At 40.5% G+C, this 72,089-nt stretch overlaps 1 protein-coding gene across 1 annotated transcript; it reads left to right on the forward strand.

Annotated features, from left to right (window-relative positions):
* The first annotated feature begins 5,345 nt into the window (after positions 1-5,345).
* Positions 5,346-20,063, forward strand: C1H3orf85 (chromosome 1 C3orf85 homolog). Its single transcript, XM_025181544.3, has 4 exons — positions 5,346-5,503; positions 15,595-15,731; positions 16,305-16,390; positions 18,974-20,063. Exons 1-4 carry the CDS (start codon positions 5,434-5,436, stop codon positions 19,050-19,052), a joined length of 372 nt encoding a protein of 123 aa, XP_025037329.1. The 5' UTR covers positions 5,346-5,433; the 3' UTR covers positions 19,053-20,063.
* Positions 20,064-72,089: the final 52,026 nt, after the last annotated feature.

The raw sequence follows: 72,089 nt of genomic DNA on the forward strand, positions 1-72,089 counted from the left end.
GCTCTGCATGTCCTTCCTATCTCTCTCAGGCACCTAGCGCACTGCCTCCTGCCCCCCCCTTCTCCTCTTAGTCCCCTGCGTCTGCCCACAACCCAGCAGCTCTGCTCCCCCCCCAGCCCTTTTACAGAGGCCCTGGCACCACTCCCTTAGCACCCGGAACACTGACCCCTACACAAGGGTTCTAGCCCATTGCTCTGCCCTGCAGCACTCAATGTTTTCACAGAGCCCTTCCTTCAGCCCCAATGTCAACTAATCTAGACCATTGAAGCCTTCAATTTTCTTACACTATACTTAAAAGGACACATTGTTCACAATAAAATGGTCAGAATTGCCCTTTTAAATAAAAGGACCTACCCTTGCATTCATAAAAAGAAAGAAAAAAACCTGTATTTGTTTGATTTAACATTCAGCTTTTATGTTTATTAAATGCCAATGATCTGCTCCAGTAGCTTTCCTAAGGTTTAGCACATCTGTCCAAGTAATTTTTAGTTTTTTAAAAAAAAAATGTATTTCAAATGGCATGTAATAACATTCAGAAATGTGGTATTTAAAATGGACTCCGTTAAAATTTGAATAAAAACAATACTGAAGAATTCCAGGTCACTCTGATGTAGTTCATCTGTTAACCAAGTATTCCAAAACCTAAGCAAAATAAACAATGAGAGAGGAAGTCTTTCATTAACGTGTTCTTGCCAACAATTCTGTAAAACTTTACAAAACTTTCCATGAAGCTTTACCAAACAGCAAAATATTGCAGTCCAAAGCATTCATATTTCATTGTTGCACTTCTGCTGTTTACACAAAGATGGCGGGACTGCTCCTGTAGAAGTCAGTGACTTCAATGATAGTGAAGTCAGTCATAAAATCTAAAAAGTAGTGTGTGTGTCTTCATACAGTGTGATGATGGCAACTAACAGAAAACAAACCACAAAGTTGGCCACACAGTGATAATAGAGGCTGTGGAGCTAAGACATTTCTTTGCACCATGGGGACTTTTCATGGCAATTGCTGATGCTGTTCAAGTATGTTATGTAATAGTCAAAAGGAGGCACATTGCACAAATTTTCACATGGTGCTGGAGAGCGAGTCCGCCTCGCACTTACTCCACAGTGGAAGCTCCGTCCATGGGATTAGACCCAGATCTTCACTCTGCACACTGTGTCATGGCATAGGGCACTGTAACCCCATATACCATGTTGCAATCCCACTCACTTAAACTTTGCCTATGAAAGAGCAACTGCACAGTACCTGTGCTGTGACCCCATGCACCTAGTTGTAATGCCCAGAGTGGAGAACTGGGCCCATCTCCATGAGAAAGGAGCCATAACTGGGGGATAAGTGCAGGTTGGCCTTGCTCTCCAGCCTATCACCAGTCAGTGACACTGCCGAGCTATGCACAAAGCACAGGATATAAAGTTACTGCCCCAAGGATCTTACAGTCTTGTGATCAGAAGTGAACAGAGAGGCTACGTCTACACTGGCCCCTTTTCCGGAAGGGGCATGTAAATTTCATGAGTCGTCGTAGGGAAATCCGCGGGGGATTTAAATATCCCCCGCGGCATTTAAATAAAAATGTCCGCCGCTTTTTTCCGGCTTTTAAAAAAGCCGGAAAAGAGCGTCTAGACTGGCCCCGATCCTCCGGAAAAAGTGCCCTTTTCCGGAGGGTCTTATTCTTACTTTGAAGGGTTGGAACACCTCATTAATGGGGAAATCAACAGCCATTTTGCCCAGTCAATTGTTTGCTACTTTGACATGCTATATCACCAGAACATAAAAGAGCTGCTTCTTCTATACGGACAGCACATGTCACTTTTTTTTAATCCTCTTCAAATGAGCTGAAGGGCGAGAGGAAGGGTGTAACAGTTACTGCCTTTCATGTGTCTGGCTACGTCTACACTGGCCCCTTTTCCGGAAGGGGCATGTAAATTTCACGAGTTGTCATAGGGAAATCCGCGGGGGATTTAAATATCCCCCGCGGCATTTAAATAAAAATGTCCGCCGCTTACTTTGAAGTAAGAATAAGAGCCTCCGGAAAAGGGCACTTTTTCCGGAGGATCGGGGCCAGTCTAGACGTTCTTTTCCGGCTTTTTTAAAAGCCGGAAAAAAGCGGCGGACATTTTTATTTAAATGCCGCGGGGGATATTTAAATCCCCCGCGGATTTCCCTATGACGACTCGTGAAATTTACATGCCCCTTCCGGAAAAGGGGCCAGTGTAGACGTAGCCAGACACATGAAAGGCAGTAACTGTTACACCCTTCCTCTCGCCCTTCAGCTCATTTGAAGAGGATTAAAAAAAAGTGACATGTGCTGTCCGTATAGAAGAAGCAGCTCTTTTATGTTCTGGTGATATAGCATGTCAAAGTAGCAAACAATTGACTGGGCAAAATGGCTGTTGATTTCCCCATTAATGAGGTGTTCCAACCCTTCAATTCACAGCAGCAGAATCTGAACATGAGAACAAAAAAATAAAGTCAATTCTCATTTATAAGATGGATTAGAATCAAACCTTCAATTTCATAGGGGGCATATTTCCCAAACATTCTCAGTGACTTGGGGTGTTCAAATGTATAGTGCCCAAACTGGAACATCTTAAAACTGCCAAAATTTAGGCTGTGGAGTGCATACCCCAAGCAGGCCCTTTAAAGATGTCAGGTTTTAACAAACTTTGCAAAATGCTAACATAAAATAGCATCATCCATCTGTTGCTTATCTTTTTGATGGCAAGCTCCACCGTGTTGGGAGAGACTTCTTTGTATTTGTTTCCAGCACAGTGATCCCCCAACATCCATACTCTTGAACCAATACACAGCACTCATGCTCATCCGTTTATACAGTCGCCTAAGAAAAATAGGTAATAATGAGCACCCGCATTAGTTGCTATAGATGTTTGAAAGCAAACAAGCCCTCAGTGTACATTTAAACATTTTAGACATGCTGAACACTGATTCTAAGGGCTTGTGTTCATTGCAGTGTTAGAACAAGATAGAACTGGAGAATTGGCTCCAGCTTGACTCCTGCCCACAAGAGAATCTCCAGCATGAGTTAAGGGATGCTTTAAGCTCAAATAAGATGGCTCCTGGTGGGCATAGGGTGTTGAAGCTCAAGTGGTGATGAGTTAATAAGCTATAGTCAACTCAAGTTCTGGAAGACCCCCACAGCTTCCCAAAACGCCGAACCCGAGGGTATTTGTTGTGTTTTCCTTCCTACTTTGTGAGTGGAAATTCTCCTCATAGTACCACTACCTCACAGCCCTGAGAGATTAAGTGGAAGGAGTCATGTTATGTGAAAAGACAGTGACTAATCATAGACTCACAGAGAATATTGACCAAAGAGGATTTATGAGCATAACTAATAGAAAAGCAGAAAATTAGGATCATCAAGGAGAAGAATCAGAAGAAAAGAGGAAAAGGTAAAGTCAGCAACAAAGAACTGGATCAAGTGGAGAAAATGTGTGTGCCTAGGAAGACTAGTATAAGAGGGAATTGTGAGGAAGACAGATAAAGAAGAATCACACTTGCTGCTACTGCATTCAGAAAACCCTGCAAGATCTGGAAGGATAAAGACATTTTGATAATGAAAGTCAGCATATGAGGTAACTATAATGCTGATAATTGCTACATGTGTCACAATGTTGGAATATGAGAAAAAGTGATGGGTGAAAGATACTGACTTCAGAAATGAGCCAGCTATGAGGAAGACCAAGTTTCAAGACTGCAGGAAATAGTGATGAGAAAATGGCTAGGTGTCATGCAGTGCTCTCCTTATTAGAATGCCTTGTTTTAGCTGGTCTTGGGGTTAGCATTGCTAGTCTAACACCTCTTCCTGCAGCTGATTCACATGCCTCGCTGTGCCTCTCTTTCTCTGCAACACAGAGTACTATCTCTTTATGGCTAAGGCCTCTGGCCAGCTCAATTTAGTTTTCCTCTTTTTGGAGTGTATGTATCCAAGTTTCTCTGGCCTACCTGTCCCAGGCAGTCTTCCAATTTGGTGCCTCTTCCCCAGTGGCTGATAGGGGAACCAAGGCCTGGGGCGTCAGCCTAGGGACTACAAAATTAGTGACTAATGTTTGCACTGTCCCACATGCTCTTTCCCAGGACTGCTTCCTACACTGCCTGTTAGGCTCCTTTGCCACAATCCTCTGGGTATGTCCTTCCTTCTGGGCCAAGTTACCTTCTCCGATCCTAGCCGCAGAGAGAGGGACTGCAGACCTCCTCGCTATAGCTCTTTCTGCCCCCAACTACCTGGCTTTATGTAAGCCCCACCTGTTCCTATCCAGATGAGCCCATGCTAATTAACATTTTTATCAATGGCCAGGAAGAAAAGATAAAATAATCCCTGATAAAGTTTTCAGATGACACAAACATTGGAGGTGAGGTAAATAAAGAAGAGGAAAGGTTGCTGACACCTTTATAGATCTGGATTGCTTGGTAAACTGTGCATTTTAATGTAGCAAATGCAAATATATACAACTAGGAACAAAGAATGTACGTTTACAGAATGGGGGACTCTATGCTGGGAAGGAGTGACTGAAAAAGAGTGGGGTGTTGTTGTGAATAATCTGCTGAACAAGAGCTCCCAGTGCAAAACTGTGGCCAAAAGGGTCAATGCAATCTTTGGATTTACAAGAAGGGAATCTTGAGGAGGAATGCTAAGGTTATTTTACCTCTTTTTGGCACTGGTACAGCTACTGCTGGACTTCTGGGTCCAGCTTAAGAGTTCACATTTCATGAAAGAGGTGGATCTATGGCAGAGGGTTCAGAGAAGAGCTAGGAGAATGATTAAAGATTTTGATAGCATGCGTTACAGTGATAGACTCATGGAACTCAATCTATTTAGCTTAAAAAAGGGGGTGACTTGTTTACTGTCTGCAGATTCTTAAATGGGGAATGAATATTTAATCATGGGCTCTTCTGTCTAGTAGAGAAAGATATAACATGATCCAGTGGCTGGAAGTTGAAGCTAGACAAATTTAGATTGAAATAAGACATACATTTTTTTAACTGTGATTATAACACATCACAATAGGATGTATTTCTAAAAGCTCTGCTCAGGAATTATTTTGAGGAAGTTCTACGGTCTCTATTACATGGGCAGTCAGAGTAGATGATCATAATGGTTCATTCTGGCCTTGGACTCTATGAGAAATATTAGACTGAAGCATAGCCCCTGCACAAAATGAGCTTGATGTGCTATTTCATGTCACAAAATTACTTTTGTGTCTACGTGCAAAATATAACTTTTGGGGCACGTTAGAAGCCCAGCTCCCAAAGTGCAAAGGGCACAAAGAGAGGCATATAAGACAAATCTGAACTAAGCACTGTACCCTGCCCTCTCTCTACACCAACTACTGACACGTAGCTGGTGAATGATTTATAAAATCTAAAGATAACAAAGTACAAAACTGCCCGAAGACCTGTAGTTAATCAAGAAGCATGTTTTCCAGACTATGCCTGATGCCTCTTAAAATGGTTCAAGTTGCTGTATCACTTCTGCTGCTTTCAGGTAAGCACTTGACATTGTTATCCTGTCCTTGCCTGTTTACACATGAACTCGTTAGCTTGGACCAATTGTGCTGCAGACATGGCAGTACCAAACCAGAGGTGTTCTAAAACAGTGTTTCTCAACCAGTGGTACAAGTACTCTTAGGGGTACTTGAGAGAAATCTGGGGGGGAGATCAACACAACTGAAATTTGGAGAAAACTGAATTTTTGTTTTAAGTTTTATAGTGCTTTATTGTTTTTGTACTTTTTACACCCAAAAATTTCATCGCCTGCCTGGCTACAATTAAGTTATTTAAACAAATGTGTTGCAATGGTAGAAAAAAAATTGTGTCTGAAAACTGTAGGTACTGGGGGGGTACTTATAAAGAACCTCTTTTTAAAAAAATTATAAAAAAAGGTTGAGAAACACTGTTCTAAAAGACTGGGAGGTACAGCAGAAAGAATCTGAGCTAGTGGCTTGAGCACAAGACTAGGTAACAGGAGCACTCAGAGACATTCGTGTCTCTGTTCTTTGGCTTTAGAGAAATCATTTAGCCCCGTGGTCCCCAACACGGTGCCCACGGGCGCCATGGCGCCCGCGGGGGCATTTCTCGGCGCCCGCCAAGTGCTCAGGGCTGGCCTGGCCCCGGGCACGTGGCGCATGCGCAGTGCCGGAGCCGGCCCCGGGCGTGTGGCACACTGTAAGCGCCGGCCCCGGGGGCGCCGCGGATTCACCCCCCGCGGCGCATGGGGGAGAGAGCGCCGGCCCCGGGCGCGCGGCGCTTGGGAGGGGGGGAAGAGCGCCGGCCCCGGAATGCGGCTATGGGGGACCCCGCCCCCCCGGGCGCCCGGCGGGTGAACGGCCATGCCCCCTGGCTCCCGGCAACCCCAAACGGTTGGGGACCACTGATTTAGCCTCTCTCCTCTTTCCCATCTTTAAAACAGATAACACTGTTTCAATAGTTGGAGGAGGTATTCTGAGCATGAATGAGTAGTTAGTGAAATGATAAATGCTTATTATTTTTTTAAATAATTTTGTAATCTTTATTTTTGCCTGACCATATTCCCAGTTACTGAGAAAACAAATAGTTCATATACATGCATGGTCCAAATTGACATAAGCAGTTCACAGTTTATGGAACAACTTAAGATACCTAGTTTTCACAGGGAACTTACTCATCATTTTCTGAATGTTAGATCCTTGTAAGGTATTTGGGCACCTAAAGTCACTAAACCCATTTTTCAAGACGTCTAAAGTTGAACAGTAATTGCAGTCAAGCATCATCACCATGGCTAAGCAAATGCACTTTTCAACTAAACCCAGTCTAGTAGCATAAATATTGTACATGCTTTCATATTGGTTTGTTCTACAGTCAATAACCAGATGTAACAATAGAGTTTTATGCTGTTCCCCTGAATGTGAGCGTATTTATTGCCAGACCAAATATTTTTGAAAGTGTTGATCCTGGATCCCCATGCAACCAATGGTATCTAATGACAATAAAGAAATATTGTAAGACTGTGCCATTGTGACATGTCTCAACTTAACCCAAACGTAATACTTAGGAAACGAACTAATTAACCCATGACTCATACCTAAATAAAATATCTTCCCCACCCTCTCCCCCACACACATATTATATAGATTGGGGGAAAAAAGCAGCAGATGGGACATTCTCCCAAGGACTCTGTGTCAGAGATGAAATTAGAACTCAGATGTTCCTGGGTTCCAGGTCTATGCTGAGACCAAATTTTCCTCTTGAAAGGCCTAGAGATGCAGAATCAACACCTGGCAGAGATGGAGCAATAATTTTAAACAAGATTTGATTCTGCAGTGAAAGAGAAACCTGCAACAGAGTAAGACTATTAACTCCCTCCAACTGCTATTTTGGCCAAGCTCCTTTTCCCTCCAACAAAACCTTTTGAATGCACGGACTTACTGCAGCAGAGCTCCACAGGGAGGGGAAGGAGCAATATCCTGCATGTCCCCCATCCCTACTGGATATGATGGTAATGTTTCACCTCTCTCTACTGCATGTCAGGTGTGGGAAGGGACACCTAGGCTATGTCTACACTGCCAGGTTATTTTGAAATAATAACTCCTGAAATAACTATTTTGGAATAAACTTATTCCTCTTCACAAGCAGGAGTTATTATTTCGAGCAGGCTTGGTAGCGTGGATGCTCCCCTTGTTATTTTGAAATAACTCCCCAGTGGAGACATGCTCCTAGAGTCCTTGCCTTCCAAGATATGACAGGCTCTCATTCATTCCATTTGTCTGGTCTGCTCTGAATGTAGCTCTCTTCTTAATCAAACTTTGCAACAGAATTTGCTAGGATAGAGGGGCTCGAACTTTTCATGGGTCCCATTTCCTCTACTAACACTACTCTTCCCCTCATGAAATCTCACCATCAAACCTACTTTCAGTTTTGCTCAGAGTTACTGGACAATAAAGCCTTGTGATATTATTTGTTGAAAAATGCTATGTTTTTCCATTTCCTTTCCATCGTTCATACCCCCTTACTTGCGCTCTTTTCAGGCTTTCCTCGCAATTAATTTTTAATAGACTCTTATAGCCTCTTTTGAACACTGGTTATGTGCAGTTCAGCCATTCATTAACTACGATGGGTCTTTTGGTAAAAATCAAGGCAGTGGGACTTAAAGCCTGAATCAAGTGACTTATTGGTTAGAACCTTACATGTCACCATCCTTCTAAGGGCATGTCTACACTAGGAAACTATTTTGAAATAACTAAAATTGATTTAGAAACTCCCAAAATAACAATCGAAATAGTGTATCCACTCTACAGGGAAGTCTCTAAATTAGTCCGAGGCAGGCTCCGTTATTGTGAATGCTCTACCTCAACTTAGAGCCCTCAGGAAACACTGGGGAGTAATTACTTCAAATTACTCTGGGGAGTAGTTATTTCAAAATAGCAGCGGAGCATCCACACTAATGCTATTTTGAAATAACTATTTCGAAATAAGCGTTACTCCTGGAGGAAAGCAGGAGTACAAAGTTCAAAAGAACCAGCCCATTATTTTAAAATAATGGGCCGGGTAGTGTGGACACTCTGCTTATTATTTCTAAATAAGAGGAGTTATCTAGAAATAACTCCCTAGTGCAGACCAGGGCTAAAAGACTTCCAGCAGCATTAGTCTCCCCTCCTCAACTACTTTGGTAAGTTGTGTTACATAAAAATTCAAGCCTGCGGTCTTGTTGTGGCTCTATCACAGGGTTATTGTGTGACTTGGTGCTGCAAAAATCAAAAATAGAACAAAAGTAAATGTCGTAGTTAGAACTATAAAGGCAAACAAGTAGCGCCAAAATTGTGAAATTTGAGTACTTGAGCCTTTACCCATGTTTCAGTGCCTAACAAGAAATGGCCAGTATTTCAGAGCTTTGAATACCCACAACTCCCAATGAATAATTTTAGTTCTTTAGATTCTTCAGTATTTATATAAATGCCTCACATCCAAACACAAATATTTTGGCTTAGGTTTATATGATGTGAAGTTTATATATTTCAAATGTTTACAAGTTACTGGTTTTAAAATATATCTGATTGAAACTAAGTTTGATATCTTTTGACTTGATAAATGATCTCAAATCACAACTTGTAGCGTAGGGTGCAAAACATGCAAAGGCAATCTGTGGTATCCTAATACGCACCTTATAACAACCCCCCTCCTGTATCTGAAAAGGGTCATGTCCAATCATCAGGTTTTGATTTCCATGAAGTTTCACATGATCGCTCAGAGTTAATGTAGCTGAGCTAAAGCATCATGAAAAGCAGTAATTTCTATATTCTATTCTACTCCCAGCCTTCAGAAACCCTTGGGGGATTAACCACGATACAGATAGGAATCTAAGCCAGATTTTTCTTGACTCTGCAGAGAATTCTCAAACTCCATCTCAGGTTTGTCATGCACGTGTCTAGCACACAATATGAAATGACCTATTCTGATGAGGACAACTGAAACTGATTTTAAATCACAATAGGTTTAAAACTACACAATTCTGGTCCACATTCTTGAATCTTCAGCACATTTGCTGGGGGGAGATTTGAAGCTGGGATTCTGATATGGTTTTGACTCATTTCTAACTTTAGGAAACAATCCTAAGCAGCAGCATTCAGTTTACCTTTTCAAAGTACTGAACACGTCAGCGTCAGTAATATCGACAAGACCAAAGAGTCAAAGGTTAAGAGTTCAGATGTTGTAATTTAGGCAGTGCTATCTTGAATATCTGATATCATAGCCAAGTCTGCTTTTTGAATGTGACATTTTGACCAGGCAGCTGATTACAAGAAATATTATGAAAAACAAAAGAGAAGGATTGACTCCATGGCAAGTGCAGACATGACAAATTTAAAGTTTCACTGCTGTAAATAACAACTTATGAGTTTTGAAATAAACAAGGGGGGAAAATCAGAAAATAAAGGAGGAAAAAGTGTCTTTATTTGCTAATGTGTATGAAACCCATTACTGAAGAATTGCTAACTCATTGCTACATTTTTTGAAAGATTAAAAAGGGGTTAATATCAATGGTCAGAATAAATCCTTCACTTCAGTGGAGTTGCACAAGGGATAGATTTAGTCCCAATTGTCAAAGCCGCCATTAGTAATGGAATACTAATGGTGACTTAAGATCTGGGAGCTGCAGATGCATGCAGCTCCCAGATTTTCAAAAGTGGGTAAAGTTTGGATCCTGGGTTCATAATTAGACATGATTATAAATAGTGATTTTTTTCTAAGGCTATACTGCAATGCTATTTTGGGATACCACAGTATCCTGAAATAGCTGTCCTGCATTTTCACAGCAAGCCATTATTTTTGGCTTGCCATTCCAACTTCCCTGTAAACCTCATTCTGTAAGGAGTAAGGGACGTTTCAGAATAGCACTTTATTTCAAAATTTGGTGCTGTCTAAATAAGCTATTTCGAAATAGCATTGAAAGAAGGTATGCAATTTGCATAGCTCAAAATCTTATTTTGAGTCATGGTGCTGTGTAGGTGCACCTTAAGTGTTAAGCACTCAGCACTTCAGAAAATTCATACCATCTATATAGATGCCTAAAAAGATATCTATCTAAAAGACAGGAGTTGAATTTTCAGCACCTATTCTTAAGTCTTTCCTTATATTACCACAGTTGTACCAGGACCCTCGTAGCCTGGAGTTCCCCCAGGTAAACAAAAGGAACTCTCCTTCATGTAGTCCTGGAATTTGTTCTCAACTGGGAGTCATTATCTGAAATCTATGCTTGTGCAGCAGATTTAAAGTTCCACTCATGACTTGTGTTAAGGGTTTAAATACAAATGGAACTAAGAGCTACTGTCAAGTTAATTTTACCCTCTTTTCATATCTGACCTGCTTCACTGTACCAGTTTATTCCATCTTAGTAATCAAAACCCAGTTAATTTCCCTTTTCACTGCCAAATTTTTGGTTTTCCTGACTGGGTTGAGCACACATTCACTAATTGAACTAAGATGACAAGAGTCAATCACTCACTTTTGTGACAGACTGCACCCTCATTTTCACCATCTTTATAAAACACTGATAATTTTTGTACAAAGTATACCTTGTGAGGTATCCATTTGAAAACTTATAATTTGCTGATCATTATTGTTCTGGTAAAATATGTGTGGCAGCATTATATGTAACATTGTAAGATTCTGCTATATGATGTTACTAAGGCATATTCCCACTCTGAAGAAACAGTCCTAACCAATCCCCAGAGACAATTGGAAAAGGGATACCTCAGCCAGGTGTCAACACAACCAAATGGACCATCACCAGGGTAAGTGGCCATTTGTTGGCAGGAAGAACAGAGGGAATGAGACATTTACACCTAGGCAAGGGAGCAGCAAAGGGTTCCTTTGCTAAACAGACTGGCTATCCCCTGCACCCAGCTGGAGATGATTCTCAAAGAGGAAGAAGTAAAATAAAAATGAGGAACACAGGACATAAGTCACTTTTCTCCCCTCATCTGTATTCATGTCATCCACAATATTTGAAAGACAAAAGGAATATCATTGAACTGGAGGAGAGGCCCTGGCTGGAAGATCAAGCCAGACTGTAAATATGTGGTTAAAGAAACCTTTATTACTTTAAATTCACTTGCCTTGTTAAATTACGTATTCTACCTTTTATTTCTTTGTAACCAATTCTGGTTTTTATGGCTCATTACTTGTTATCAGTTAAAATATACCTTTGAGAGTAGTTAATAAATCCATGTGTATTTGGACTGAAGTGTTTGAGAAATTTTATTCGAGATAACAGGATTTGTTCGTATAATTTTCCATTAATGAAATGAAGGATTTTCATTGAGCCTGTATTGTTCTGAAGGAAAAAGGTGGGCAGTACAAAATGTATATTTTTGGGGACAAATCTGGGACTGAGAATTTGTTGGTGTCATTTTGCAATGCAATTCAGGAGTGGCTGATTAGATGCACTCATGTAACTCAACTGGGACTAATTTCCATGCTAATGGTTGTGTTTGACAAAGGCCAGGAGTAGTAGCTCTCACAGCAAAGCAGCATGAAAGGCACCCCAGAACAGAGAAGTGAAGTACACAGTTGTTCAAGTGTCCAGATTGTGCCCTGGGGAATGTCAAATTTCTTCACGGTCAAATTTAATCTTGTGTCAGTTTTCATTAATCCATAATGAGTTGCTCAGAAGACACTGGAAGAAACTATTGCTTATATCTCCAGAGAAGCCCAAATTCTGCTCAGTGATTATAAAAACTAAGCCACCAAGCATGAGGTAACACATGACTTTAAGAAGATTCATTTTTTTGAGAGAGAATATTTAGTGAAGTCTTCCAAAAACATGAGTGATATATGCAGGGATTCAAACATTCTACCTGGTAACAGCTGCTGCAATCCTAACAGCAGCTCACTCCTCAAAGATGTTTCTTTTATCTTCTCCTTCTGGCCATGATGCTATATTATTCTTACATAATATTTTCACCCTGAGGGAAAAAGGAAAGAGTAACAGAATAAAAACTTAAATCTCTAACATTGTTTGCCCTTCTTACCATTGACTTATCTTTGTTTCACTGGAATTTTCAATACTCAGTGTCCCTAAGGGTACTATTATGCATTGTGAGCAATTTCATCCAATCCTATCCATCAAATGTGCTCCTGCTAACTATGTTTAGTCTCACACCTGGGTGCTCCATCATTCTGTTCTACTGGTTTTGGTGAAAGTGTTCTGCCAGATTTGGAGTTGCATATAGCAGAAAGTTCTTTGGTAACACTTGTCAAAATACTTATTTGAGGATCACAAATGTTTTACAAATGTTAATCAAGCTGCTCAACAAGCAAAGAGGAATTACACCCATTTTACAGAAGCACAAATTGAGGCATAAATTAGGGAACAATGAGTTAAGATCACAGAGGATGTTAGGAGGCAGAATGGGTATGGAAACCAGATTGTCTGACCCCAAAATTCTATCTTTGAATCACAAGGCCACCTTTCCTCTTTGTTCTAACAGCACTGTGTGCGGTTGCCTATTTACAAACAGTCAAAAAGTTCCTTTTTGTGCATATAATTTCTCAATGAAATGCCCCATTCATTCTTACATAGGTTAATTCTGTATGAGGAAATGATTACACATTTCGTATGGAATGGTATTTCCCATTGGCTACTGGTGCAGTCTAAGAAGAATATGTATCTAATAAAAATTCAAGCTAATACCTTTAAAGATGGCACTTACTATCGTAGGAACCAAAATAAAACCTCACTGCTTCACACCGTAGATACTATTTGCTGATTCTTTGAAGAAAAAAAAATAGAGCTACTCTGTTCATGTTTTTTATTGTAACTCACCACGAAGTCACAAGGCCAAAGTAAATAAAGCAATAAAAAGTTAAGCAACATTGGTGATCCTAACTAACTATATTTTTCAATGAAAAAGGTTAAGTCTTATGATAGCTGCAATGCACATTATGGTTTATTTCTGACCAAAGTTCAAATGTCTCACCACAGAATAGAAATGACTTTTACAAAATGTTCAATATAAAAATTGACAGAGACAGAGGCTCAGAGGAAGTTGACTAAGAAATATTAGACTCCTGATAAAATAGCCTTGTCTGAATTTCTTGAATGCTGGAATAGTTAGGTGTTATTTGCATGCACGGAGGCAGTAAATATTTCTCTGTGGAATTTTTCTTGCTTTCAAAAATCAGGAATAATTAGCTATTTCTTAAACACCTAAGAAACAGCATTTAATGCTTAAAACTAAGATAACTTGCCATGGAATATGCATTAGGTCATCCGCCCAGTTGGTTCAATTTAAGAGAAATTTTATTTGAAGGTGACTGAATTTCTGCTTCCTGTTTCTAATCATGTTAATTTAGAGGTTGAGCATGCAAAGCATAAGCAGCTTATCAAACATTGGCTAGAAGACTCATTAAGACATATAATCCATCTTTTTGGCAAAATGTTATTACTATTTTACATTTATAGTCCATTAGATGACTATCACAGCCAGTTTGGGTCCCATTTGAACATTTCCTGTTTGGTTTTACAATCTAGTTTTCTCCTGCTTTTTGGCTCTGGAAAGCAGTAGCATTGAAAATACAAGCAGCATTTTTACTCCACAGATCTGTTGCCTACATGTAGTTTCGCTAGGGATAAATGAAGCTTTTTACTCCAGTAGAATTAACAGGGCTGAGCAGCAATGAGCTAGATTCCATTGTTATACATAATCCACAGAAGGGTTTACTAAATTCAAATTAGTTTCCTGGTATGACCTAGCAAAAGCCATGGGATTGGGTAGATGTCAGTGAGGCCATAGTTTAGGCCCATAGAACTCCTATTACAGATGCAATATATAAAGAGTACAGAACTTTGCTTGAATCTATTGTCTTGTATAGATGGTATGTATACCAGACAATAGATTCCAGCAAAGTTCTGAAGTTACAGAAATTTAATAGAATGCATTACATCATGAAGATCAAGGTTACCACCTGTGACTGATGCCTGGCCCATTCTAAATGGTAAAAGTAGAGAAAACATGTGTGTTTGCAATGGTACTAATAAGAGAAAGGGTAGTAGAAAATTCACACAATAGGCCAAAAGAGGAAAGGAAAGGGGGCATGGAGGTAGAGGGAAAAGAAGAGAGTTCTGCATTCTCTGCTCTTGCATCTTGGACATACTGTGACAGGGAACTGGTATTTGGAAATAAACTTTAAGTCATTTCTGTTTCTGGACATTTCATTATCCATTTCTTCATGAAAATCAATACAAAATTGCACGCACGCACGCACGCGCACACACACACGGAAAATTAAAAGAAAAGGAATAATGAAGTCTAGATTGCTTTTTGCTAACTATGTTTTGTATTTCTCTCAATATTGATGATGATCAGTTAAAGCAATTCCCCTTTCAGATTCTCCCTGTTTGTGTTACATATGCAGTAGGGTGAAATGATTCACTTTAAGTAACTTCTTCCATTTGGATTTAGATGAAAACTTGCAGAAACCCTTCTATAAATAAATGTAGGTTTTGTAAAATCTTGTTTTTACAAACACATGAACTTGAGGCCTAAATTGAATTCAAATACTCCTTCTGACCAAGCTCTAATACCTTGGGTTACATTTACACTGGCGTGATCTTGCACAAAAACTCTTTAGCGCAAGAGTTCTTGCATTAAAGTAGTTGCGCAAGAGAGTGTCTACACTGGCATGTGCTTTTGCACACGAGCATCCTCGCCAGTGTAGACGTTCTCTTGTGCAAGAAAGCTCAGATGGCCATTTTAACCATAGGTCTTTCTTGTGCAAGAAATTCATGTTGCCTGTCTACACTGGCCTCATGCACAAGAACAGTTGTGCAAGAGGGCTTATTTCTGAGCAGGAGCATCAGAGATCTGGCGCAAGAAGCCCTGATTTCATATATTAGAACGTCAGTTTACTTGCGCAAAAACACACAGCCAGTGTAGACAGGCAGCAAGTTTTTGCGCAAGAGCGGCCGTTTTTGTGCAAGATTGCGCCAGTGTAGACACGGCCTTGGCGTTTAGGCTTAATGCTGTTCTGGGAAGACCTGGCACAGGGCTACAAATATGTGAAGTGTAAGCTCTAAAATAACTCTCATATATTCCATTTCAGGTGTATTGGGAGCACCTTTTCTGTCTGAAGATGAAGCAAATGAGTTTATAAGACTTAAAAGACAAATACCATATTCTCATCACTACTGGGACCTGAGCAATAGCGAGAATGCATGGGGTTACACTCTGGCCGAACAAGTATGTGTTTGACAACTTTGCACTATCTTGTTTAAGAGATTGGAAATATGTGTGTTGTCTTCTGAATGCCAGTTTGCAGATAGGCTACTGGGATTTCAAGGAACACCGAATTCCATGTCACTGAACTCTCATTTATGGAAAAGTACTAGGATGAGGAGTTGGTGGTTACAATCTCTTATACTATAGTCAATAGCTTCCTTATTCATGCTTCTGAGAATTGTAAAGTTTCTAGATGGTGACCTGGCCAGTTTAAACTGGCACATTTGCTCTTGCAATAAATGGTTGGTCAAGTGAAACTCCTCTCCCACCACCTCACTACATACTAATCTTGTTCTGATAAACTGTACTGGATTTAAAGCGTTGGAAACAGATCGCTTCTAGCCACAGCTATGGCACAGGCATTGCTACTGCAAGCTTACATGCACCATCCCAACTTCCTTTCTATCTGGCTATTCTACTAAAGCTATTTGAGTATGACTTGCATGCCAGATTAGATAAGGTTCTACAGAAAGACCTATAGTCCATTGAAACTGTATCAAGTCCAGTAACACCATTCACTTTGTTCTGTTTTAGGTTAGTGAATCATGGACAGCTTTGAGAACCACAACACAATATTACCTGGACTTGGGATCTTTTGCCTTTGATCCTGCTGCTGCCCAGTGAGTTTTGTCTACAGACAGTACTTACCTTAACTAAAGAGTGTGCATAAATAATTTATGGAGGAGATAATAGCGTTCACAAAAGGATCCTAATGGTATACTATTACACTGTGCTGTTTCCCCGTGTCTTAATTGCAAGAGATTAAAGTGATTAGAAAATAACTCTGTTTTGAACATTGGAATGAAAGGGGCTTTACCAATTTTACTGGCTGTTTGAGTTTGAATATGATGAGATAATGCTGCTGGGTGGTGATTATGATATTGCAAGTCTAATCAAGTTTTAAAATTTAGAGAGCTTTTTATATGGACTTTGTTTTGAGAAATAAAACAAAGCACCGAGGAGTGACCTTTGACTTTTAGATCCGACATACATTGTTCACATAATGCTGATAGAAAGCAACCCATTGTAGAAAATGAAAGGAGGGGAGAAGGAGCAATTTTTTTCTCTGCATAAATGTCAGTAGTGAAATTGTATTCAATGCAGAATCAAAACATGATTGATCGAAATGGAAAAAAGATAGACATGTAAGTATTTACAGGTTGGTAATTACCTGCAATAAGTTTAGTGTCCTCAAATTGACATGAAAATTTTGAGAAGAATATTAAGATGAACACTATTTTTTTTAGTGATTATTAGTAAATGTAAGGAACAGTCTCTAAATAACAATGATGTTTGACATGAATAGTGCTACAGAATAATAAATGTATTACTTGTACAGATTGCTTTTCACGGGTAGATGTTACAGCCCTTTCCAAAGGAGATAGTATTAATCCTATTTAGGAAAGCAGAGGAACTGAGAAGTGATGTGATTTGCCCAAGGTCACAAAACAGGTCACTGGCACAAGTGGGAATATAATCCAATCTCCAGTTTAGTCACGAGGCCTATCTTTTAGACTTTTTAATATAAAAGGCTACATGGGCAGATGTGTTATAGTGTCAAGAAAAAAATAGGGGGTGGGGAAGCGGAAAAGTTCTGCCACTGTTTTAATGTATCTTCATATATGTTTGTAACATGCTTCACACAAGCATGGACCCCAAGCACTGAATAGGAACCTGTGCTGCAAGAAAAAAGAACACACTTTGATTTTTAAAATAAGCTTAAACTTTCCAATATCAGGGCTCAGATCAGCCTCTAGGAAGAAATCTACTCTGTAGCCAGGCTAATCATAACTGCAGCTGGCTGAAAAATGGAAATCCCTTCCTCTTTTGCATTTAATAATTAATTTATTTTGGAACAAATTGGAACAAAAAGTCAAAAACATTTCACAAGAAGGAATTTCCAGGAAGTTCTATTTAAGGAGAAATAAAACAGAATTGTTAATGCTTCCCAGCTGCTTTACTAAAAGGTTCTTGTCTATTTTGTTTCCTCCTTGTAGGCAGAAAGCAAAATTAAGAGGACTCTTCCACAGAGGGAGGTGTAACAGAATCATTTCAATTTTCTTGATGTGGAAGAAAAAAAACCCTTTTCCCCCTGGAAAGCTGATTGTGAAAAGGGTCTTTTCATTTGGAAAATCATCCAGATGGAAAGTTCCTGACTAGCTCTAAACCTGATTGTTCAGTACTTGCACGTGCCTTAGAAGCAGGGGTCTTAAACTCATGGCCCGCAGACCATCCACAGGCTGGAGTATAATTGCAATCTGGCCCGGGAGTCCTGGTGGCTGGGGGAGTGGGGTGGGGTATGTCCGTAACTATCCCCCAAACCATGAGCCATCCCACCACTGCCCTTCCCTCTCCCCGCTCCCCCTGGTATAGACATGCCCAGTCCTCGCCGCCAGGATTCCAAGGCTGGATTGCGAATATTCTCTGGCCCGTAGATAGCTCTGTTTAAGTTCATTGATAGTACTATACAAATTAACTGTCAATGTTTTTAGGTACTCACATTATTAGGGCCTACCAAATTCTAGGCCATAAAAAAATGCATCTTGAAGTCTGGTCTTCCCCTTTGAAATCTGGTCTTTTATGTGCTTTTACTCTACACTGGTTTCATGCGGGAGACCAGAGTTTCTCAAATTTGGGGTCCTGACCTAAAAGCAAGATGCAGGGAGGGGGTCAGAAGATTATTTTAGGGGGTGATTATGGTATTACCACCCTTACTTCTGTTCTGCTTTCAGAGCTGGGTAGCTGGTGAGTGACCGCTGTTGGTCAGGCACCCAGCTCTGAAGGCAGCATCCTGCTATCAGCAGTGCAGAAGAAGGGGTGGCAATATACCATGGCCACCCTTATTTCTGTGCTATTGTCTAGAGCTGGACACCCAAAAAGTGATAGCTGCTGGCAGAGACTCCAGCTCTGGATGCAGCATGACAGAAGTAAAGGTGGCCATACCATACCATGCGCTACTCTTGGTGGTGGCTCTGCCTTCAGACCTGGGCTCCTGGCCAGCAGCCTTTGTTCTCCAGACAACCAACTCTGAAGGCAACCCAGAAATTTTGAATTTGGCTGGGGCCCAACACATGAGAGGACAGACCGTAAAATTGTGAAACTTGAGAATATCAGTATATTACCCACAGTTCCATATTAAATAAAAGTTAGCTTTAAATAACTCAATAGTACCTTCATAATGTAACACATTTCTTCTTTTCTAGGCACCACATTAGGTCTTACATGGATATGCTACAGCAAGCTGGGACTCACCTCCAGCAGCAGACAAAAAAATACAACTAAACTGAAGAAGTTTCATGTAACTGTCAATGTACTGTATGGAGGATCTTTATCCAGGAGTTACGCCTTTAGCTATTTGCAACCACCACATTTATTTGTCCTGTACCTTATTAAAGCATCTGAAGCAGGAACGTACACAGTAGCCCCACAAAGTCCATAGTTTTCGTGCTTCACATAAAAGAAAAAGTAAAGTTAAATCATGCTAACTTGAACAAAACTGGTGAAGATGACAAGGCATCCATAGTGTTTTTTAAGACAGGTTAAAGAAAAGTTTTTACCTAAATGGACTCCCCCTTCCACCCACTCCCATAAAATACAGGACTACACAACTGTGATGGCGCAGTCGGGGTTCCCCCGATCCTACACCCCTGTAACAGCAAGAACAGGTTCCGCCAGCAGAAGAATAGAGGGAGTTTATTGCTTCTCCAGGATACAGCACAGCGTAGATGTGGTGTGATTACAGGCTTCGGGGCCAGGATGTTTCAGACCTCTTGGGTTAGGGGGTCTATCACCCCTAGCCCCAGCAACCTCAGTTTGCCTCCCTCATGGTCCCAGCCCAAGACTGCCCCTTCCCTCAGCACACACTTCCTTTGTTCAGCCTCTTCCCTTAACTTGTAGAACTGGTTTTAACCATTGTCCTGGGGCCGTAAGGCACGCCCTGCTGTGCTGTGCTGTGCTTACAGGCAGCTGCCAGTGGGGGTCCCCCACAGCTCACAGCCCAAGCATAGTAACTAACAAGGTACTAACACTACACCACATCTCTTCCCCCACTACAGGTGGGGTCACTCTGCCTGTGGCCTGGGGAATTTCGGGCCCCCCACTACAGGACAGCGTGTTGGCGATGATGTGGGCCCTTCTGCATAGTCCTGTCTTTTGTTTCAGCAAGACCAGACTAACACAACTACATCTCTATTACTATTCCCATAAAATAGTCCATTTAAATAAATGCTGCAGTTCTGGCAACTGAAAACTGGGTATTTTTTACTTCTTTAAATAAAGATTTTGGCATTTGAATTACTGGAAATTGAAATTTTGGCATTTGTGGGGGTTTTATAGGGGTAAACCCAAATTCTGAAGTAATTTAAAAAAAAGAAACACTCTCACCTTCCCCATTTGGGTGAGTCTGTGTGAGAATAGTGAAAATCATTCCAGCTGTAATTTTCACCACAGGAAGCAAGAACTTTCAATAGTGTGGCCAATGCATTGGGTGATTTAAAATACAGCTTCCATTTCACTGCCTTCACAACTCTACTTACAGCAATGAAAGTGCAGAATGGTTGAAGTCCTGATGACCAGAGTGAGCTGTTCTCTCCCTGCAGCACTTCATTTATCATCAATCAAGACACTTGATTGCAGCACCATTTAATATGAATGTGACTAGTGACAAGGCACTGTCTATTAGAGGTCTCAAAGTCTCTCTTCGGTCCATCAGGCAAAACTTCTTGACCATCAGGAGGACAAATATTGTCACAAACTTTTTGGCAGAAGGCCTCTTGAAAAAATAATATAGGTGAAGGAGGGTGGTTTGATTGTCATACTTTAGTTTTCGTCCTTGGCTTAATAAAGTAGACCATATGTATTGTAGATTTTTGAATTGGTGTGTAGGTTTCAATACCCATTGTACAAGTATCCAGGGGTACTATGAACTGATTGAGAACTTTAAAGAAAATATTACATTTTTTGAAGCTGCAAGACCATTTTAGCATTTGTGCATTTCCTACTGCCTTATGGTCTGAGTTTTTAATGTAAAACTAATTATGAACTGCTACTGGCTCTCACTAGAAGATCTTGGGCTGGGACTACCTTCTCAGTTGGACATATTTTATTAGACTGAAAACCATATCTGATTCTTGTATCTCTTACAATACCATGACTTCATTCTTACTATTAATCATCAGTACAACAGTTTGTTCATTCTAATGAAAATGCCAAGTGATAAACACCAGTAGAGAAAAACCAAAGAACAATTACATTCACTAGTCTCATATGTGACCTGATTATTATATTCATCCCCTCGTGCCTCCTTCTCCTCTTGGCCCAGTGCTTCTGAGTTGATGGGCCAATAGAGATAATTATATCAGCCCACTGCCATACATTCTTCCTTCAGTAACAAAGGTATGCATTAAAGCAACCTCATCAACAACTTTAGTTCTTTAAAAATGGCAGGTGTCAGGGTAAGCACAGTTTTTGTTTGTAAGGCTAGCATAGTCACCCACTGTAGGTAGGTGTTATACGGCTACAATTTTGAGAATATATTGCAAAAAGTCTTTACGAAGTCATGCGAATGCTGACATACATACATTCACTTTCAACACAAATTAATAGCTAAATTTGACTTTTTTTGGTTCTATACATACAACAGGATTCATTTTGATGCATTTATTTTACATATACCATTTAGTTTTCCTAGCTTGATCCAAAATGTCTGTGACAAGATGCTCATCTAAAGAATATATCTCATGTTATTAACTACAGTGACAGCAAAAGTGAACTGTATTCAAAGCAATTTAGTGGTGGCTGGTTAAATATACCGGTCGGGGTATTGCCAGCACCACTCCAATTAGAGACAAAAATAAGTTTAGCAATTACATTACAAATTGGAAGTGTCTAGGCTGGCAGTTCAAATAAAAAGATGTAATTATCTACATTTGAAATATGTTCATCAATCAGGAAGAGAAACTGGCATTCTTCATGTACAATTAGAATCTTGAAAAACAAATTACAGTAATTACTTCCCTCAGACTACTGAAGACATCTCTATTTCAACAACATACTGTGAAATAGAGAATAGCTTGGGCAACCCACTCTGTACTAGCTGGGAAGAAAGTGATACATCCTTGTGTGAAGAGGTGAGTGACCCTTGATAGGAAGACCTCTCATGAAGAACTAGCTGGTGCCAAAAGGGGCAATATGTGATCAAGGTTAAATTAGTGTTCCTCCATAGGGTTATAAAGGCCCCATGCTGCTAAAAGGGCCTTTTTTGAGATGATAGTAAAATATTTATTTAAATTGAATTTTTGCTTTCAGTGTATTTCCTTTGCCGATCCATGCAAATGTCAAGCAATGAGCTGTAGCACGAATCTGAATATGCTCCTAGCATTCTACAACCAAGGTCATAAATGTTTCCTTCCCTACCATGAATTACAAAACAACCATTCTGCAGCAACACTTCCTATTCAGCCACTTCCAGCTCTCAGACAAGGTTTCACTCATAATCTCACTCCTGTTGCCAGTAGTCCCTATTTTAGCAGTCTCAGCAAAGGTTGAATGATCATGTGTGCTTCCCTGTCAACATATAGAGCTGGTCTTTCTAAGTTATGACTGACTTTGTGGACAGCTGGTTAGTGAGAGGTGGCATAAGGAAGGCTACAGTTGTGCTTGCTATTGCTGTCAATTACAGTAACAACCAACACTCAACCTGTTGCAATGCCTTGCACAGTGTAAGAGTCCCTTCCACATACCACAGCTTATAATATAATTTATAAACCATTACTAAAACATGTGTGTGACACACAGCCTTAGAGAACAGGATGAAATTGAACAGTGATAGGGAAAATGTAGTCTATTAACCTGTTTCTATTGGTTACAACTGCCATATAAATTAATGAAATTACCACATGCTGTTCTAGAACAAAATTATAATAAATTAGTATCATCTCTATAATTCACAAATTGAGTGGATTAGGACTTGAATGACCCTTCTATAGAAATAATGGCTGTTCCTGAGTTGAGACATGCATTCTATTTCAGGCATGAACTGTGCTACTTTTAAATACTAATGCCATTAGATGTCTTTGATGTTGTCTTTCCAGTGTGTTACATTTCTCATTTAGTCTAGCCCAAAAGGGTGTTGACCTAAAGAGCCACTGAGCATATGTGCCAGAATACTGCTACTGTGTTTTGTCATGGATGTTAGCTGATCCTCTTTTTCCTTGGCTGTATGTCAGAAGGCAGATAACTGTGTAATGCCAGAGAATTCTTTGTTTTGTTTTTAAATAGGACCACCAATAAACAAGTTTTCCATAACAAACATTTAATACAATGAAACTGACACACACAAGGAAATTTTACCCTTGCAGTTTATTTTGCACTATGTTCTGAAACATTACACTCTTGATATATTTATAATGCGTTAAGCAGAGGCATAACTGTCAAGAGTGTAGTCAAGAGTGTAAAAAGAAAAAAAAAGAAGACTGGCAGTTCCGGGGAATGTAATGGTGGAGTATGATGTTGGAAATAAGGTTATTTTTCTTGGTTATGAGAATGAGGAAAAATATACAGAGGTTGATATAAGGGGGAAACTTTTTTTCCACAGGTAAGATTCAGTTTCCTACCTTAATCAGGGAGACAGCTCCCTTCCTTCCTTCATCAATGGCTATTGGAGTAAATGTACAAAGAAGCTAGTGGACATTCAAGCAGCCCAGGGCCATGTATGTGGTGTTGGGTTCTCTCAGGCCTATGAGCCCGAGTTTCCAGAAACTATGGTGCCATTGATTATTAGTTGCTCAGTAGTCGCTAAAGTGGAAACCCAAGCAATACTTCCCTACCCTAAGTTCTAGTTCTTATTGTGCCTTGTGGGCCTTGCAGCATGCCCAGAATATCAACAAACTCAGGGGTTACAGACAGCTGCCTTCCAAGCACAAGGCTTCACCATTATGTCCTGGGAGTCTGCTGCAACACTGCTAAGAGCAGCAGTGGCAACATGTCACACATGGAGGGAGGTGATGTTTCATGTAACCAGGTCATAAATGAGTTGGACTTTACAAGTCTAAACCAACACCAAAACTCCCCTTGGAAACTCACACACGTCACAGAGCACTGGTGTCATGTGCTCTGGCTGAAATAAGATCTCTGAATAAACAAGAAATAAAAACAGATGTTACAATATAAGAAGGCTATAACAACATTTCCTCTTTCTAATGAGTAGCTTGAGCAGGTGAGAGTCATGAGAAGCAGGACTAACTACTCCATTTTTCTAAGCAATTTATCTAGGTAACTCAGTTCATTCAAAATCACTCCAATTTATTTGAAGTTGCACTGATCTGCATGAAACCCTGTTGGCCTGAAATGGCTGCTGCTACTATTCTGGCATGGGAACGCTAAAAGGAACGCACTGAAATTGTCACTTTCAGTTTGGGGCAAGCAGCAGATCAGAGCAAAGACAGCTGCTCTGCAAAGATAAATTGTCTGGGGGAGGCTGAATCTGTCCTTTGGATTTGGCCCAGCATCAGGCAATCAGTTTTCTGTTGCAAGTCCTGCAGCATCCATACTTTATTGGCTTGAAGAGCTCATTCCTCTATTCCCTAGAATTAGACACCTTGGATGCAGCAGGACAAACCGTGCATAGGCGTGCTTATATATAAATACAGAAAGCCCTGCAGTGCCAGAGTAGCACTGCTATGAATTAATCATCTTGCCAGTGTGAGATCATGCAATGTATAATAGCACAACAAGTCATTATCTGTCCAATGAAAATAATGGATTCTGCATGTTACTGTCACATTATCTTATCACAGTATTGTTATTAACTTGTGTCAGCACAACTATTTATAAAAAAAATCCTTGAGGACAGCTATTGTATGCATTCTTTGATCTGTTTTCATTTCCTTCCATTAGTACAACACACAAGCCAGCCTCCTGGAGAGAGGGTACCTCAATGATTGCTAGACTATAGCTTTTAGAGTTTTCCAGAACTACTTAATCCAGTAATTAATATATTCCAGAAATTCCTCAATGATGACTGGATTGGTTTCTATAGTAAGTTACCTTACTTCAACCTAGTCTGAGATGGACGTAGGAGACAGGCTTGTTGAGAGTCTCTAGAAAAGGTTAAAGGGGTTAAAACAAGGATGATGTCATTTTAGTGGGTCTATTACAGGCCACGTAATCAGGAAGAAGACGTGGATGAGGCTTTTTTAAAACAAAATCCTCCAAAGCACAGGACTTGGTGGTGATGGGAGATTTCAACTATCTAGACATCTGCTGGAAAAATAGCACAGCAGGGCACAGATTTCCAATACATTCCAAGAACTTGGAGAATGTTTTTTTTTATTATTATTATTTCAGAAGATGGAACAAGCTACTGGGGGGAGGCTTTTCTAGATTTGATTTTGACAAATAGGCTACACCTAGACTACATTCCTCTTTTGACAGGAATGTAAATGAAGGACTTCAAAATTGCAAATGAAGCGTTGATTTACAAATTTTGCGCTTCATTTGCATAATGGATTCCGATCACTTTTTCGAAAATAGATTTTTCAGAAAAAAAGTGGTCTAGACCCTTTTTTGAAAGAACCCTTATGCCTGAAAAAATGAGATTTATGGTTTTTTTTCGAAAGAACTGCGTCTAGACCGCATTTTTTCCTTTTTCAATAAGCGATCGGAATCCATTATGCAAATGAAGTACATAATTTGTAAATCCGCGCTTTATTTGCAATTTCAAATATATTAGAAGCAGGAGAAAGGCCAATCACAAGGTATATCCATCGCTCAATGAAGAGGGAAAAAACAACAGCAGAAAATGTGTAAATGGCAGAGAAAAGGAAATTGTAAGACTATGTAAAAATGCATTATGTGGTGATTCCCTACCAGAAGGAATGTTTTTAAAACATCAAATAATTTTTAATACACTACTGTCTCAAGTTCAGTTTGAGTTTGGAGTGAAGGTTTGGATTAGTTCTAATTTTATTAGAACAAGTTCACCCATCTCTATTTTCAATGTCAACTATGACTGAGAGGTTCATGGCAAACAGCACAAGGGGAACTGAAGTAAAATTACTGAAGACTTTCCCACTGTTCTAGAAATACAATTTGAATTCCTCTGCCCTTTTCAGCAGACTATTGCTTCCCTGTGACTCATGATGGGAATATATGCAGTATCAGTTTGCCAAAACTGGGGGTGGGAGGGGGGAAGAGGAGAGCCTGACCTCAATAACCTAATCAGACTAATCAGCCTTGCAGTTTTTAAAACTGTTATTTTATAAACAATGCCTCCTTCAGCCAAATTAAACATTTCTTTGAGTAGTGTTTCCGTGTGGGCACCAAGTGAGGATGTGTGTGTACCTGAGCACCATTAATCAGAGAGTTTTGTCAGCCATGTGGATGGGTCCATGTCTGTGCCAAAGACACTGCTGTGCTCTGGAATCCAGAAGTCCTCCTTCTTTACCAGATGAGGCCGCCATGCCTCCCTCACCATCTTACACCAGTGATCGGAAGGCCTTTCGACAAAATGTTTACAAATTTATTTGTCGGAGATATAGGAACCCCAGTATTCCTTCTTGGACATCCTCTTTACATCTCCCCAGGGCAAGGTTGTTCTGCCTATTAATGATGCCTCTTGATCCCAGCACACACAGGGTGGAAAACTCCAGCTACCTTCCCACCTGTGTGCAAATGGGCTGCCAAGAAATATTCCATACAGCCTCTTGGAGTATTTTTTTCTATCATCTATCATCCAGCTCTCGGGTGGTTGAGGCCACTAATAAAAGAAACAGGCAGTAGTTCTGTTCAGCACCATCTGATAAAGAGCTAAACCAACTGGACTTTTATGTTGTGAGACCTACTCCTCTGCATCTTTGCAACCCAGAGTAGATCATTATCAAGTCCTGTGGGTGAAATACAAGTTTACAAACTATTCTAAGTTCTCAGCCTGAATGCCTGCATCTAGGTCAGTGAGAACAATGTCAGGCTCTCATTTTACAGAAGGCTAAACAGTTGCTAAGGCATCTCACCAATCTTTGCTTATTGCCACTGCCACAGCTACATGTTTCATAACCACAGCAGTAGTCATCTGCCAAGCTTCTTTGCTGCAGTCTTCTAGTCTTCCCCCTGGACCTTCCATTTTAATTGATGTGCATAATAATAAAATGACCTGCTCCATTTGACTACAGGGTGTCTTCATTGCCTCGGTATACATCCATTCCTCACTAAAGTCGTTGACACTTGTAGGAACAGATGTGTTATAAGTCCTCCCGTTCCATGCTCTTAAAACATGCACAAAAAAAAGAAGAAAAAAAAAGAAGTAATTTGTACAAATGGAAATCATCCATGGGAAAAAAATTCCCTGCTTTAAGTTGTTTCACTATAAATCCAAGTTTTTTGGAATGTATCTTGGCCTTATAGCGAGGACAGCCTGTACTGTACTTCCCCACATGGCATTCATTAAGATGTGCAAGTCTTTAAAATAGCACATGGCAGGACTTCAGAGAAGTGTATGTGTAACATATATGTAGCACAAGCGAGATTCAATTGCTTATACAGGCAGTCTCCGAGTTACGCGGATCCGACTTATGTCGGATCCGCAGTTACAAACGGGGCTTTTCTCGCCCCGGAGGACGGGAGCAGCGGGACACCCAGATGCGCCGCGGTCCACCGCTCCCATCCTCCGGGGCGAGAAAAGCTGCTCCCCGTCTCCCTGGTCTGCAGTGAGACGGGGAGCAAAGCCTTGGAGCACGCCCGCAGCGGGCCAGCCCAGGCACGCTTGGGCTGTCCCACTGCGGGCGTGCTCCAAGGCTTTGCTCCCCGTCTCCCTGGTCTGACCAGCAGACCAGGGAGATGGGGAGCAAAGCCTCAGAGCACGCCAGCAGTGGGACAGCCACGGCGTGCCTGGACTGTCCCGCTGCCCGTGTGCTCTGCGGCTTTGCTCCGCGTCTCCCAGGTCAGCAGACCAGGGAGATGGAGCAAAGCTGTGGAGGACTTGGGCGGTCCCGCCACCCCCGTCTCCCTGGTCTGCTGGGCAGGGGTGCAGCTAGTGCCCCCCCCCCCCCCAGCAGACCAGGCTTTTCTTGCCTACCCCTGGGGTAGAGCAGCTGGGGGCTGCCGGGTTGGTCCCGCAGCGCCGCTCTGGACCAACCCGGCAGCACCCCAGCTGCTCTGCCCAGACGTCCTGATTCAGTCACTGCTGGTCAGTTTCAGCAGCAGCTGAATCAGGACGCCTGGGGCAGAGCAGCTGGGGTGCTGCTGGGTTGCTCCAGTAGCGCTGAGGATCAGCGCTACTGGACCAACCCAGCAGCACCCCAGCTGCTCTGCCCCAGGCGTCCTGATTCAGCTGCTGCTGAAACTGAGCAGGGGCTGACTACAGGAAGCCCGAGGCAGAGTTGCTCTGCCCCGGGCTTCCTGGAATCAGCCACTGATCAGTTTCAGCAGCAGCTGACTTGGGGACGCCTGGGTTTCTTACGTTGAATCTATATGTAAGTCAGAACTGGCATCCAGATTCAGCCGCGGTTGAAACTGATCAGTTTCAGCAGCGGCTGACGCCAGTTCCGACTTACATACAGATTCAACTTAAGAACAAACCTACAGTCCTTATCTTGTACGTAACCTGGGGACTGCCTGTACTTCAGTGAAGGGTGCTCAACTTGGAAAAGTTTGAGTGGAAACATGGATTGTTTCCAATATTTGAAAACCAACTTCTAGTAGGCAAAGCTAACTATGGTGAGCAAAACATGAAAAAAAGTAGGGAAGGTTTGCAGAGTAAAGAACACATTAGTTATTCCTGCCAAAATCACCAACTATTCAGCCTGTTCAATATGTACTTCCTGGCAAAACAATACTAAGCGATACTAACATGCAAAATTCCATTTGGTGCTTAATTTTCTCTCTCAACTGTGCAGTTTACTTGATTGATCTGCACATAGTTCCGGATGCAGAAACTAACAAAAAATCTGTGAGGAACAGCAGGAGACCACTACAGAAAAGACATTATAAAACAAATATGGAGTCATTTATTCTATTATTCTTGAGAAGTTGGAAATTATCTTAACTATTATTGTTCTGCTAATTATTCCTCTAGGATTAGCAGACAATAGCTATTAATTTTCTTTTTTTGGTTGCACAAATCCCATTTTCCGCTGTTTTATTACTTGATGCATTACTCTGAGCTTCTTCTCACTCAGATACAGCCCTTTCCTCTTCTCCAGTCCAATAAAAGCAAATCTCACAAGTGCTAGTAAAAAAGGACAGCTATCCAATTCTTAAGATATTCTGTCTATTGTCTTTCCTCTTTACTTTCCCAGTCTGATCCAATATTGATAATTTCAGAACCCAAAAGAACATTGTATGAACAAGAAACCAAATGAAAGAATCTTTCATCTTCCTATCAGAGCTTGAAAGACCCTCTATTCCAGGAGTGGCCAACCCATTTAACAGAGAGCCAAAATAGCAGTGGAAAACATGTGAAGAGCCGCACCAGAATTGTCAAGCGCAAAAAAAAAAAAAAAAAAAAAGCCCCCCCAGAACAGAATTGTCAAACAAACAACAAAAAAAGCCCCCCAGAACAGAATTGTAGAGCAAAAAAAAAAAAAAAATTATTTTTTAAAAAAGAGGCTGCCCCTTTAAGAAGACCTCGATCTTGGGTGCCATTTTTAAAACCCTGCAGCTTCGACCCGGTAAATACAGGGAAACCAGGGGCTCAGGGGGCCCAGAGGAAGCTGGCAAGGGCCATTTGGGGCTCAGGGCACAGGAGCAGCTTCACAAGCTGCACTTTTGGGGGCAAGAGCCACATGCGGCTCGCAAGCCTCTGGTAGGCCACGGCTGCTCTATTCCTTGTTTTCACAAATTATAAACCCATAATCTTGCAATCCCACTGCAGTTATACTTCTCCTGTAAGACACAGGTTGACATCCTTTATTTCTTTATTTGCTTGTAGAAATCTACTCTTACATAATTGAAGACATTATCTGGTCCTCATAAACACTCCTGTCATCTGGTGTCATGAGCGTAAAAATTAAGCCCCACCAACTTCCATTAATTTACACAACCCTTTCACCTCCATTCTGTCATTCATTTTCTGTAGCTATTTTTTCCTCTACTTTAGTCTAATGTGTCTGCAGTCACAGACTGAACAAAACAAAGAAAATACAATTTAAGGATCTGAACTACCTCTTTACCATCTCTAATTTCTAATGCTATGAAGTTATAATGCAAATATTTGACAGTCTTGAATTGAATAAATTCAAGATAATTCAAGGTCAAAAAGTCGTTTGGAGCCATTATTGATATGTGAAATTGTCTGGAACAGTTCTGAAAATACCTCATTACAAGGAAGTTGGAATAAACCTTAACAACGACTTCTTATGATACTTCTACTTACCACTGAATTTCACAATGTTTAACTCTGTGTGTTCTGATGCAAGAGAGACGTATTCTAAGCCAGAGGCTGGCAATGTACAGCACACACGTTGTAAGTGACACGCAAGGATGATTTTCAGTGGCATGTGCATGATCCACGGCAGGAGCTCACACTGCTGCTAGAGGCTCGTGGCTGGGACGCAGCCATGAGGCTGCAGCACCAGCTTCGGGGGGCAGGTGGGGAGGTGAAAAAGGCAAACTCACCTCCCCCCTGACATGGGCCAGAGAGCTACATGTGGAGGAGTGCCTCCCTGCCCCTCTCCATGGAAAAGTCCCGCCCACTGCTGGGCGTCTGTGTCGGTTGCTCCTGTGGGGCAGGCTGCAGCTTGGACTGCGTGGGGCCCAACCAGGTGGGCAGGCTCTTGTGGTGTGTGAGTGGCCTACTCCCTTCCCCCTTCCCTGGCAGCAGGTTAGGCTGCACCACACTCAGTGGTGGTGGGAGTGTGTGGCACTGGAGCAGAGGACCCTGCACACGCAAGTTGCAGGTGGGGTCTCGGGGCCCTTCTGTGCTTTGCACCCACGGGGTCTCGGTTTGGGAGTAGGGTCCAAGCTGCTTCAGTGCCTCTCCCTCCCAAGGGCACCATGGACCAGACTCCCACTGGATCCCGCCTCCAGCAAGTCTGGATACCACAGGATCACCCACCTACCTTCCCACCCTTGCCTCACCTCGCTGTGCCCAGCCTCCTTGCCCTCCCATTTCCCTGACTCCCCCTCCTCCCTGAATCACCTTGACCCCAGCCCTATTCTGGGGGTCACTGTTCCCCATCTCCCTGAACCCCCTCAGCCATTCTGCCCCCAGCTTTATTCCCAGGCACTCCCTGCCTCCATCTCCCCATTCCTAGCCAGACACCCTATCCCAAAACCCCTCCTACACCTTCTCTCCTGGAGACTGGAGAACTCAGCCAGGGAAAGCAAGACCCAGGATCACAGTAAATGGTAATATCTGCATCTTAATTTATTCATTAATGAAGCTGCTAAAATGTAAGTAAAACTATTATTGACTTGAAAAAGTATCAATGGCACCGAGATCCGTAAACAGAAATGAATGTTAAATCTTGACATGCCACTTCTGAAAGGTTGCCAAGCCTCGCTCTAAGCTATTCCTGTAGAATCTAATAGAATATTAAATACCTATGAAATAATCTTGCTAGTTTGTACACTTTAGAAAAATAATTATAAGATATTAATGTCCTATTGTCTCCAAGTAGGCACTTTGGTTTCTCTTACTGTCTGCCCGTGGCATTTAATAGTCTAATTTCTGGTAAGCTATAATATTTTGGCCTGGTTTAGTTGCTGGGCACAGTGTGTAGGTGCTGTATGGTGGTAGTGAACGTGGTGTACATGAGGTCAGACTCACCTGATGATCTGGTGGCTCCTTCTTGCCTTGAAATCCATGATTCATCCTCAGAAATTCAGACATTTTATATAAGTTACTTTAATGCTGTAAACACCTCCAGTGTCATTAGAATACTGTCTTGCTAAATCTAATTTAAAAGCTAGTGCTACAGTATTATAGTGTTCGGTATAGTAAAAACTACAACTAACATTGCATGATATGCAGAATAAGAATAGATTTCGTGTTTTTAAAATATTATTAAACATTAACAATATCCCATTAAATAATGAGGTATCTTTGTAATCCTTCAATAGTCACTGATTTAACACACCTGATTGTGTTTTATTCCATACCTTTGTGGTACCAAGAATATTCACATGTGCTTTCAGTGAAAGTACAATTCTAGATGGTAATATGGCCAAATTTGTGGCTTGTAAAGAGAAATGTGATTGTATTCTTTTTAGAAAAATCTAATTTGCTCTTTACCAAAACGGTGTGATTTATGGCTATTCATCTATTCTGGAAACAATCTGAGACTTTTTCACCCACATTGTGCCCCATATTCCAAAAAAAACCCCCTTGACTCAATCTAGTCATATGTTTAAAAAAGTTTTAACGTGGAAGCTAAACAGAGTAGAACTTACAAGGGTTTATGCAGGATCTTCTGCACTGCAAAAGCGAGAGTTTTTCAAACGATAATGATTAAGATTTTAATAAAGATGGGATAGTCTATATCAGTCAGAAATTATGTAACATTATCCATAGAAATGTTGTGCCAAGATAATGACCAGTTCTGCTTTTCTGCCACGGCAATTAAAAAGCACTAATAAAATAATATTGAGATAAATTAGCATTTTACATTATGGAGCTCATCACGAAATTCCTATTTTTTTACAGCATTAACTGCAACTTGTTAGGAAATAATTTTTGAAAGTTAATGCCATAATAAATTTTAATAGCATAGCTAGTGCACACTTCAACCTCACATTAATTATACATTTAAAACTCCATGGAAAATAACCACAAATAGGGTAAAAACAAGATGTATAAAATGTAACCTGAGCCAAATTAAAATAATGCCAGTTTCATCAACAGCATTTGCGTTTGATATAGTTATTCTCATCTAGCATCTGTACATATTTAATTACTGTCATGCTTCCTTACCTCTTCTGCTTCCCTAGAGAGGGCTGATGTTTTTGCAGGGCTTATTGGCTCTTTTGAATACTAAATAAAGATCTAACCAATTTCCTGCCCCCCATAATCTTAATTAGTGCTGACGAGGGGGAGGAGGAGGGTTCTATTTCTCCAGCCATAGAGTTTTAAGTGAAGAGAGCTGTGAAGCTTGAAAGCTGAATCTTCCATCAAGAGAACATAGTTAAGAGATACTACCTCACTCACCTTTGTCTCCATTGAAATAGCACACAGTTTTCTCCCTCAGCTCTCCTTTTGCTTTTTATATATATCATAATTGTACTGGTTCTCAACTAGTTTGCGCAAAGAGCTTTCCATAATACATTTTGCCATTAACAGAAGAATGTTTTTATAGAAGGTTCTCTTTGCCTACTTATGATCTGACTGCTGGAATGGCTGTAGCTCTATTTTTGCCTACCTGACTCACAGAGCTGTGGCAGGGAAAAGAATGGTGTAACAGAATCCCAAAAGGGAGGGGATCTCAATATTGGAAAGAATAAGAAGCTGGTACTGAAAAAAAATGGAGCTTTCATTCTTTCTCTTCTTAGTTAGGAAAGATATGATTGAGAGAGGAATGAACATGCAGCTGAGCAACATTGCAAATAAAGTGCAGATTTGAATTTCCCGTGCTTCATTTGCATAATCACGGACCGCTGCTATTTCAAAATACCCTATTTTGAAATAACAAACGCTGTGCAGACGCAGTTATTTTGAAAGAAACCCCTTCTTTCGAAATAACCCTTATTCCTCAAAAAAAAATCAGGTTTACCGGTTATTTCGAAAGAAGGGGTTTCTTTCAAAATAACCACGTCTACACAGCTTTTGTTATTTCGAAATAGGGTATTTCGAAATAGCAGCAGTCTGCAATTATGCAAATGAAGCACGGGAAATTCAAATCCAGACTTCATTTGCAATTTTGTTCATCTGCATTTGCATCCCTCTCTTGAAAGAGGGTGCAAGTGTAGACATACCCTTTCAAGAGAGGAATGCAAATGCAGGCAAGTGAAATTGCAAGTGAAGCGTGGTTTTGAATTTCCCATGCTTCATTTGCATAATCACAGACTACTGCTATTTCAAAATACCCTATTTCGAAAAAAGAAATGCTGTGTAGATGCAGTTATTTCAAAAGAAAATCCTTCTTTTGAAATAAGCCTTACTCCTTATGAATCGAGGTTCAAGGGTTATTTCGAAAGAAGGTTTTTTTTTCAAAATAACCACATCTACACAGCTTTTCTTTTTTCGAAATAGGGTATTTCAAAATAGCAGCTGGATGCAATTATGCAAATGAAGCATGGAAAATTCAAATCCGGGCTTCATTTGCAATTTTGTTCGTCTGCATTTGTATCCCTCTCTCGAAAGAGGAATGCAGTGTAGACATACCCTTACAGAAATGCCATAATTAGAGCTGAGCAAGTTCATGGGCCAAATTCAAACATTCAGAAAAAAATCGGGATGGATTCGAACTGAAACAAAAAATATGACTTTATTTAGAGTCATACAAAATGTTTTGGGCTGGCTCACAATTTTTTTTAAGTGTTTCAATGTGTTTTGAGTTGGTCAAAACATTTTAGTTGATTCAATAATAGTTGTTTCACACTTTTGGGTCAATTTGGTTGTTAACCAGGGTGTGCATGTGAATTTTCATTTGAAAAACCAGCTCAAATTTGAAAGCAAAATGATTTTTTGAGTTCTTTCTGACCAATTTTTTTGGTCAAATTTGACCTGTATTTGGAAGTAGTTTAACAGCCTTCCAAAAATGCATTTTTATCAAAATTTCTATTTGCCAAAATAATTTTCGTTGTACTCAGAGGTAAAGCTTGTTGGAACACTTTTAGCTAAATGAAAGCTTGTCAAAATACCATGTTCCACCTGAAGTATTTGGAATGGTGACCCTCTGGTCATCCCTAATTACAATGTGTGCCAAAACCACACGGACTATATTCATGCTGCAGATCTCTTGAAGGGCATGCTCTGTATGCCCTTCACTCTCCAGCAGGTTTGTGTAATTTTTGGTGGTGAAAAGAATGGATCCAATTCTCCCTCCCACCAGCCTTAAAGGGTTGGGGGCAAGTGTTCTGGCTCTGGGGTGGGGTAAGGGATTTGAGGTATAGGTCTGGCTCAGGGCAGGGGCAGAGGGGGTGTGTGAGGGCTCCAGGGCAGGATGCATTTAGGAATGAAAACTTTGGGGTGCAGCAGGCCATCTGGCTCCTAAGCTGAGGCCAGAGAAGACTCTTCCCTTCCCCCCAGGCTTTTACCCAAGTCACAGAAGGAGTCCATGCTGAGTTGCCCAGCTCCCATACAGTCAGGCTACAGCAGCAGCAGCCAGTGAGGGAGCGTTGAGGGTCTGGAGCACAGCTCAGAAGTCTGATGCAGGGGCTAAGCCCTGACATTGGTGAAGTCAGGGCCCATATACCTCATCACCCTTGCTCCACAGTAAAAAGCAGGCTGCGTCCATACTGCAGTGTGTAAGTGAAAGGCTTTGGTGGAGGGAGGCAGAGAGGAAAGGCTTAGCAGCTACCAGTCTTTCCCTGTTGCCTCCTTCTGGCTGCCGGAGCCTTGCTCTACCAAAGGGAACTGCTGAAGCTTTTTCTTGTCTACTGGGCTCTCTGTTTTAAAGAACTTTCTCCCTGCAGTAGGAAAAAGCTCCCTCCATAAGCTCCCCGTGGAGAGGAAAGATTCAGGCAGCGAGACAATGCAATGCTAAAACCAGCTGTACATGTACATTTGCATGTACATACCCAGAGCTTAAAGAGTCTAGTCCTCTAAGTAGAGCTTCATCACCTACACTGCTATTCATGCTGGAGTAGATGATGTATATGCGGTGTACACACTGCAGAAAGGGCCTTCAATAGAGAGAATACAGCTTTAATTTTTTGGGTGCTTTTCAAAAGCTACTATCTAGCTCTCTGTTTCTATTGCACTAACAAAACTGGTATCAAAGTACCATGGTACTAGAAACCACTACAAGATTATAAAAATGAACTTTTGATATTAAAATACCATTGTGCCAAAATAATCAAGTGATACTTCTCTTGTCATCCATTTCCAGCCCCTGACAAACAAAGGCTAGGGGCACCTTTCCTACCCATTCTGGCTAATAGCCATTGTTGGGCCTAATCTCCATGAATTTATCTAGTTCTTTTTTGAACTCTGTTCAAGTCCTGGTCTTCACAACATCCTCTGTCAAGAAGTTCCACGGGCCGACCTTTTCTTTGTTTTAAATCTCCTACCCATTCATTTCATTTGGTGACCCCTAGTTCTTATGTTATGGGAACATGTAAATAACTTATTCACTTTCTCCATTCCCCCTTGGCCTCCTCCTCTCTAAGATGAAAACTCCCAGTCTTTTTAATCTCTCTTCATATGGCATGCGCTCCAAACCCCTAATCATTTTGTCACCCCGTCCTGAACTTTTTCCAATGCCAAGATATTTTTTATTGAGATGAGGCAACCACATCTGTATGCAGCATTCAAGATGTGGGCGTACCATGGATTTATATAGAGACAATAAAATATTCTCTGTCTTATTTTCTATCCCTTTTTTAAACGATTCCTAACATTGTTTGCTTTTTTGACTACCACTGCACACTCAATGGATGTTTTCAGACAACTATCCACAATGGCTCCAAGATCTCTCTCTTGAGTAGTTGTAGCTAAATTAGACCCCATCATTTTGTATGTATAGTTGGCGTTATTTTTTCCCAGTGTGTATTACTTTGCATTTATCAACATTAAATTTCATTTGCTATTTTGTTGCCCAATTGCTTAGATTTATGACATCTTTTTGAAGCGCTTCACAGTCAGCTTTGGTCTTTCCTATCTTGGACAGTTTAGTATCATCAGCAAATTTTGCCTCCTCGCTGTTTACCCCCTTTCTTCAGATAATTTATAAATAGGTTGAATAGGATTGATCGCACTATGGACCTTTGGGGGACACCACTACTTACTGCTCTCTATTCTGAAAACTTAGCATTTATTCCTACCCTTTGTTTCCTGTCTTTTAACCAGTTATGAATCCATGAGAGGAGCTTAGAAAAGAATGCAGAAATAATAAACACCATACAGGTCAGACCAATGGTCCATCTAGCTCAGTACCCTGTCTTCTGACAGTGGCTAATGCCAGATGCCCCAGAGAGAATGAACAGAACAGGTAATTATCCAGTGATCTATCCCCTGTTGCTCATTCCCAGTTATTGACTAACAGAGGCTAGGGAAACTTTAGAGCATGGTTTTGCATCTGTGCCCTTCCTGGCGAATAGACACTGAAGTACCTACTTCCATGAATGTATCTAGTTCTTTTTTGATCCTTGTTAAAGTCTTGGTCTTCAAAATATCCTCTGGCAAAGAAGATGCACTCATACCCAGATCTTACCTACTTTGCAATGGGAAAAAAGACAAATCACTGTCATTTCATTCCCCTACTTGCTGATAAATTCCACTTCCTCAAATTAGCATTAATGCCTATGCCCAAAAGTCAGGGAGCTGTTGTTTAAAGGTTCAAGATTTTCCTCCAGATCTATCTAAGCATTTAAGTCACTAGGCAAGAAACCTTTTTTGATTTTATGAACTCGAATAAGCATGGACTCCTTTAGTGGCATCGCTTTTAGCCCTTCTCAGTAAGAGTGTTGTGGTGGTGAATTAATGGGAGAAAAATTATAGTTGAGGAGATGAGAAGAATCTTGGAGAACACCTTTTGGAAAAACTAGCTCCAAACATAAGATGCTTTCTAGAGATTAATGAATTTGTTATATACGCCTATAATTGTTTCCAGTCACATGGAACAGGTCCAGCTGCTTTCAGCATCCACAAATGAGAAGCAGAAGGAAGTAGGAAAGAAAACAACAGTGTTTTGTTATGTCCAACAGTTACAAATACTGGATAGCACATAAATTATGTTAAGCACAATTAAACACAGCATTAATAGCAATAGTTTGTAATGCAACAGAACAAGATGAATGAGAAAGGGCCTGAAATGCATTGTATTGACAAACTAAAGCAATACATTGCCAAATTACATGTTTACAGAGACATGAACCAGAGGTCAAATAACTGGTTTCTTGCTAGCATTGCATGTGTTCATTTAAAGCCTTTTTATGAAGGATTCCATTCCCTTCTTCCAACCTTATATGTATTCAACTCTTTAGGAAAATCTTCCACCATTGGGTGTAACCACCATTTCAACTTCAATGGAGGTAGCATGGCAGCAGTACTACCATAATCAAAATTCACATTGGAACTGGGTTTGTTTATTAATTACTTAATTAAAACATCACATTGTCTAGAAGGCCTACTCTGAGCAAGGGAGATGAGATGGTGACAAACAAAGCCAATGTAATCTACTCTAGCACTTGTGATTAGATTTTCACTAGTAATAGTGAAATAGAAGGGAACATCCCCCCAAAATGAAGTTTCACTCTCAGTGTTGTCATTTATTTTTCTAATACTTGAGTGCTTATTCTCATTTTCAGAGGATTCTGGTCCAATACCGCACCAATTCTGGAGCCTCACCAGACGTTTTAAGAAACCACACTTCAGCCCAAAGAAATTCTATTCTCATCCACTTTCATTTCATTTGGTGCTTTCTTTCAACAAATAATTTTCCACGGAACACATTAAAATAACATTCTGCTGCCTTTAACCTACTTTGGACAATTTAATTTTTCAGCCAAGGTTAGGGGTTCATCATAGCAGAACATGTTGTAGAAAATGGGTACTTCCCAAATGATATCCTGCTACCTGAGAAAGTAATGGAACCACCACAAGGATATGGGAAGGGCATAGTGGCCCATTCTGATGCACTTTGAATGATTCTGGGCACTAAAACTGGGCCAGCATTCATTGTGGGGATCATCTTGATTTTACTAAAGCGATTCCCCTGATCCACATGGAAGCAACTGCAGTCTGGAAAAACCTCAACACAGTGAGTGGTGTTGCTATATTAACAGGACAGTGTTAAAACAGCATAATCATATTGCATTACGATGGCTTGTTTGTTCTTTTTTTGAGAAAAGATGAGATGTGGCTAGTTTGAGAGAGAACTGACACTGTGTCTTTCAGGACAAACCCTGCAACATGACTGGGAACTCATGCTCAGGAAGCAGCATGTAGGGTGTAAGGGTATGTGTACACTGCCTTTAGGCACCCATGGCCAACCTGTGCCAGCTGACTAAGGCTTGTGAGGTCAGACTTCAGGGATGTTTAACTGCAGAGTAGACTCCCAGCTTGGGCTCAGATGGAAGCCCAAGATCTAGGTTCCCAGAGCTCAGGCTGCAGCCCAAGCCCAGAAGCCTACACCACAATTATACAGCTCTGCTCCGTAAGCCCTGCCAGCCCAAGTCAGCAGGCATGGGGCAGCTACAAGTTTTTAACTGCCCTATAGGAGAATGGCTATAATTAGTCATCTTTGTGGAAAGTTATGTATCTACATTAATCTGTTTATGACTGTTCCTAGGAATGCTTCTTAGGAAGAGGCCTTCTACTTCTATTATGGCATTAGGCCTCCGCTGTGACAGAATTGTCTTCTTGACAAATAGAGGAACTATCCAGGCTTTTTTTTGCAGTGCTAAAACATTACTAATTACCATATTAGTGGCCCATAACAACCTGCTCCATAACTCCCCCCAAAGGTACCTTCACTACAAACTGCCATTTTCTATTGACCCTGGAAAGAAGTTTAGAATTTGGTTTCCTGTGCCTGATGCAAAGGAGCCATTTGAAGCCTTTACAAATAATACTTCATGGTTAGAAAACAGCCCGATGTTTTCATGAGGAGTTATAGTTTTGACCCTAGTGGAAAGATGAATAGCACAGTTGCTTCATTAAAAATGTAATGTGAGGGCATGCCCCTAGATTCCCAGCAAAGTTCTTGTTTATTTTAAACTAGTCTTTATTTATTTTGTCTCTTCCCAGAGTCTCTCCTAAAAATACCAGAGTAGCTGAGGAAAGACACTAAGTCCAATGAACACCGTCCCTTTAATGTTAATGGAGACAAATGTCAGGCTCAGATGCCAATAGCAATTTTGCATTCTGTCTTGGCTCTAGTAACTTCTGTGAGCACATGGCAAAACATAAAAGATAAAAGGTGCACTCATGGCTCTCCTACATCCATTGTGACTAAAAATCTGTTTTTTCCTGCAATTTCCTGGTGCCACTCCAAGTAGCTTTGTCATTGCTAATGTTTGTTAAAGCAGAAGATACTGCAGGAGAAGGTGCAATTTTATAGCAGAGGTAATTCTTTTGTAGTTGGATGCCTCCCGAGTCTCAGTTTGCAAAGCAATCTCACAGTCACATGCTTTGGAGCACTAGCAGACAAAGCAGTGCATTTCCCATTTTGTTTTGATGTAGCGGTACGCTGGAGCCCTCTTAAAGCTAAAGGCATTTTTTTCCACAGAACATTTAAAGGTACAGATTCAGCTATAACTAGAGATTCAATGAAGTGCATTTGAAATCATTTAGGGTTCAGAGTGAAGAATGTAAATGGTGTTTCACTCTGCTGAGTTCATTGGAAGGAAGTCCCTCTGGAGCTGATCCTTGTAGCTGAGAGACACTATCCTTTTTTTCTTGCACCCTGCATTTCATTATCATACTCCCTTCAGCTGATAGTATCTGAGGTTACTGAAAGGGACAGATTTTGTACATTAATCCTACAGTGGCTGCAGAAGCATAAGGGCGCTCACAATTTCTTCAAGCACTCCCCTGCTCTGTATGGCCGCCTCTCATAGCATTCTGACTCCTCACTTATTGCCTAAGTGTACTTTCCATGTGCGAATGAGAAGTTTGTCTGTAATTGCATGGCTGTCAGAAAGGACATTGAGATCCAGCAATATCACCCTCTTCTTTTGTAAAAAGTAATATTTACCCAAGTAATATGGACCAGGGGCTTAGGATAAATTTTAGCTTCAGTTGACTCAATTTTAATTTATCCTATTAAATTTATCCCATTGCCTCTGATCAGCAAAAGATTAATATAGGTTTAGAGTTGCTACAGTGGATTTAATTGACTTTGGCTTAAGTTAAATTTAGCTTAATTGTTGAAATTCCTTAAGAGTGTATATATTTTTTATTGTAGTAGAACTACTCTATTCCCTCTGTATTAGTATAGCAGCTCATTCCTACTGGTTACTAGTAATTGCTGCGTGTTTTGCCTGCAGACATTCCCTTTCTCCTGAACACTGCAGTCTGGAAACTTTCCTTTTGTTCATCAGAATTCAGAATGGTTACCAAGTACCCACATAAGAGTTACAGATATGGTGCTAGAATGACAGGTCAATTAAGCAGACTGTGTGAATTCTTGCAAATGCAAGAGAGTGGAGGAAGGACAGAATATATTATATAAGGTTATAAAAGTGACTTATTTTAGGGAGAGAAAAGCAGAACACAAAGTAAAGGGATGGGAAATTATAGAAGAATGACATCGAAGCTGTATTGCCCACCATTATACATTTACCTTTTATTACACTGAAAACCTGACAAGTACTGCGGAATAAACAATTGGAAAGAGTGCATCAGAGTTTTAAAGCTGATGATAGCTGTTATGGAGAGTATGACCATTTTGATGCCAGGAAAGAGACCTCTCCATTATTGCTGTGATGGGACTGCAGGAATCAGAGCTGGGGTTGTGAGAAATTGCTGCTCTGCGTTTTCCTCCATAAAGAGTAGAGGAAGTTTTTGTGAAATACAAATTGTAAATGATATTTAAGAATATGTTCACTTCTTGCTTTCACCAATGTACATTCTTGAAGTATTATAATGTGCATGTGTCATTAAAGAAAAAAAAAGTGAAGGTTTTTATGCAGCACTTTATGCTTGCTTGGGTAGTTTGAAAGAACATGCTGATGCAATTGTCCCTGATAAACACTCTGCTATGGATGTGGCTAGTCCAAATCTTAATACATCTCAGAAATCAAGATGTAGCAACTCATGTTGTTTGCTACAAGTTGCCTTTTTTATAATATAACATGTTTTTCTTTTATGGAGAGGTTTACTGTGATCACAGCAGAATAGTTAGCACCAGTTTAACCAAAATTTGTGTTATATCAAGTCGGGAGGAGCCAAAGGCAGAGATGGTAAAGAGAGCTGTTCCTACTTTACGTATAGGAAATGGTGTGTCTGCATACAAAAGTCACTGTTTGCCATCTGAACATTAATCAATGGCTGTTAATTATTTGATCATATCTATAAATTATGAAATATGTAGTACATTCTTAAATTATTCTGCAGCAAATTGCTACCATTTGAAGGCCATGCCACTGCTGCTAATATTCACAATTATTCAGAAAGGTCGCCAGCATTCATGAAAATACTAATCTAACTTGTAAGTTTCACAAATATGTTCCAGAACTGTGGTGTCACTTTTTATTCTTTTTTTTGTTCAAAATTTTCAGCCAGTAATAATGTAACAAATATAATTCCGTGCAATTAAATTAACATGATAGATTATGAATTGCTGCATTTTAGTTTGTTGAACATCAGTATTAATAATAATGGAATCTATAGAATATGATAAAGTTTTGCCCAACGAATTTGGTGAATACTTTAAAACCAAATTAACAATTCAAAAAGCAAAAGAAAACAAAAATAAGCTCCATACTTTTTAATTTGCTGGAGACTCTTCAAGCATCATTACTCCACAATAAAGTATCTTTGCCTTTTAAAGGGATATTGCCATTTATATAACACAGTATATGATGCTGAAACATCATTATGTATTATACTACACGTATCAGAAAAAATAAGTTTTGAGCTAGTGAGGGCAAATATTCTTCTCCAAAATTCACATAAAGTGAGCACCACAAGTAATGGTCACGATAAATTAGATTTTATGAATATAAAAACACCTCTTTAATGTTATCTGAAGTGACTGGCACATTTGACACTTAAAAATCTTTAACACTGTGTATTACTACTGTATGTACTAGAATTTATTTTTAACTCAGTGGTTTCTCACATGCATCATTCACTGATTTTTTTAAAAGATTAGATACCTTTAAACTACAGAAAGTCAAATAAACAATGACATCCTGCTACCATTACAGTTTTTCTGTATTAGATCAGCTCTGGACATGAAGTCGATTTCTTTTCTGATCGTTGATACTTCTATGCTTTCTAATGTTATTTCCGTGCATCTTAAAAATAATTTATGTATAAACTAATTATCAGATGTACTGAACATGCTATTAAAGATGGACTTCAAGGGTCAGCAACTCTATATGGTAATTTGTGCTTTTGAAAGATGCCAGATTAACAGAGGACTTTAATCTTGATGGGTTCATCTATGCAGCAGGGCTTAACTTGAAAGAAGCCACGCAAATTGAGCTACATCAATTGCATAGCTTATTTCAAAATTGAGAGAGTCTACACAGCACTTATTTCGAAATAGAATGCTCTTCCTCCAACTTCCCTTACTCCTCGTACAATGAGGGTTACAGGAGTCTGAGTAAGAAGTCCTCCAACTTAACAGTATTTTGACATTATTTTGAAATAACTGCCTGCTGTGTAGACACGGATTAAGTTATTTTGAAATAACACTAGTTATTTCAAAATAATATTACTGTGTAAACATACCTCATGAATGCTAGTCTATGCCACAGAACAGTGCAGGCCCACAACAAAGCAAAATACCCCTCTATACAAACCCAAACACACATACACACTCTTTGTTTCCCAATCCAAATGAAAAGGATGAGAGGGAAGCTTAGTATTTATACACATTCAGTTTTCTGACTCTTTGCTGAGGCTGTTTATTTTTTATGTTGGATACATAAAGAGAGTTGGAAGTCTCCCTCGATTTCACGGGGGAAGACTTCTATAGAATGATAGAACACTAGAACTGGAAGGGACCTCATGTGATCATCAAGTCTAGTCTCCTGCCTTCACAGCAGGACCAAGCACTATTCTAGATCATCCCTGACAGATGCCTTTCTAACCTGCTCTTAAATAGCTCCAGTGATGGGGATTCCACCATCTCCCTAGGCAATTTATTCCAGTGTTTAACCATCTGGACAGTTAGGAAGTTTTTCCTAATGTCCAACCTAAACTTCCCTTGTTGCAATTTAAGCCCATTGCTTCTTGTCCTATCATCAGAGGCCAAGGAGAACAATTTTTCTCCCTCCTCCTTGTAACACCCTTTTAGATTCTTGAAAACTGGTGTCATGTTCCCCCTCAGTCTTTTATTTTCTAAATTAAACAAACCCAACTCTTTCAGTATTCCCTCATAGCTCATGTTTTCTAGACCTTTAATAATTTTTGTTGCTCTTCTCTGGACCTTCTACAATTTCTTTACATCTTTCTTGAAATGTAGTGCCTAGAACTAGATACAATACTCCAACTGAGGTCTAATCAGGGCAGAGTAGAGCAGAAGAATGACTTCTCATGTCTTGCTCACAACACTCCTATTAATGCATCCCAGAATGATGTTTGCTTTTTTTGCAACAGTGTCACACTGTTGGCTCATATTTAACTTGTGATCCACTATGATCTCTAGATCCCTTTCAGCAATACTTCAGTTCCAACAAGAAAGAATCAATGGACACAAATTGGATATACGTAAACGGAACATACAGAAACCTGTTGGTGAACACTTCAATCTACCTAATCACTGTTTAAAAGATCTTCAAGTGGCTGTCTTGTCACAAACCAATTCTACTAGCCAAATACATAGAGGCCTTGGAATTATAATTCATTTACAAATTCAATTCTCACTCTGGGTATGTCTACACTACCCTGCTAGTTCGAACTAGGAGGGTAATGTAGGCATACCGCACTTGCAAATGAAGCCCGGGATTTGAATTTCCCGGGCTTCATTTGCATAAGCGGTGAGCCACCATTTTGAAATCCCCGCTTGTTCGAACCCCGTGTAGCCCGGCTACACGGGGCTCGAACTAGGTAGTTCGGACTAGGTTCCTATTCCGAACTACCGGTACACCTCGAGGTGTACCGGTAGTTCGGAATAGGAACCTAGTCCGAACTACCTAGTTCGAGCCCCGTGTAGCCGGGCTACACGGGGTTCGAACAAATGGGGATTTAAAAATGGCGGCTCACCGCTTATGCAAATGAAGCCCGGGAAATTCAAATCCCGGGCTTCATTTGCAAGTGCGGTATGCCTACATTACCCTCCTAGTTCGAACTAGGAGGGTAGTGTAGACATACCCTCTGATAGCCAACTCAATCGTGATAACAGATGGCTGAGACATTATCAAGCTAACATTCAATGAAGGTGCAAACAGCTCGTTGTCTGTGTAGATTCTTGCGTTCTGATCTAATTGCTATCCTTTGATCTGATCTGCTTCTTTTAGCTATCCAATCCTTAGGTACTTACTGATTTCCAGTTCTGCCTATTTGGTTTTTCCTTTGATATTTTCATCCCTCTGCTCCTTATTTCCCACCCCTTCCATTTTTCCCCCTTCTTCCCTATTTATTTTGGGTCTGCACATACTAAACTCAAAACTCTGGTCATCTGAAGAAGTGGGCTGTGCCCACAAAAGCTCATGATACCAACTACAGATTTTGTTAGTCTATAAAGTGCTACCAGACCTTTTGTTGTTTTTGAAGTTTATCCTTCCTGGACAGTTACTTCCCATTCTGCAAGGGTGAAACAGATTGCTCCTTCCTAAGAGAAATACTTTGCATTCGTCCTTATTAAACTACATCTTATTTACCTCAGACCATTTATCCAGTTTGTCCAGATCATTTTGAATTCTGACCCTATCCTCCAAAGCAGTTGCAACCCCTCCCAGCTTGGTATCATCTGTAAACTTAATAATCATACTTCCTATGCCATCATATAAAACGTTGATGAAAATATTGAACAGACCCAGTCCCAAAACAGACTCTGTGGAACCGCACATGTTATGCCCTTTCAGCATGATTGTGAACCATTAATAACTACTCTCAGAGAATGGTTAATCCAGCCAGTTATGCACCCACCCAAAGCGTCCACAACTGCCAATTTTATTCACATTTACAGAGAGATGGTCACTTTCAGTCTTCAGTGCTGCTAATTTCTAATATTTCATCAGCATTATGTTCTATTCCCTAAGGAATAGATGCTAACCCCCTTACTCGGGGTGAGGGATACCTTTTTCGGTGATCAGTGCCACTGAAATCCGTGGAAATATTTTGGGAATAAGGCTCTAAATGAGTGTCAGAATACATAAAATATCATTTGAAGAAATAACTATTTTTATTTAGATTTTAAAATAATAATCAAATGCTTGTCTAAGGGCCACAATGTTATTAATACTAAAAAATTCCAAGGAGCACTAATCATTTCAACACAAACAATTTATTGAACTATAAAGGCAAAGTCAGAGAGAAAGGAAAACAGAATTTAAATCTGCTAACCAGAAGAACTCATCTATTCCCAGTTGCAAGACAAAACACATGAAAAAACATCTCTCTTATTCTTGACCTGTCACTCATTTTACTTAAGTAATTCAGTTCTTTTTCACATATTGCTTCTAGTCTCATTTCTGCATGCCTAATAATGTCTAATAAAATGCATGAAGGAAATAGACTGCAGTGAATCATTTCTTCATCTTGACTGTAATTTAGCATGCTAGCCATCAGTTTCAGAGAAGGCCTTCTGTCCTTATATTAGTAACATAAGTGCAATGGACATAATGGGTCTGATTTTCCTTCTGCACTCAAGTAATTCAGCTCATATCAGTACAGTGTTATACCTGTGTAACATTGATGTAAATTAGAGTTGAATCAGGCCCAATAACTGCATCGGCTCCGGGGAACTCTAGGTTGAGTTTACTTTGTAAGAAGGTCTTAGAGACACCATAGAAACAGTAGCAAGGAAATAAAAATGATTCACATCAGAAATAAGTCATGTGGCTCCAACAGAAATTGCTTTGGGTTCACATTTTATCACATACTTCATAAAGCATGAACAAGATAAAAATTGGCAAAAATATTACAGGTAGGAGGTCACCTCCATTTGTTGCAGCCTCCCCAGGGACTCAGATATATCAGCTCTCTAAATTCTAGCACTTCATGAGATAGCTTAGGGCACCTTGTCTTCTGCTTGGTCTTCTGTACTGAACAAACCCTCAGACTTGATAGCTATACTCTAAGCTTATCAAAACTCATTGATGTTATGGTTGTATCTGCTCTTCCGAACTTGGCTTCAACTGAAGCTGAATCATAAAGCAAAACAAGGAAAGCAAAATAGATGTAAAGCTTGTGGAAGCCCATGTAAAGTGAGTCAGATGAGGTTTCCATAGCTCTATCAGAGAACACTAAGTAATAGTGCAGTCTAACCAGAGTCTACATGGAAAAGAGGTGATTATGGACAGACATTTCATAATACAAATGGGGTGACAAGTTCAGGTGGAAATAGTTATAGTTTTCCATCATTGCATCATGCCACAGACTCATTAATGTAGCACTAAGCTCCACAGAAGAGAGGACTTTTTTTGTATGTGAGATGACAAAAAGGAGACTGGGCACTGGGACAGCACTCTTAGAATATAGGAAGGAGCATAGAGGACTATCCATGAAAAGTCCTGCATCATATATTTGGAATCTATCTCCAGGCTAGGGGGAATAGTTCACTTGTAACTAACATGGTAGGGACACAGCTGACCCCAATATTTTCTGGTGTCAGATACCTCTGGCAAACAACTATACACATAGGGATATGGGATATAAAATAAAAGTTGATTCTTTAAAAACAGGTGCCAGGTGCTAAGGGTGCAACCCTAGGAACTCTGGTATATATGCCTGTAGCAGCATCTAAATGTTAGTGTTTATTAAGACTCTCTCAGTACCTTTTATTGCCTGTAGTATCTTGGAAAGTGGTGCTAAATTGCTTGGTGACGGTGCTACTAGCAACAAGGTATTGAGTTACTGAAACCTTCTTTACAGTTAAGTCTAAGATAATTATATTTTTCAGTTATAAGTTCTGCCCCATTAGCTGAGCACTCAACTACTCGGAACCTTCTTCCCACTGGGACAAGTAACTCTCACCTACAGTGCAAGAGGCTAAGCCCTGCTCTTCAGTGGGAGAAAGCCAGGCATCAGAAATAAGCCTGAAGCTTCAAGCTGCACACACAAACTCCGAGGTCAAGGGAGGTACAAGCTTTGATCTACCTACAGCAACAGAAGAGAAGGGAACTAACATGTTCAGTAGAGAACTGAGAAACGCAGAACAAAACAGGGATGATAAATATCAAATGGCAGGGGTTAGTTTTCTCTGGGTCAGTGAGCTAAGCTCTTTTTTAATAAACAAGTTTTCTACTCTTCCTTCTTTGAATTCTGCATGTACTTCACCCAGTAAAAAACTGGGAGCTGATAAGTACCTTGTTTATCTTGTGCTATGACTGTGCAGGATTAAATCACTAACATCAGAATTTGCCTCAGAATGTTGCAAAGATCTGCATATGATCAATAAAAGGACTTCAGAACTGCTCTCCCCTTTGATGTGGTACTTTTGCAATCCATGTTCAACATGTATCTCACCCAACTGTGGAGCTCTGGTTTAATTAGGGCGTGAAGGATGAACAAACATCCTTAGCTCAGTTCATTGGCCTTAGGTATTGCTACATGTATGGGACAAACTATACAGTCTTTAGTTGGGCAAGCTCTGATTGCAGTCAGGGTGAGCATCAGAGCAAAAGAATTGCAGGATTTGACCCCTGCTGATTAAAATTAGTGTGTGAAGACACCTGCTGTAGCTTTCGAATGAGTGAAAAAAATGGAAAGTTAATTAAAAATGTAGTTCCACAGCTGAGACCTTGAAGGCTGCAGTTGAGCTATAGCTAATGTTTATGACAAGTTAAATTCCCCCGAAAAGGCTCTGAAATTGAAATTAAGAATTGCACCTTTATTATTAATCTTAGAATGATGTAGTGCATATTCATTAAGCAGAGAATACCAGTTAAAAGGTAGTTGCTCATGCATTAGTAGAGTCGCATCAGAGAATTACACAGGGTAACCGGGGGGGGGGGGGGGGGGGAGGAGAAGGACTCTCTTAAATGACCATACTTTAAGGTGATGTATGCTATCACTAGTCTGGTAATGAACTTAGTAGATCAACCATTTACTGCTTCTGGCCCAACCACAAAGCAGAGGAGAGCAGGGCCAGGTGGGATTATTTAACTCTCATACCCAATCAGCCATCCCTGTCTGGGCTCAACAGGTTCTAGTCCTGGCACCTTCACAAACAGTAGGCCTTTCACACTGTGCACCCCCAGCTTCCCTGAAAGAACTAGCATGGAACACTAGCCACAACACCAGCAGCAGGGCCGCAATGACAGAAAGAGATTCATTTCCCCTCCGTCCCAATGCAGAACTTTCAGTCAGAACCTTTCCGGGGACCGTCTCTGGGCACCATCCTCAGAACCCACACTCAGATTTTCCAATTCCTCTCCCCCTTTCCCCCCACTCACCTCCATAATGGTGTGTGTCTGATTATGCTGAAGCTATAAAGGCAGGCTCCAGGGAATGTAGTCTGCATCAAAGCCCAAGAGAAATAATGTTTTCAAAGATATAACTACTTTCCTTCCTCCAGAAACGTTCCTCATTCGGGGCAGAAGAAAGTTTCTCTCTTTTTTTTTAAACTTTTGTCACATGATGGGGGACAGATGTAAACTCATTTTTTAACCTATGCAAGCAAGGAATTGAGAATGGCCAAATTCAGCCATCTAAAAGTTTGACAAGCCTGTGGAATGGCCTGAATGCCACAAGCACATCATCAAATGAGAACAAAGCTTAACTCAGTGAAATGAAGTACAAGTCAGCTCATTATCTTATGCAGTGGGGAGTAAAACTGGAAATAGATATCACTCATTAGTCTGAAGGAGGCAGAACAATTGACATCTTTCTTAATAAGGATGACAGACACAGCCTTTCAAAAAGCAATTTGATACTCCGAATTGTGTGCTTTCACCGAGGATTAGAGAAGACTGAGAGAAAGTGTGAAAGCCTTTATAAGGGCTCTTCGCTAACGAGTAAAGCACTGTGACATTGATATATTTCCTCCACTATTGAAGCTAGTCTCAAAGTTAATGTTCTCCAGGGAGCAGATTCTACCAAGTTTCACTCTCCCCGGATATTGCCAAGCTTGTGACTTTTCAGATGATGTTCTTTTTGTCATCTCCTGTTCAGCATAACAAGTACCTTAGAAATCTCCCCTAGGAAAAAAAATGAGCAAGATTCTACCAAGGGCTGGAAATTGTGGAAGTGGGTGACGTTTCAGCTTATGGAAAAAAATAAAGATTTAAAAGAAATTCTGAAGGCAGCTAAATTTAAATTAAAGAAAAAATATATTCAATGCTCACCTACAGGGAGCCAATTGCACGACTGTCACGTATACTAGCCAACCTGGACAGCCTCTATGCCAAAGGATAAATGGACACAAATCAGACATTAGAACTCGTAACACAAATAAACCTGCAGGGGAACATTTTAACCTCCCTGGACATTAAGTAACAGATTTGAAAGTAGTCATCCTTCTACAAAAGAATTTCAAAAGCAAATACAAAAGGAGACAGCTGAACTGGAATTTGTTTGCAAATTCAACACTATCAACTTAAGACTGAATAAGGATCTCAACTGGTTAACGCACTACAAAGGTAATTTCCCCTCTTTGGATATTTACATCTCCACACTAAATGGGGTGAATGACTCACTTCCTCTCTGACTTGTTTAGCTTTATTAACACAAGCAATTTCTTACTTGTATATACACATCTCTATGTCTGTAACTTCCACTCCAATTATCAGAGAAAGTGGGGTTTTACCCACAAAAGCTTATTCTCTATTAAATCTGCTAGTCTCTAAGGTTCCACAAGACTTGTTATTTTTGGAGGACTGGAACTATGATTTGTAATCTCTTCAGGAAGACACTGTCTCTTCTGCATTTATATAAAGCTGACCTCAACATGAGTCTGATATGGGTTTGCTGCAAGGTTAACGTTTGCATCAGAAAAGGAAAAGGGAGGATTTTCCCCACTAGCAAATCATTTTGTTCAACCCTGTCCAGGGTGAGTAGGGATTGATTTAGATGTCCATTTTACAGGAAAGATAACAAGCCTATGGTTAAATTCATCCTGTGAAAGGATTATATCAGCCTTCCTTACTAGGTTTGCAATATGCTTAGTGATTGATTTTCACCTGAAATTCTCTCAGATGCAGCAAATGCTGTGTACTCTGATCTTCTAAACTAAGAATTGACATTCTCCTTTATTAACATATATTTGAAGGCAGTTAACAGCTATTACTCTGTCCTATGCCAATTACAGCTTTGAAGAAGATTCAGTGAGCATAATACTAATAGACAGTAAGACTGCTCTGTTTCTTATTGCAGTTGTTAAGCTACAATGGACGGTTGCTATCAAGATCAATGAGGGTTGTCCCAATTTTAACTGTTATAGCCAAATGATCACTATAAACTAAGCATAAAATAGCAGACATCTTAAGCTGGACATGTACAGAAAGGCAAAATCTCCATTTTATGAGGACAGAGTAAGGTCTTTTAAGCATGGTGCAGTTCATTATTTTCTCCGAGTCGCCCTTACATAAAATGCAACATTCTTTACCTACTGCTGAGCAGTGTCCAGAGATGCATGAAATTCCCACTCTGACTTTCAAAACAAAGAAAATCAGAGAAATTAATTCCAAATTTGATCCTCTTAACCAACAAGTGAAGGTCAAAGTAAGGGGGGCAAACAGATCAGCAACAACAGGAAATAGAGCTTGGAAAGTCAGGGCTGAGCTCATGAGGGAAGCAAGAATTCCTTTCTACAGTGTGCCTTTGGGGCATGCTAGGGCTGTTTCTCAGGGTACATCTATACAGCAACATTACTTTGAAATAACTTAGTTTGCATCTACACAGCAGGCAGTCATTTTGAAATAATGTTGAAATACTGTCAAGCTGGAGGACTTCTTACTCTATTTCTTATAACCCTCATTGTACGAGAAGTAAGGGAAGTCAGAAGAAGAGTGCTCTGTTTCGAAATAAGTGCTGTGTAGACACTCCCCATTCTGAAATAAGCTAGTTCTCAATAAGTTACGCAATTGATGTAGCTTAATTTGCATAGCTTATTTCGAGTTAAGCCCTTCTGTGTAGACACCCCCCCCCAGTGTGAGGCTGGGATGGTGGGAGAGGATCCCATCTTCTCCAAAGGAGATTCAAGCAAGACCTGAGAAAACAGTGTGTGGTGGGAGGGAAGAGGATTTTCCCTCTTTTTCTTGAGGCACGTTTCAGAATTGACACATGCAGACATTGTGTTTAATTCTGACTAATCTGTGGTCATTTCCACTTTTTCCTGAGTCATATCTGGTAATGAGGCACAGGAGTAAAATTAGTAATTATCTGTCTTCACGTGCCCCAAATGAACTTTTCTGTTCTTTTTGAGGTGGTGGGATGGGGAGATGGTAGACAGGTACTAGCATGTGAAATGGGATCAAAACTCGAGAATTTGTATTGAAGTGAATGAATATCTTTATCTATGAAGACAGACTAGAATGACAGTTGGAGAAGATCTCTTCAGGAGAGACTGCTCCACTGCCTCCTTTCCCCTCAGCTCTTACAACTTCACAGCCTCAGTCTACATAAGATGTAATAAGTAACACATCCCAACACCTGTAAGGGGAGATATTTGATTTTTTTAGTACAACTCAGTAAGTTGAAGATTGAATTAACCCTGAACGAATGCAGGAAGCCCAGCTAATGGGAGGGCGGGCGAGCAAACGGGGTACTTGGTTGCCAGAGGTCCCAATATTTTAAAAGGGCCCAGGGCACCCAGCCACCACTTATGCTGCTGCTACTGTGGCCGTGGTGGTGGCCGGAGCCCTGGGACCTTTAAATTGCCATCAGAGTGCCACATTGCACACACCTCACAGCTCTGAGGGCTGGGTGGGGCGCCATGCTCTGGGCGGTGCAGAGGGCTGGCTGCCCCACCCCCACCACTTCTGTCCAAGGCTCTACCTCTTCCAGGAGTGTGGAGCTGCCTCTCCACGTTGCCCAGGGGCCCACAGCGGCTGTCGGTTCCCCTGAATGTAGCACCCTCTGTACTGTTCATTTACTATCCAGAAATTATTGAAAGGAAAGGGTAAAATCCATAAAAGAGTTAGAAGTATGCTGGAGGAGTCTGTGAAGACTAGAGGCTGCATTGTAATTGGTATCAAAAGGAGGAGATCTGGCTAGTCAAAGCCAGCTGGAGAGGGTTACTCCTCCACCTGCGTAAAGGGAGCAATGAAGGCCAGGCCTACTCAGCTCTGTGGCTTGTTGAACGTGTGAGGAATAATGATATTGACTTGTCCTCTCCTTTCTCTTTTACAAAAAGTAAAAAGCCCAGGAAAGGGCAATACTCTATGCCTTGCAATGGAAGTTTGGCCACAATGAGGAAAATGTCAAAAGGGACTTTCACATTTATACATGGCCCAACATTTCCTTTTTTCTCCACTTCTGAAGAGCCAAAAAGGTAATTGGCATCGCAATGCCTATGTTTTTGAACCTTCATTCTAACCTGAGCACTTTAAGTCATGGAAAATGCAGTCCCAAGGATTTATTGGGCCATTGTGCATGGGACTTCTCCTCAATTATTTCTTACTGCCTTTTGTAGAATGAGATGCCTGGAATTGACATGTCACACAGCTATCTTGTGTATGGACTTAGCATAGCCTGCAGCCATCTTGTAGGCTCAGCCACCATTACCTAGAAAGAAAACACTCAGTCAAGAGAATTCAGCTTTGTGTAGCAGACAGACAGAAAAGTATCAGCTGCAGTATTACAGACAGCTATATATTCACAAAGTTATGAGAATGGGGAGAGAACGGACAAGCTAGCCTGGAATTCCTGCAGCTTTTCCCTGATAATAAGAAGCATAAGGTTTTGCTGTTGCAAATGTATTCCATTAGCAAAACAAAGAAGTTTTTAGTAACTTTAAACAAATACAAAACCTAATGAGTAGGCAGTCTTAGAATCTGTGAATCTTTGTATAGTGAAAGTACTAAGAACTAGGCAAGTCACCAGGTGCATAAACAAATCTTTGAAATGAGGGTAAAGTTTCCATTTGAGCAAAATGCAATCAACTTTTCAGACTAGATAGCTTGTTAGTTTATAATGGCAGTTTTATTCAGTGATATAAACAATAAATGGATTTCTACTATATAATAATACAACTATCCTTTTTTCCATTTAAAAGATTATTTTACCAATGTAGCGCACAAGCTCACCATCTGCTAAATTAGAACAGGTGTACATAATAGAATCATCCACTGAATAGATTAACGAATAGATACATTTCATACACAATGTAGCATGACACTGGCTTCAGAGTCAAACAGGAATGTGAGCATTTGCACTCTCTCTACATTCATTTACTCATCAGGTCTGAAGAACAAGAGGTCTCCATGTAGGTTCCTTTGGAAAGTAACATTTAACAAATTAATTCCAATATGCATGAATGACTCTATAGTCAACAGTACTGGAGAAGAAAAGTCGTATTTTCCCCCTCACTTAAATGTACAGATATCGTACGTGGCATGGGAGTGCAAGCTTCACACATTCTACTCTCACACTGTTCTTCCCCTCTGACCTGAAAGTACTTTCTCCAGATTCAATAGGAATGGCAACATACAAAAACCTGTAGGGGAACACTTCAATCTCCCTGGACACACAATTGCAGATCTAAAGGTAGCCATCCTGCAGCAAAAAAACGTCAGGACCAGACTTCAAAGACAAACTGCTGAGCTACAATTCATCTTCAAGTTTGACACAATCAACTCAGGATTAAACAAAGACTGTGAATGGCTCGCTAACTACAAAAGCAGCTTCTCTTTTCTTGGTATTCACACCTCCAGATCAGCTGCTAGAAGTGGGCCTCATCCTCCTTGATTGGATCCACCTTATCAGATCTAGCCTGATTCTGGCCTCCATATTTATACCTGCCTCTGGAAATTTCCACTACATGCATCTGACGAAGTGGGTCTTTGCCCACAAAAGCTTATGCTCCAACACTTCAGTTAGTCTATAAGGTGCCACAGGACTCCTCGCCGCTTTTGCAGATTCAGACTAACACGGCTACCCCTCTGAAGCAAAACTGTAAACAGTGATGATGAGACATAACATTAACCTTATGAGGTTGGTTGTTCTCCACAATGTCAAGAATCTTCATTCATCACATACATAGGGACAGAAGCAGTAACATAGGGTGTGTCTAGACTACAGGGTTTTGTCGACAAAACTATACCTGCGTCCACACTGCCTTTGAGTTATGTTGACATAACGTCGACAAAACTCAGCAGTTTTGTCGACATATGTAAACCTCATTCTACGAGGAATAATGCCTTTTATCGACAGAGTTCTGTCGATAGAAGGCATTATTGCATCTACACTGTCCTTTGCGTCCACACTGTTATGTCGACAAAGCGGCTTGCTTTGTCGACTGAACTGTATGTAGTCTAGATGCTTTTTGTCGACAGAAGCTTTGTCGACAGTATCTTTCTGTCGACAAAGCTTCTGTCGACAAAACCCTGTAGTCTAGACATACCCATATTGTACAACCTTAGACCACTAGAATTGTCATGATTACAACCTCACCAATATTCTTTCATGATGAGCATGTGAGGACAATATACAGTTGCAATCCAGGGGTGCAAAGTGGACAAATGTAGATAAAGAACCACAAATCTCTGGGTGAAACATAGACCACACATTTATCTGAGAAGATGTCTAGCTGCAGATGGAGAATTTAAAAGAAAAGAGCAGTGCACAGATGGGAGAGTGCAAGCAAAACAATTTTTGGATAGCATCTGGCACAGCAAACACAACTAACACAATAAACAAAAGTTGTGAGTAGCACAAGAATTGTAGACCAGAAATATGACAGCTGAAGGCAAGTCAGAGGACACGACTACTGCAGATCCCAGATTGCACAGATGTGTAAATTGTAGCTAGAATTGAAGCAAACAAGAAAGGAGGAACAGAGGAGAATCACAGTGATGAATAGGATGGAAAAACTGGGTTACTAATCCTTATGAAAAAACACAGGAAGAATTACTGCAAATGAAGGGCTTAAAATGGCTACTAACATGAAGATTAACTTTATTTCATTGTGTTTTATTGGCCTTTCAATTTGGTGCAATCTCACAGGCAGGACTCAACTGCATATATGCAGTATGAATAAGTTTTACTTGTAGATACAGGAATTAAACAGTTTCACCATAACAACTGTCAGCCTATTAAAAATACTACGTAATAAAAGCTGATATATGGTAGTTTTTCCAAGCAGGTGGATAAATCAGACCACCCCCCCACACACCTATGAAGTTCCATTGGCTTCAAGTCCCTCATGGGCTCTCAGGACCACATCTGTTTTACTTCCTTGTCTCATCCACAATGATCCCTCATCAGGAAAGGACAAATGTGGATATGCCTACTGCTTCTTAACATAGCTCATTGTGCTAGTGAAAGAGCTGTCAAAAAGAAATCGTGGCTTCTCTTGCAAAAGCAACTACCATCTTCCACAGCCTCTTATAGTCTCATAATCTTTCACAATGGGGGGCCTAAAATAAGGGGTAGGACATGGGGCAATAATTGCCTTCAATATGTTATTTCATTAATTAGGAACCAGTCGGATAGAGTTGTTTCTGAAAACTAAGCATGAACATAGAAAGTGACTAGCACTAGTACAAACACAGTGAGGCACTCCAATTAGAAGGTGCATCTGTTTGTTATGGACAGGTGAGTTCATTTGTCTCCGCACATCACTACAGGAGTGGAGTTGAAAAAAAAAATCTATGTCAATATCATTGTTTTCCAGTTTTTATACTTATTGCAAGTTTAAACTTTAGCATAACTTCATAGTTTCTGAGAATCTGAGATCAAGGGCCATTATATCATCTGACTTTCTGTATGTCATAGGCTTTGATGTTTAACCCAATTATCCCTGTTGTAGACATTCATATATTTGAGTAAGGCAAACATTTCCTTTAGTAGTTGGTTCAAATGGCTGATCACCCTTATTCTTAAAACCTTGTCACCAATTTCTAATTTAATTCAATTTGCTTCAACTTCCAGGCATTGGATTTTCTTTATTTTCTTGACAAGCTAACTAGGTTGAGCTCCTTTAATCTCTCACAGTAAGGCATTTTCTCTAGTTCTCAAATAATTTGTCTTTCTTCTCTGTACCACCTCTCATTTTCCAACATGCTTTAAAAAATGTATGGACACTTGGGTCATGAGCAGTAGAGACAAGGGTTGCCTGACTTCTGGTCTCCTCAATGCTATGCCCAAATGCTTATCTGTTAAGAGTAGTCATGTATCTAATTTGTAATGTTCTGTGAGAAATTTACTAATTAGATAGGGGTATGGTGTCCTTTTCTATACTATTATGGATCTTGAAGGGAAAAAAACCCAGAAATGCCAAATGCCCCAAGTCTGATTCTCCAGTGGAAGATAAGGCTGAGGAAACTCAGGAATTTTTCACATAGGGCTTTACGTGAAAGACTATGAAAGGCTGTCTAACTAAAAAACTTGATCCTTTTACCTCAAGATATATGTGAGTTCTCTAAAGATAATGGGAGAAGTCAAAGTTCATTTGACCTATTTAGTGAACAATTATGAAAAACCGCCATAGAAGGAGGTTAAAAATGGAGAGTGCATTGTGAGAAGAATCAAGAAGACCTTGAAAGGAGATCACACAGGTCTAACATGCAGGTGTTGTAGTTCCTGGAGTGCTAAACAAAACACACATAACTGGCTTTCTAAGGTGTTTTTTTTTTCAAACTGGGGATCTCAACCTAAAGGGAGCGGGGGTTGCATGATTATTGTAGGAAGATCATGACACGGTGGCTGCTGGCCAAATGCAGAAGTCAGGGTAACAGAGTATGGAAGCCTGAAACATCATGGCCTAAAATATCTTCAAAGGCTGTCCCCACAAAAGTTTGAGGACCCCTATTAGAGTACTGGAACTGGATTCCAGTTTGTCTTCCCTAGAGATAGAAAGGGATCATTGAGTGGTAGCAGCCATATGAAGAGAGAGCAATAACAGCAGCTCCATCATTTTTAACTTTCTAAGATTTAACAACCTAACTGATGTCCACTGTTAAGCAAAAAAGAACTCTGAAGTATAAGGATTTAAAATTTTCTTTTTACCCAGACCTCTCCATAAATTTAAGGAAGACAAGAACAGCATTTAATGGCATCAGATGGGCTCTCAGGGGATCAGTCATTAAATACATCCTCAGATATCCTGCCATCTTCATATTGAAACTGACAGTTTCTATGAAATACTTCAATACCCCCATAGGATGTTTGAAAAACACTACAGGAATTGAGACCAGATCTCTGTAAGGGTAACAGCATGATCCACTCAAAGGAAAAGAAAATGGAGACTAGAAGACATGAATAAATGTAACTGTGGGAAATATCAGGCAACTTATGTATATTATCATTTTCTTCATTAGTCTCTTGGTATAAACATTTTTTTACCGTGTGCATGTTAGCACATTTATCTGGCATTGCGTGAGGTCCATAACTCAATTCAGTTTGTGCACTTTCCCCATGCTCCCTGACTGTGATGAAGGCATACAGCCAGCAACACCCGCATATGAATTTGGAGGGGGAGCTTCAGCCCTCCCTCCCACTAAAGGGCACCTGTGGGGTGGGGTAGGGAGCCTTGGGAATGGGGCAGTCCCAGACAGAGGGGGCACACCTGGAGCTAACTTCTTTCACCTGCCTGGTGAATCTGTCTCTTTTATGAGATGCAATCCCATTCCAGGCCCATTTCATTTTCCTGGCACAGCCAAACCTTTGTGTTTCTTTAAATTTTGATAAGAGGAAGCTGTACACTGAATTTGGTGGTCCTAGCTCTTACTGTTTAGGAGTTCTTGAACAGACCTACTCTCCAAATTGTATGGTAGATACAGCTTTTACTTACCAAAATACCTATGTGAGAAAGTATAGAAATTAATTAATTAAACCTATTGCTTCAAAGATATGAATAAGTGATAGTATATTCATGTTATATTCAAAATTAATTCATATTCAGGGGGCAAAGGGAGGGCAAGTTCAGGCAGAAACAATCTAGGATCTGCCTGTACTGGAAATCCAGGATGTGAAGTGCAAGATAGTGTATAAAGAGAGGAGGATGATTTTGTTTTTTTGCTTGGAGAGGCACTTATAGGCTTTCAATTAGCAGCTGAACAATTACTACTTTTTCTATGAACTGCATTCGCTTTTCTTCCTGAAATATACTGACGCTTAATGAACTCTTCAAGAGAATTAAAACTTTGAGGCACATAAATTCAACAGGACGTCATAGAGCTTTCCTTCAGAAGACCCATTTAAGAAATGAAGATGCCGACAGAATTAGAAAGAAGACTGAGTGGCATGAATATCACTCCTCTTTCAACTCCAGAAGAGGAAACATAGCAATACCAATACATCAGAGTCTAACTTTACAATTTATTCAGAAGTGGTCAGATTCAGAGCACAACTACACAATACTTGAAGGTATTTAAAGATTCACTTTGGGGAGTGCATATAATCCTAGAAGTGGGAATGCACAGAAATAACTGATAGTATTTACAAAAAGACATGATGTCCCCCTGGCAATAGGAAGAGATTGGATGTCTATCTTCGCAAACTACCTAGAATATGACATGCATTGTAGGTGAAAGTCTCAGGCCTTTGCTAATCCCTTCTAAAATATTGAAGACTGAAGCATCCTACAAAGCGTGACTATATATTTCTCCATGTTTCATGCTTCCTAATACAGATTAGATTTTTTTAATGATAACTAAGGTGTTACTTCCTGCAATCTGGAGGCAGAATTCTGTAATATCATCCCTCAATCATGCTCCAATATTTCTTCACATATATGCTGCTCATAGTGCTACAAAATCCTCAAGATGGAAGATGGAACACACAGATAATTACATACCTTACATTTTATCAGAAAATGTAAACATCTGTTACCAACTTCTGGAAGGAAAATACAAATGCTGTCTCCTCTATGACAACTTTATAGCAAGCACTGAAGAGTATTTTATGGGGAGAATGCGTAATGTTTGCATCAGGAGAGAAGAAAGAACCAAATAAATTACTTCATTATTTGCAGAGCACGTTGCTATATTTTTTGGGGAAAACAACAAACAACAACAAAGATGTCCCTCTGAAAAATGAGCTAATGCACTCGTTCATTACCTCAACATAGAAATACAGTGAATATATCCAGACAGATTACATTTTGTGCTTAACAGAGTTAAACAGAGGCTTTGGGGGGTGAGGCAGATCAAGTGGGAAAACTCTTAGCAAAGATAATTGAAATGGCTTCATCCAAAACCACCCATCTTCTTTGCTACAGTACAACAATCTTTCTGTACTAGAACCTGATAAAATGAAAAGAGAATGTAAAGACTTCTATGAATCCCTATGTATAGCTCAAGATTGGTTCCATGCCAATCTCTGACTAATTCATGGTGGAATTAATCCCCAATAGGCTTCCTCAAATTGATTATAGTCAGGAAGATAATTCTTTGCCAGAAGTTAAACAGCAATTGGCTCAGTCAACTCAGGCAAATGCCTGGGTACAATGGCTTTCTAGCAGAATTTCGCAACACATTTATCAACCAATTATATTGCTATTGCCTGCAATCCAGAATGAAATATTTACAAATGGAAAAATGTCACAGCGCATGCGGATGGCAATAATTATTCTAAAGAAGGGCAAGGGCAGCATTTATCATGGTGATAATTGCCCCAGCTCTCTGTTTTGATTACACATCACAAAATTCTGAGAAAAATTCTCGCTTCATGTCTAAACAATAGTGCATCAGTCATTCATGGGGATCAGACAGCAGAATGGCCATGGACCACGCTCACAAGATGTTCCACTTAATCCCCCAAGCACAAGCAACTACTGCTATCCTACTATTCAATGATCAAAAGACTTTCTGCCAAGCAGGATGGCCAGACATACAAATAATCCTGAGAAAATTAAAAACCACGACCAAAATTTCAAACCAGATCAGGGTTGTTCTTTGTTGCCTCTACTATTAGCCATGAAACTGCTAACAGCACAGGTCACACAGACCCTCTATTGAAGAAATTACTGACCAGAATAAAGGACACAAGATTTACCTATACATGGATGCTACTTTGTTCATGCTGAAAAATCCTTTCGTTTGGATGCCACAGTTATCTGAAGTATGATGCTTCTTCCCTTTTTTGAGGTAGGGAGTACAGTTAGACACATTTTTACTTTATAAATCTCCGGAGTATTTATTAATATTTCATAGTGTGTTATTAAATTTGTACTCCTGCTGTGTTCCTTGTTACGGGCATGTTCAACTGTAATAAGGATACATTAAAACTTATCTTATTATACATTTTAAACATGTGCATCTCTGTCTGTCTGTCCCTCTGTCTGAGAGTCCATTTGTTCAAGAACTCCTCCTAAATGCTAAGAGTCAGGGCCACCAAATCTGGCATGTAGCTTCCTCTTATCATGACTTAAAGGAAGGTCAGGGTTTGGTTGTTCCAGGATAATGGGATATGCCTGGAATGTGATTGATTTGTATCAAATGGAAAGGGAGGAATGTGATAGCAGGGACAGTTATACTCACACATGACCACATGGGTCAGTAAGGACCCCAGCAAGCAGCTGCTAGCTGCTGCATGGCTCCCCCTATTGCTAGTCCAGTCCTGGAGAGCACTGATGGGCAGGGTATGCATCCCCTTTTACTCCTGGGCCAGCCCTGTGGATAAGTCAATGGACAGGATGCACATACACCTCTGGGCCAGCCCTGAAGAAATGTCAGTGGCCATCCCACCCACTGCCTTGAGCCCCTGCCCCCCTACTCTGAGACCCCCTCCTACCAACCCTTTCCCTGAGCTCTTCCTCACCCCCAAACCCTAACTCTGTACTCCCCCACATCCCCAGCCCCCTGCCCTCAGCCCTCCACAACCCCAAGGCCCTGCCCTGACTCCTGCACTCCCCAAATGCCTAGCTCCATTCCCCGAAGGACCCGAGCAATTTTGGGTAAGTCTTCCAGTGAAAATAAAATTTAAAAAATGTGGACCCCAGTACTGTAAGTTGGTCTTACCATTGTCGTATATGGAGGTAAAAATCACTTCCTCACTCCTACTCACTAATCGCCTGTTAAATACATTCCTGATTGAACTACCCCTTTTAGCAACAGCATTGCAGGGGAGCTTGCGTCAAATTGCTTGTGCAAGATGACCCCTAAATCCTTTCTAGTCACTACTTTCCAAGAAGCAGTCCAGAATTCTGTCGATCTGCTTTGCATTTTTGTTTTTAGATGTCTAAAATAACCTTTGACTTTATTAAAATACATTTTGTTTGAGTGTACACTGTTCATCAAGTGATCCAGATTACTCTTTATGACTAACCTCGTTATTTAACACTCCAACCATCTTCTAAACATGCCCTGGTTTCTTTTAATCTTTCTTCAAAAGATAAACCTTTTATGATTTTATGTCTTCTCCCTGGACAGACTCAATTTTGTCCACACCTTTCCTAAAGTACAGTGCCTGTTGAGGTGGGTTCCCTCTTCGGTGCATCTGGAACCAGTGTTTCTGCTCATTTTTGTTATGTCTGTGCATGGAATGAATTTTTGTATGTGCACCACTATGGGGGGGGGGGGAAGGGCGGAAGAGTCACACATCCCCTCCTCCAGGCCTCAGCAGCTCAGAGCTAGGTGAGCGGTGCCTCTTTGGCCATAGCAGCTGGGATGGGGGCTGGGCCTGGGGAGGGGCACATCTCTGCACCCATGCACTTGGCAGGTGTCCCTCTCTCCCCGGCTACTGCAGGTCCAGGCCAGGGTGGGTTGGGCCTGGGTGCTAGTTCCCTTCCCCAGCCACAGCAAATCTGGCTTGGCCACAGGAGGGGTCATTGGCAGGAGAGGGACACCACAACACGTTCAGGGCTTGCTGAGAGGCATTTCTCCCCACTGCAGCCCTGGGCACCCATGCAGTGCTTAATAGGAGGCCACACAGCTGAGAGGGAATTTAGCCTCTGAGCCCCCTAATCCTCCAGCCTCAGCTGCCTCTCGCAGTGTGCCGCTGTGACAAGCTGCAGGCCTGTTCCCAGTCCTATACTTCCACCTACATTCACACAGGTTGGGACACACCTAGCTGCAATGACACGCAGGCTTGCAGACTAGTGAATGCATGAACCAACAATAGAGAAGCTACAGCCAAATAACCATCAGCCAACCAAGTCTTGGACCGGGAGCCGCACGGACCTGACTAGTAAATAATAATAAATTAATAAATAAAAATGCAAGCTAAACCTAAAATACTAGAAATATTAGCAAACTCTCACCCTGGCTGATGATACAAGCAGACTACAGATTCTTAAGTCACAAGCTACATTTGCCTCACAGCTTGGAATCCCCAAGTTTTCATACACAGGCAACAAACCCCTTGATACTTGGTCCAGCACTTCCACCACTTCAATCTTTATTCCTCAGGTGTTTCCAGCCATCTTCTTGTGTGGGGCCTGAAGAACAACAGATTATGTCACTCCCTGCCTTATATAGCTCTAGGATATGGCGGGAGCACTTTATTCTCAAACTCATTTGTAGAAAAATACAAACATGGAGTCCAGAGTCATGTGACCTGGTCACATGCTCTGGCCATATTATAGCAGCCATTGCTTATAGGCGGTCTGGAATGTTCATAGGAAGGTTAAGTTTTTCAGGGTCCACTGTCTTTTTGGATGGGGCATCAGTATGGTCTGGCTTCTTTGTTGTTGTACCAAAAAGGCTAGTTGTGAGTGTCACTTAGAGTAAGAACAAGTGAAATACCTATAGTCCTAATTTTAGATATAAAAATGATACATGCATACAAATAGCATAATCAAATTCAGCAAACTACAGCTTTTCCAATGACAACTGACATGACCCATCTTGTACAAAACACATCATAATTATGCCATAATCATATCATAATAATATCACTGTGAAGAATATGAGGTTCAGTGTGATATCATACCTGGACTAAATATTAGGGCGAAGGCCTCATCAGTGCCTCGTACAGTGGGATAGTTATCTTCCCTCTCTTACATATAACACTCTTGCTAATACACCTACAATAATATTAGCCCTTTTCATAATTGCATCACACTGTTGACTCAAATTTGATTAGTGATCATCTATAGTACCCAGACCATTTTCAGCAGAACTTTGATCTAGCTAGTTATTCCTGTTTGTGTTAGCTTCTCAGTTTTAATCAGTTTAAAATGTGTTTTCAATACTGTGTAGTGCTATTTTTTAAAGTCAGAATGTTGTGCAATACTAAGACAAATGCCTTTCAAAAGTCCAGGTCTATCAGATCTACACAGAAATTTATCAACAAAATTCATATAAATCTTCCTAAAGAATGAGATCAGGTTTGCTTGACAAGGCCTATTTTTCATAAAACCACATTGACTGGCATTAATTATATTTCTCATTTCCTTAATTCTTTATCAATTGAATCCCTTATCACTTTTTCATTATTCTTCACATGACTAATATCAGGATAGCCAGTCTATCGTTATCCTCGTCAGCCCAGTTGCCCTTTTCAGAATATTGGCATAAAGTTAGTATTCTTCACATCTTCTAATGTATATTGATTCCCCCATTTTTCCAGGTGCTATATATGGCATTTTCATTTCTAATTGCTGTCTTTAGTTTCCTATTGAATCAGGATGGGCTTTCATACAAGTTCTTTTCTTTTTTGTTTACCAAAAAAACCCAAACCAAACCAAACCCACAACCAAACCCCAAAACATAAACAAAACAACAACAATAACCCCATGATTCTACAATGTAAGGAGACTTTATTAGATAATGCCAAATTTTCATTAAACATTTCAGTCTAAATTTTCCTCCCAGTCAATTTTGCTTATAATTTTGATCAATTTTGGGAAATTAATTCAGTTGAAAGATGTGCGTGTGTGTATATATTTTTTACTAATCAGGGCAGCACTCTCTCTGCCTATATAAAATGTAATCAGGTCATGATCACTGATCTGTAGGTAACTATCAACTTTTGCTCCAGTAATAGCAATTCATTTTTCTTCATATGAAGATAGACATTTTCTATCTTCACCTGTCACTCAACAAGCTATTTCCCAGCTTTTCATGATGATTCAAAATAACTAAAATATTTTTTATAAACAGTCTTTCCCGTAACTCACATCTATAGCCTTTCAATAGTAACATTATCTTTATGAAGTTTAGCTTGAGAATTCAACCACTTAAAGGTCCAATGCAGAAAAGCTAGGATACAGCACAGATTTAACAGGTTCATAAAAAGCATTCCACTCCTGTGTGTGTTGGCCAACATCTTCAAGCCAACACCTGCATCCCAAATATTGGTTTGACCTGGTCTTTCAGTCTCCCCACCTATTCAAATCTTGACTTCTTTGCTCACTCAGCCAGAAGCATAGCAAATTGTGGTGATAGTTTGTGACTGACATCTCTGCACTGAGACCTGGGTTGAGACCACCAAGTCATTTCATACACACCTCTGAAAAGCTATCACATATTAAGTATTTTTATTCAGTAATGAAAAGGCATCAATTTAAGTTCAGACATGCTTATTCTGGGTGACATACGACATGAAAAGTTCTATATCCTCTAAACTCCAAAGAGAAAGAAGCAGCTACTTTTCTCTCAGTAGTTCAGCATTTAAAGATAAATGTTGATTGTGGTAGAATTATAAAACCCATTTTTTTCCTGTCAAAAGTCTGTGAAAACTAGTTTACTTCACTTGTCTTGAAATTTGTAAATTCATCATTATTAATAAAATTGTTGACACCATCACTTTTTCTATTGTATTAGATGCTGATTTTTTCCTCCGGTTCACACTTTTGATCATTTCATGTTTTCTCATGTTATTAAAATACATTACTCAATGTGAGAATAAAATGTGGGATTCCTTTCCTGTGTTGTATGACAATTGTTTCTCTCCCACAATCACAATCTTCTTTTAATCTTTGCCTTAACTTCTCTCAATATATAAAAATGCAATAGGTCTCCAGCCTTCTTTTCCACGTCCTCTGGTATCTCACAGCTTTTCTACACACCTGCAACCATTTCCTTGTACTTGCTTTTCCAGGGCTCCTCCTATTTTTTTTCTCTTCACATCCATCTTGTATGATATTTCCTGTGCTTTGAAGCAATACTTTGTTGTCGACTAAGTGGTTTCTTTCTCCTTTCAACCATTTCTTAAAACCCACCCTCTGTAAATCCATCCCACAACAGCTTCTGACCCAGGAGCCTTGGGCACTGCCCTTTCTTCAGCTGCTGCCTCTTGTCTTCATGTTATTAGTAGGTGTAGTCAGGGCACAATGAGGACCTTAGTGACTGATGTGCCCTGTGTATTTATGCTGCTATTTTTAAAATATGCTAAAGTCAGAGATACTGTAGCATAAAACTGAAATACAATCTGGTTTAAAGTTCTACAATACAACAGCACATCATTGGGCATTTCCAGTCAGCTCTATCCTTCGACCTTTCTCCAGGGAGTGAAGGAAAAGAGGTTTGTCATGCACTTGATCTTAATTAGCGAAGTTAAAGAAATAAGCACCACAAAACCGAGGTTCTCTCTAACCTTTACATATGTTTTTTGCTTAGAGTGCAGAATTACAGAAAACCCCACTAATGTGAAGTGATGACTGAGTACAAATATGGGCATGGATTAACTAGGATAAAAAAGATTTTTTTTAAAGACCAAGATTATGCAAGATTATGTTGGCTGGCCAAAAGTCTAGGTTTTGTCTGCAGGCCAAGAGCTGTGGGGGACGAGGGGGTTAACCAATTACTGGGGGGCACTATCTGGTGAACAGACATGCCACATGGGAACACCTCCTATTCCTGCTGCTTAGAATTGAACCACACCTTCACAGTCCTTAAACAGCTTCTCTGCCTCATGAACCATCTCCCCACCCCTTACCCTGAGCACAACCAGCAGGAGCTGTGCTAAGCCCTTCTAAGAGAAACAAAATTCCTCTCTTTTCATCTTCAAAGCTTTTTACAAACATTTACCAGTTAATCCTCACAACACCCCCGAGGAGGGAGTTATGTCTAATGTCGTTATTTCCCAACAAGCGCAATTAGTCCTAATTGTGTTGTGTGTAATGCAACCATTTATAGAGCAGAAGAGTAAAGAAAGCACTCTAGGCATTCCTATATCTCAAAACCATAACCAGGGCAGCAGGTCTGAGAGTCAACTGGCTTGTGCTTGCACTTACAAGGCTAAAAACAGCAGCATAGATGTTTCTATCTGGGCGGGAACCAGACTCTGAGACATACCTCCTCCTATTCAGCAGGTGTCAGAGTCCAGTGGCAATGTGTATACCAAACATGGCAGAAGTAGGGTGCTGACAGTGCTACTGTGTCCCTTGACTTGAAATGGATGCCATTGTGGACAGAGTTTAACCATCTGGTACAGTGGCACCAGCACCTGTCACTATACAAATAGTTCCAGCACTCTGGTCTATCTGTGCTGGTAATTTTAGCCCCATGCCACAAGCCCAGTGAGCACAAGTCAGATTACCTTAGCTCTGACAGTTGCTGCTACAGGACTTTTTTGTTTGTTTGTTTTAGTGTAAACATATTTAGAGAGTTAAATGATATGTCCAGGCCATAGATGAAGTCAATGGAAGAACTGGAATTATCATACAATAATTCCTAGCAAGACACTGACTCTGTGGGTACTCTTGGGCTAGAAAAAAGATTAGTGGATGTTTAGCTGAATCACTGTCTTACAGCTCCCTTCCCTCCATTCCACATCTGGTGAGGCCACATCTGGAGTACTGTATCCAGTTCTGGGCCCCCCATTATAGAAAGGATGTAGATGCATTGGAGAGGATCCAGCAAAGGGCAACCAAAATGATTAGGGGGCTGGAGCACATGACCTATAAGGAGAGGCTGCGGGATTTGGGATTATTTAGTCTCCAGAAGAGAAGAGTGAGGGGGGACTTGATAGCAGCCTTCAGCTTCCTGAAAGAAGGTCCCAAAGAGGATAGAGAGAGGCTGATCTCAGTAGTGACAGATGGCAGAACAAGGAGCAATGGTTTCAACAGTGGGGGAGGTCTAGGTTGGATATTAGGAAAAACTATTTCCCTAGGAGAGTGGTGAAGCACTGGAATGGGTTACCTAGGGAGGTGGTGGAATCGTCATCCTTAGAGGTTTTTAAGTCTCAGATTGACAAAGCTCTGGCTGGGCTGATTGGGATTGGTCCTGCGTTGGGCAGGGGGCTGGACTTGATGACCTCCTGACATCCAGTCCTATGATTCTATAATACTGGCGGCCAACTCCTCACTCCTCTCCCCAGCACCTCCCACTTGCTGGGGACCCCACCAATTAACTCCTCCCCTCTCTCCCACTGCCTCCTACTCACCCTAATCAGCTCTTTTGCGACATGTGGGAGACTCTGGGAGAGAGATGGAAGAACAGGGAAGGGGCATGCTCAGGGGACGGGGTAGGGCAGGAAGAGGCAAGGAAGGGTCGGAGTAAGGGGAAGAAGGTGGGGCGGGACAGGGCCTGGGGTGAAGCTGGAGCAGGAAGAGGTGGGACAGGGTGAGGGATTGGGGGAATGGTCAGTTGGAGGTGCGGTCTGGAGCAAAGCAGGGGTTGACCATCTTCCAGGCCTGGAGGAAGCCAACACCTAATAATTCCTTGTTGCCAGTTCTACCCTTGAATCACTGTCTTACAGCTCCCTTCCCTCCATTCCCCAGTCTGAGATAAACTGCTCTTTCTATATTGCACTGGCTGCAAAAGAAAAAAAAATTGAGTCAAGTGTCTTACTGATTAACTCCCTCCCAAAAACAAAGTGGCTGATTACTTTTTAACCTCAATACCAACTGGAAGCCAACTTAGCATTCACTGCACGCTCTTTGGGATTTATTAAAAGTTGATTACAAAAACTGAAGGAAAACACATACTGCATCTTGAAGAGCTTTGGAGAAAGCCAGTCTAGACAATCCTTTAAGAATAAACCAGTTTTTGTACATCATGAAAGAAAACATGAGCTTTCCAAGTGTTATTTCCAGTTAGACATGTAATTTACCCCAGTAGACAACTGGAGCTCTATTAAAATACAGTAGGTACATAGAAGTAAAATATTTTAGAAAATCAAAATACTTCCTACAGCTAAATAAATGCGGAACTAACAGTCATAAACAAGTGTAAATTACTTTTGTACTTCAATGATCACTCAACTTTAAGTCTCAATTTCTTATCCTTAATCTGACAATTTTGAATCAGCAGCAAATAAGGTGGCTGTGTGCTTTATTTTTTATCTTTATATTCTTGTGCTAGCACAGATTCAAATGACAACCAACACTGTAAAATTATGGGATAACATTAAACAAACTTAACCTGTATAAATTTAAGGCCTATTCAGTAGATGCTCAGCTGGTTTCACAATTGCAATATTGTGTAAAATAGTCACAAAGCAGTGGTAAAAAACGGTTAAGTTTTTGACAGCAAAAAGAAAACACTAAAAGTAAGAAAGCTAGCTAATATTTTTGTCTGTGACAGCTGCAACAAGCAGCTGCAGAAGCAAGTACCTTACAAAAATTAAAGAAAAAGAAAAAGAGGCGAAAGCCAGCAGCATGTAACATGCCAAATACACACAGTTTTATGAGAAGACAGCCAGAGACCTCAAAAAGTTTCTGCACCTATGTAGGGAAAAATAAAATAGCTCCACAAATTGGTGGGTCAAGAATTTGTTGCTAAGCTTCTAGAGACTAAGGCTTTTCACCTTGTAACATAAAGACTTCCCGCTCAATAGTTTCAGATCATGTTATCTGAGAAACCATCTCCCCTTTTATGATAGCACCAGAGCCCACACAAATTTGGCTACGTCTACACTGCAGGCTTCTTGCGCAAGAACTGTTTTGCACAAGAGTTCTTACGCAAAAGGTCTTGTGGAAGAGTGCGTCCACATGGCCATGTGCTTTTGCACAAGAAATGTGCTTTTGCTCAAGAGCGTCCATGGCAGTGTGGATGCTCTCTTGTGCAAGAAAGTTCTGAGGGCCATTTTATCCATAGGAGTTTCTTGCACAAGAAATCCCTGTTGCCTGTCCACCCTGCCTTCTTGCACAAGAGCTCTTGTGCAAGAGGGATTATTCCTCCTGGGGAGAGGAATAACTCTTGTGCAAGAAGCCCTTTGTTCCGATGCCCTACTGTAAATTTACTTGCGTGAGAATGTGCATGCAGTGTAGTCGCTCCGCAAGTTTTTGTGCAAGAATGGCCGTTCTTGTGCAAGAAGCCTGCAGTAGATGTAGTGAAGAGGCATTGCATGCAGGTCCCCTGAACATGAATTGAGCCTCAAAGTCTATTCCTCAAAACAAGATGCTGGAAGAAGCTATAAAAATATGGTTGTGTTTATTTAGTTTTTATTAAATAAGCACATTAATTAGGTACAGCTTTGTGCTCCTCACAAATGGCTAAAACAATGCTAACTGTTGCATAATTTGGGAAATCTGCCCAGTTGAATATCAGCTACAGAAATAACTTTTTTTGCAATAAGGGCATAACGACCAGCTTGAGAAATACAACTTCCCCCCCCCCAATCCAAAGGAAAAACGTATATTGCTGTCTTAGATCAGTCAAAAACCAAGTCACACAGAGCCTCTTATAAAATATACAAGACTCTTTCCATAGCAACTATATTCCCATGATAAGAAATATAATATAAAGATTAGGAAAATCTAAATTGAGATTTGGCCTCTGGTATTTCTATAAATTAGGGATATAGGATTTTGTGATTGATTTCTAAATCCTTGATCTCTTGATTTTTTTTACAGTTAAAGTTTTAGGAGGAAACTTTGGAAACAGAAAATCATTGCCTCATCAGCGCATAAAAGTTTATTTATTCTATATAGAGAGTCTTCCAGGATAGAGCATAGTAAAAACAACAATTTTTGAGAAGTCTTTTCAAGTCCCGTGGATAATATTGGTTACTATCATTACTGAACATCTGAGGTAACCTTTTTTTATTACAATTAATTTTTTTCAATCACAAAAATATGTAAGTACTACCAGAATATTTCCTTGACCACTACTCCTTTCTAAATTAACATTGCTTGAAAAGGAGATAAATGAACAACCCTCTGTATTGCTAAGTCATGCTCCAATTTTTCTCATAACAATGCCTCCAATAATGTTGACAATGAAATAATTTGGGCTCATCCTTTGCTGAGCCTATTACGTGTAGGTTATAATGTCTGTATTTATTTTCCAGGGCTTCATCTCTGCCACAATACAGGATTGTTATTAAACACTTGAGATTTCTGAGCTATTGTAACCTTAATTTTAACTCTACATTACCTCTTTTTCATTCTCTCTTTTCAAGTTGACTATGATTTCCAACTCCTGAACCATTTTCTTGCTAAATTGATAAAATGCTTCAAGTGACAGTACTTAAATTAAAAAAAAAAAAAACCACACATATACAATGCAGACCAACTACAGCCAGTTGTAATTCCCAGAAATTTAATCTACACCTGTTATCTAAACAGCAATCTTACAATAATAAAACAAGTTTCAGTAAACAGTAAAACCTGCTGTAAGACAACTGCCTCTGTGGGAGGCTGGCTGGTCTACTTGCTCATTTTGACAAACATCAGGCTGGTATGAGTGTTACATACCATGTAAGAAGAGCGTGTATGTTTAGCCAATTACACAAAGCCATTCAGAGCAGCAGTGAGCACCAAGTCATCGCTTTGTTAGCCTTATGAATGAAGAAAATATTGTTTAAAAACAACACGTGGAACAATTTGTACTTTAAAGCACAAGCTCAACTGCTCTCCTACAGGCCTCTTATTTACATCCCTCTGCCACAGAGTTAAACAAAAGAACCAGATAGGCAGAACTGTATATCCAACAGCAGTGATCTCTCAGGGTGCATCTACACGGCAGGGTTATTTCGGAATAACGGCCGTTATTCCAAAGTAACTATGCGAGCGTCTACACAGCAATTCCATTATTTTGAAATAAATTCGAAATAACCGACGGCTTATTCTGACCTCATTCCATGAGGAATAACACCTATTCAGAAATAGCTATTTCGGAATATCAGTAGCGTGGATGCTCCACTGCTGCTATTTCAGAATAGCTCCTCATTCAAAGTAATTGCTCCCTAGTGCCTCCTGGGGTTCTAAATGAAGGTAGCATGTCCACATTAGGGAAGCCTGTCATGGACTAATTTTGAGACTTTCCTGTAGTGTAGACATGCTATTTCAAAATAAGCTATTTCAGAGTATTTCTTCCAGAATGGCTTATTTCAAAATAATGATAGAAATGAGACCATGTTAGTCTGGTGTAGCTGAAACAAAAAACAGGACTATGTAGCACTTTAAAGACTAACAAGATGGTTTATTAGGTGATGAGCTTTCGTGGGCCAGACCC

The sequence above is a fragment of the Pelodiscus sinensis genome, chromosome 1 (assembly GCF_052426305.1).
Source record: "Pelodiscus sinensis isolate ZL-2025 chromosome 1, ASM5242630v1, whole genome shotgun sequence".
NCBI lineage: Eukaryota > Metazoa > Chordata > Testudines > Trionychidae > Pelodiscus > Pelodiscus sinensis.

Excerpts from the sequence above, each read along its gene's own strand:
- C1H3orf85 (XM_025181544.3), top strand. The coding sequence starts at position 5,434 with ATGTTTTCCAGACTATGCCTGATGCCTCTTAAAATGGTTCAAGTTGCT. Across the intron at positions 15,732-16,304 it reads GTTACACTCTGGCCGAACAA|GTTAGTGAATCATGGACAGC; the intron begins GTATGTGTTTGA and ends GTTCTGTTTTAG. Across the intron at positions 16,391-18,973 it reads TTTGATCCTGCTGCTGCCCA|GCACCACATTAGGTCTTACA; the intron begins GTGAGTTTTGTC and ends CTTCTTTTCTAG.